The following is a 70,938-nucleotide window of genomic DNA, read 5'->3' as shown; positions in this document are numbered from 1 at the left end:
TATTATAGGTATTATTTTTAGGATTTAAAATTTTAGTTTAAAAAGTTCGGTTAACCGATTAATTGAAAAAAAAACATCGGTTCGGTTAATTCGTTAATATAAAGTTTGATTCGATTAACGGTTAAAGCTTTAAAAATTTCGATTAAAACGGTTTGGTTAAACGAACGGTTAACTGATCGAACACTCCTATTAGGGTACGATGATGTGCACATACACCTGGCAATTATGGACACGACCCGTTAACACGACACGAAAATAACGGGTTAGTGTTTAGCCTTAACGTGTCTCGGGTCGTTAACGGGTTGACCCGCTAAGGACCCGTTATGTTTCGTGTCTTAACATGTCAACCTGTCAAACCTATTAAGAACTCGTTTAACCCGTTAATATTATCGGGTTAACCCGTTAACACTTAACACGAACCCGTTTACCAAACCTGTTTATAACCCGCTAAGAAACATTGTTGTTTAGGAAAGAACCATTGTCACTATTGAGATTATAAAAGATATTATGAACATGACTAAATATGAATTTACTACATTGGGCCAAGATCTTACATCAATTAATTGATGTTCAACAATTTAAAATTTGAATTTTTATTGTGTTCAATTTTATTCTAAAAACTTGTATACACTCCTTTAATTATGATTTTTGGATGTTATTTTATCATTTTATGAATGTTATGAATTGAATATTTTTTAGTTTGTTTGATGGGTTGAACGGTAGTTTTTTTTTTTTTTTTTTTTTAAGAACTTAACTTAACTTTAAATTTTCGTTTTTTAAATATATTAATAGAAATAGCGGGTTTAAATGGGTTTCGTGTCATATTGTGTCGACACGACTTGAAACCTGTTAACAAAACGTGTTTATCGTGTCAACCCATTTAACCCGTTAATAAATCGTGTTCGTGTTAAAAATTTAAACCCGTTAATCATAACGTGTCGTGTCCGTGTTTAGCCTTATCGTGTTCGTGTCGACCCGTTAACGGACCTGTATACACGAATTGCCAGATATAGAGTGCACACATACGATGAAAACCCAACAACGAGGAACGACAGTGTAAATGCATACCTACGGAAGTCACAATGCACACCAGTACATTGCCTGCAAAAATTACACATAGGTCAATCATAAATATAGATAATATTATACTCAAATAATAAAAAATTAAAAAACACAAAAGTAAACTTGAGTCCTTGGTTGAATTAAAGAAATGTAGAAAAAGAAAATTTCAAAGCAAAATAGAGAAAGAATTTCACAGCAAAAAAAAAAAAAATTAAAAAAAAATCCAAACCTACCATAAATTTCTTATCTAAAATCATGTATAACAACAATATAAAATAATATACATATTTAAAACAGGCGTAAATAAACCAAATTACCTCTTTGAAAATTATTTGAATTAAAAAAAAAAAAAAACCATAAAATCACAGCCACACACATCCTCTAAATGGAGAGTTCAGATTTCTCTATAATTTTTATGTGGAAGGGTGTACTCATATGAATGCGAATGTGTGTGTGTATATATATATATATATATATATATATATATATATATATATATATATATATATATATATATATATATATATATATATATATATATAGAGAGAGAGAGAGAGAGAGAGAGAGAGAGAGAGAGAGAGAGTTGAGTTCAGGTGTGGCCACGCCTTCCCGTGCGGTTGCACCAATAGTTATGCAAATATACACCAACAACGTTAGGAAATGCACAACAAAAAAAAAACGCACAAATTAGCCAAAAATACACCATTAGGTATGACTAAAAGTACCACACGACGTTCGGAAATGCACCATTAGGGGTGGAGAGTTATATGGTGTATTTTTAATTTTTTTTGGATGTGTTGTGTATTTTTTTGTATATTTTTACATTTCATTGTTGTGTATTTTCCTACACTATTGGTGCCTTTTGTTAACATTATTGGTATATTCTTCTAACGGTCGCACAGGAGGGTGCGGCCGCATTTGAACAAACTTCTATATATATATATATATATATATATATATATATATATATATATATATATATATATATATATATATATATATATATATATATACTGGTGGTGATGGCAGTGTGGTAGAAGTAATAATAATTCGAAAACTAGTTTGAAAAGAGATGAGAGAGAAGATGAATACTGGAAAATATCTTCCGACTAAAAATCTAGGAAGACATTGTCGGTGGTAATCGGGTAGAACACAATCTGACACGTAGTACACAAATTATTTATGGAATGAACAAAACTACTAGACAATCAGACTTGGTGTCTCGTTCCTGCTCAACGTGACATGAACGTAATCGGGTGTAAATGGGTCTTCCGCGTAAAGCGCAAGTCCGACGGTTCTATTGATCGCTATAAGGCCCGTCTTGTGGCCAAAGGGTTCAACCAAGTCCCGGGCGAAGATTATTTCGAGACATACAGTCACGTGGTCAAACCGACCACCACCCGACTACTTCTGGCATACGCCATGTCTAACAAGTGGTCCATGCACCAACTGGACGTACATAATGCCTTTTTGAACGGGCACATTGACGACGTCAGCCACCCGGCTACGCGAATCCCCATTTTCCAGATTATGTATGCAAACTACAACAGTCACTATACGGACTCAAACAAGCCCCTCGTGCATGGTTTAAAAGATTGCATGATTTCTTGTTGCAAATTGGGTTCCGACCGTCAAAGACGGACATTTCACTGTTTATTTTTTATTCAGGGCAAATACAGGCGTATATCTTAGTCTACGTCGACGACCTTCTCTTGCTAGGCAACGACCCCGACATGATCAGTGGTGTGCTAGCTAAGTTATCCGCGACTTTCCACATTTGGGACCTTGGTATCCCACGATTCTTCTTAGGGATCGAAGCATCTTAAGTTCGTGATACCGTGATGCTGTCATAGCAGCGGTATATGACGGAACTCCTTCGGAGAGCCGGTATGGAGTCCTGTAAGCAGTTGTCAACTCCGATGTCCCTTGTCACCTCTATTACCGCCACTGAGTCTCCTGTTCTAGATGATCCCATGCCGTATAGACGTCTCGTTGGGTCATTGATGTATCTCCTAATTACACGACCAGACCTGTCGTTTGTAGTCAAACGTCTATGTCAGTTTATACACAAGCCAACGAAGGACCACTGGGCAGCGCTCAAACGGGTGTTGCGTTACATACATGGAACACAGAACTTAGGCCTTCGTCTCACGACCACGTCCTCACCAGTTGTGCATGTCTTCTCCGACTTTGACTGGGCTGGTTGCTCGCTTGATCGCAAGTCAACAACGGGCTACGCGGTGTTTCTTGGCCCCAACCTTGTCTCTTGGGTCTCAAGGAAGCAACGCACCGTTGCCCGTTCTTCCACTGAAGCCGAGTATAAAGCAATTATCGATGCCGCAGCCGAGGTAACATGGGTGCAGTCTCTTTTGTGCGAACTAGGCTTGCATCCGCCAACGGTTCCGGTCCTCTGGTGCGATAACTTGGGTGCAACATACCTGTGTGCCAATCCGGTGTTCCACGCAAGGACTAAACATGTCGAGGTAGACTACCATTTTGTCCGGGATAAGGTAGCCTCCGGGGGATTAAAAGTGAACTTTGTCTCCACTCATGATCAGCTTTCGGACATATTTACCAAACCCCTTGCCTTGTCTCGGTTCAGTGATCTAAGGTTCAAGCTTGGCGTGGTCCCGTGTCCCCCGTCAGCTTGAGGGGGAGTATTGAGCTATTAGATTATTGTGGTATAGTTAGAGTATATTTGGGGTGGTTCTCTATTTTCCAGCTACCTTTCTGTTGAGCTTATTGTATATAAATGTTGTACCTTCTTCTTGAATAATATAGAACACAGATTTAACTTCTCTATCGTAATAATAATCCGGAAATTAGTTTGAAAAGATATGAGAGAGAAGATGAATACCGGAAAATATCTTCCGACTAAAAATCTAGAAAGACATTTTTTTTGTCAAAGTGGGCCTTTTTCGCTTGATCATAATGAATATTTTCCTTTGAATTTATTTTTCTTAAATACACAAACACATAAAAAATCGAAAAATAACTCCCAAGTCATTTTCTAAGTTTCCAAACGGACCCTAAGAGTTCAATTATTACTATTAACAGTACTTTTAAATTCTAATACAAATCTTATTTAAATTTAAAAATATTTAAATAAACTTAATTGGGGTGAGATAGGGGTAAGGGTAGGCAAATTATATCGTGCACCAGGATTGTGTGTCCTAACCCAAAACGACGTCGTTTTGTATCTGTTTCTCGTTTCTGCCATTAACTTCTAAAAAAAAAATCTCTGTTTCATATGTACAAAATTGTATAGTAGAATACACATAAACTCCTAACATAATACACATAATCTAACATAATACATAATACACATAAACACTTAACATAATACACATAAAGGTCTAGGGTTCGATCATTGGCTTTGGGAATGGAGCAGCCTTAAATCTCCAGGCCAGCTGTCCCACCCAAAAGAGGTGCCTACAATTCAGCGAGGGGATTAGTCACTATGTCCGACGGTGAAAACCCTGGGTATACCCAAAAAAAATAATACACATAAACACAAGTGTTAAAAAAAAATTGTTACGGAATTGGACGGAGGAACAGTTGGTGTCTGTCGCGTCAACTCCCCACCAACTTATAAAAACGCTGTCGTTTTGGGCCAAGGCGCACAATGCATTGTGCGCCCTGGTGCATGATATAACGATTGGTAAGGGTAAGGGTAAGGGTAAGGGTTATATGGGTTGGTCAGCTAGTTACACGGGCCAACATGTATAACCCGGGTACGCCTTTACGGGCTAAATGCGTTTGACAAGGTCGGAGGAATATACAACCTGGCTCGTCTAAAACTTGGCTAAACAATCCCAATTCGCAATGGGTTGGCCCTATTTTGATGACTCTAAATGTGGGTACCCACTCTCACTTTTCAATTTTAGTTCAGTGGTTCAGCTCGCCCGATAAGCCCAAATGCCCGATGTTTAGGGTTAGGGCCAAGTGGCCAACCCAACCAAAAATAAAAAAATAAAAAAATAAAATAAAAAGACCAAATAAGCCTGACAGGATTAACTTGAAGCCAAACGGGCTGACCCGATTGACATCCTAGTATGGTGGAAATATTAAGAAAATATCTTAATAAAGAAATTGTAATGCTAAGACCCAAAAAAAATGTTTTTTTTTAAAAAAAAATTAAATACCTATGTTTTTTTTGTCGGAGAAAAGTGTTTCATATAATCATGTAACTCTGATTCATGCTAACTAGAACTTCAATAGTGACAAAACACTTCCAAAGAGTGATCCTGAGACCTTTGGTTAATTTTGAAAAGATCTACGCTATCTCATCACTACACCCAATGGGTTAACTCTGGTTGTTTTAATTACTATATTTTAGTGGTTGGGAAAAAAAAAACCCTTTAATACACTTATAGCTTCACAAAATGTTATGAATTTTGTTCATCGAACTTGGAAAGTGTGAACCTCTGATTTAAAAATAAAAAACATCAATATGTGTTGTCAAAAACTCCTATTAATTAGACATGGAAAATTGGCCAAATCACATTGGAGGTTTATGGTTCCATTTCTTGAGAGACAAAAATTACAAATTTTTTAAAAGTCAGGGTGTATTTTTAGTTTTTACAATGATGGGAAAAAAACAGTGATGAAGTAACTAATATTACATAATTGATGAACTAAAAACATATTTTCTCACCAGGACTATGTGGTCTAATGGTATCCGGGTTGGACTTCCATTTGGAAGATTATGAGTTCAAACCTCAGTGAAGGCGTTATTGGTTCTTTGTGTTTCAGTAGGTTGAGAAAGTATATGAATAGATACTACAATGTAATAGAGCCAGTAACTTTCAAAAAAAAAACATATTTTCTCTTATTTTATTTGACACAGTAAGTTATAGTCACAATCTAAGTTGGATTATCTACTTGTGATCCTTTGTTCCTTTGTTGGCTAAGGTTAAAAGCCAGATTTCACTGAAAGTGTACCATTAGATATCGACAATAAATTTCCCATAAATCAATATTATAGTTCATCAATCTCAAATAAATGTAAAATGTTTTTAAAACTTACCACACAGGAAAATTGCACTTTTTCCCTCTAAATTATATGTATATAACACATTTTTCCCATGAATTATTCAAGTGATAGTTTTTCTTCCTGAAATGTTAAATGGACATATTTACCTTTAAAATAAATATTTCATTTATTTTTCTTTTCCAACAAATTATGACCACGATTTGGTTCAAACCGAACAGACACTGCAGCAACCAAACCGAAATATTCCGATTACAATTTAAAATCAAAACCCGATATTTAGAGTTTATTAGAATCGCGAACCAGAACGATCGGTTCATGATCCGAACTTAAAATAATAATAATAATAATAATAATAATAATAATAATAATAATAATAATAATAATAATAATAATAATAATAATAATAATAATAATAATAAAACACATTTATTGTTGAATTTAGACTATTTTAAAAATAAAAAAATAAAATTTTAAAATATAGTTTGAACCAGCTGACGGTAATAATGTTACCGGTAATAATATAATAACGCTATGTGAGAGAGTAACAATAGTTGTATTGCCATTGTCTCAGTATAGAAAATACAATGTGTCCTCCCCCTTGCTAGCTGAGGGGAGTTCTATTTATGCTAAGTCCTAACGGTAACAACATGAAGAGTCATAATTGGGGAGCTAAGGCTAACGGCAATAGCATGAAGAATCATGAATGAGGCGCTCAGCTTTAATTCTCTCCCTTCAATGCAATGAATGGCCATAATGTTTCCACCCGTTGGTGTTCTGCCCGTTGGAGTTCTGCCAGTTGGAATTCCACACGATGTCGGGTTAAATATGGTGTTGGGTCAGGTGCTGCTTATGATCCGGGTCGGGTGCCAACACCATTATCCTTTCACCAGTCCCCCTACTCCTGAGTCTACAGATGTGTTTGAGTTGACTTGGGAGTAAGGCTGAATTTGTTTGATATTGTGCACAATCACGGTTGATCCCGAGTATGTGATTTTATTTTCCAAATCACACATGAATTTTTTTTTTTTTTTTTTATGTTGGCCGAGACGGGCTGCGGCTTAGGCTGGCCGAGGTGCGTGCCTCCGGCCGATCACGGCGAGGCGTAGCCTCGACCGATCGTGACCGAGGCGTGCACCCCGGCCGAACGTTCGTGGCCGAGGCGCCGCCTCGACCGCTCGTGGCCGAGGCATGCGCCTCGGTCGACCGTGGCCGAGGCGTCGCCTTGGCCGATCGCGGTTGAGGCGTCGCCTCGACCAATCGTGGCCGAGGCGTGCACCTTGGCCAATCGTGGTCGAAGCGTCGCCTCGACCGATCGTGGCCGAGGCGAGCTCTGGCCTTTTTTTTTTTTTCTTTTTTACGGACAGGCTGAGGCGCCGCCCCGGCCAGTGGCCGAGACGCGGGCCTCGTCCTGGCTGAGGCGTGCGCCTCAGGCCCCCGGCCGAGGCATGCGCCTCAAGCCCTAAGCCGAGGTGCTGCGCCTCTGCCAATGGCCGAGACGCGTGCCTCGGCCTGGCCGAATCGTGCGCCTGGCGGCTTTCTTTTTTTTTTTTTGGATCGAGGCGTCGCCTCAGCCACTTGGCCGAGGCGCGGCCTCGACCAGGAGGCCGAGGCGTCGCCTCGACCAGAAGGCCGAGGCGTCGCCTCGACCAGAAGGCCGAGACGTGCGCCTCGGCCTGTGGCTGAGGCGTTGCCCGGCCCTTTTTTTTTTTTTTTCGACCGAGGTGCATTATTTTATTTTATTTTATTTTTAGGCGCATTTTTTTTCGGCCGAACCCGTGGCTGAGGACTCGGTTCTCTATTTTTTATTTTATTTTATATTATTTTATTTTTATTTTTATTTTTTTTACAATGCAGCGTCAGCCGGCTTTTGGTTGATCGAAGGTGGTGTTGAGAACCTTTTATTTGAGCAAAGTAACCTGGGCAGACCATGATTACAAAATATTGTTTACAGGTCTGGGCGGACCACGACTACAAAGTATTACTAATAATATCTAACTAAATGTTCTGAGCTCCATACCCGATCGATCATCCTTGCAGATGGTGTGGACTTGTAGATCCTTTCTGCCAATCTTTTTGCATGCTTTTACGTAACAACTGCGGGCTGCTCGCTGGTCTCCTCTGACGACTCCTATCCCATTCGGAGTATGGAACTTCATACACAAGTGTTCCACCGACACTATGGCCTTGAGGTCCTCCAGTGCCGGCCTCCCCAATATGCTGTTGTGCGCACAAGCGAGTCTTACCACGATGAATTTTACGTCAAGTTTGCGAATGTTAGGGCTCGTGCCTATCTCCACTGGTAAGACCACTGACCCCTCTGTCTCCACTGAATCACCCGTAAATCCAGAGAGTGGGGTACGTACTTCTTTGAGCTGGTTCCTAGGTATCCCTAACTTGGTGAATGCATCGTAATACATCACATTGACTGAGCTTCCTGTGTCGATTAAGATGCGGTGGACCATGACATCGTTGACGTCCATCTTAATCACCAGGGCGTCACGATGGGGTAACGGGCCCTCTGGGAGGTCATCATCAAAGAAGGTGATGGCCTCCTGTCTCTGTTTCTTTTCTCTAGGAAGACTCACCACTTCTCCCACGTATAGCTGCCGGCTCCACTTCTTTCTTCCCGCGGGCGTGTCGCCCCCTGCGGGTCCACCATAGAAAAAGTGTATGGTGTGCTTCTTTTGTCATCTGGGCGCCACCTCGGTTTCTTTCTCGCTGTCATTCTGCTAAGATATTTGGTCGTGGTCTCTTTTTTTGGCGTTCGAGGTGGACGGCTCGGTGCCATCCTCATTCCTCCAGACATTTTTTGATGGATTGTGTTGCGGCTGTTGCTGCTGCTTGGATCGCTTGACGAAATGTCCGAAGTAGCCATGTTGGATGAGTTCTTCTATTTGTCTCTTCAAAACGTGACACTCATCCGTATCGTGGCCGGCTTGCCTATGAAACCTGCAGTACTTTGTTTGGTCTGCCTTTGGGGAGACCTTCATGTACTCCTCGGGGAATTCTACCATTCCCATCTCGTCAGCTTGCTTTAGAATGACACTGACGGGATGGGTAAGAGGAGTTAGATTACGCAAGGGGACCAGGCGAGGTCGTTCGTGGTCTCGGCCTTTCCCTGCGATCGAGTGGTTCGAGAGTGGTGCCTGGCTGGGCGGACCCGCTTTCCCAGGCTTCCCACCTTTCCTTCCATCCTCTTCGTCCTTCTTCTTCCTGTCGACGTCGTCTACTTCGGCATAGCGGCTAGCCGTCCTTATCAGATCTTCGTAAGAGCAGGGGTGGTGGGTGTTCAACTGCTTGTGGAAATACCCTGATCTTAAGGCATGGATAAATATCGGGATCGCCGCTTTGGAGTCGAAGTCGTAGACATTATTGACTTCCTTTTTCCATTTTATCAGGAAGTCTTTGAGGCTCTTGCCTCTATCTTGCTTCACTACACAGAGGTGAGAGAAGGGTTTCTTACGCTGTATGCTACCGGAGAAGTATCTCAGGAAGCTCTTGGACAACTCCCCAAAGTTTTGGATCGACCCATCAGGGATGGTGTTGAACCAGTCTTGGGCCGCTCCATCCAGGGTGGACAAGAACGCTCGGCACATGATGGCGTCCCCTGCCCCGATCATTACCATAGCAGCCTTGTACCTCGTCATGTCGACGCGTGGGTCAGTGACCCCCGTGTACTCCTTGATGGCGGGCAACCTAAAGTCCCTCGGCAAAGGTACGTCCATGATGCTTGGGGAGAATGGTGCTGTCATCCGTACCTCGGGTTCCGGCGACTGCTCCCGTGCCTCCACCCTTCTTGCTAACTCCTCGATTCTTCTCTGCAACCTCTCGACCCGGGCCGACTCATCAGGGTGCCGGCGCGGGGTCGGCTGCCGCTCCTCCAAGTGTCGGTGTGGAACCCGCTCATCAACGTGTCGCTTCCCCGCCGAGTGCCGTCGCGGAGCCGGCTCTTCGACGCGTCGCTCCTCCAAGTGTCGACGTAAGACCGACTCATCAACGTGTTGGCGTGGGGTCGGCTCCCGAGACTCGCCCACCTCCTCTGTGGGTGATCTCTCGGCTTCTCTGTTTTCGTGTTGGCGAGGACCTCTGGTAGAGGATCCCTCGGCCCGTGATCCTAATCTTTGCCGCACGGGCGCCCTTTGTCCCAATCGTTCTGGTGCAAATTGGGAAGGCCTGGTTGTCGTCTGGCCGGTCCACTTCTTTGGGTCTCCACCCTTATTTCCTGGGACCGCGGCGGGGGCACTTGGCCTTGTAGTCCCACCGCCACTTGGTTTAGTGCCGCCGCCACCGCTTGCTGGATGGTCGCCTGGAAGTTCACGACTTGGTTCGCCCCTCCATTGTGGAGCTGGTCTCGGAGGTCCCCTCCATTGTTGAGTTGGTCTCGAAGGTTTCCTCCATTGTTGAGTTGGTCTCGAAGGTCCCCGGGCCTCCCGTTATTGAGCTGTTCTCGGAGGTCCCCTCCGCGATTGTTGGTGAGTAGGTCCCGGAGGTCACCTGAGGCATTGCCATTGTTCACGTTGCGAGAACCGTGGGAGCTGCAGGACACCATTCTTTCAAGCTTGCTGTTGAAAGAGGAATGAGTTGTATGTGTCGTAGCCTGCTTGAGTATTGGACTCAGGCTCTCAATGAAAGCACCAATGACGGTAATAATGTTACCGGTAATAATATAATAACGCTATATGAGAGAGTAACAATAGTTGTATTGCCTTTGTCTCAGTATAGAAAATACAATGTGTCCTCCCCCTTACTAGCTGAGGGGAGTTCTATTTATGCTAAGTCCTAACGGTAACAACATGAAGAGTCATAATTGGGGAGATGAGGCTAACGGCAATAGCATGAAGAATCATGAATGAGGCGCTCAGCTTTAATTCTCTCCCTTCAATGCAATGAATGGCCATAATGTTTCCACCCGTTGGTGTTCTGCCCGTTGGAGTTCTGCCTGTTGAAATTCCACACGATGTCGGGTTAAATATGGTGTCGGGTCAGGTGCTGCTTATGATCCGGGTCGGGTGCCAGCACCATTATCCTTTCACCAGCATTTCAAACTGATCCAGAACCGTGAACCGGCGGTCTAAAATCAAAATCAAATCGCGGTCATATATATGTATATGTGAGAATTAGAATAAATGTAAAAAAGAACATACACTTTTTGTAAATATTATGATTCTAATTTTAAACTAATGCTAGTAGTTGTTCCAATTCGAACCGCTGGTTCACGGTTCAGGATCCAGTTTTTTCGATTCATGATTTTAATAAACTGAAATCCAAATATTGGGTTCTGGATTTGAATCATAACCGGAAACTTTCAATGCGATTGCAATAGTGTATGGTTCAGTTCGAACTGAACCGTGGTCATCCCCACATATAAGCTATAATTTGTTGGAGAAGAAAAATAAATAAAATGTCTACTTTAAAGGTAAAAATATCAATTTAATATATCAAGGGAAACCCGCCACTTTTAAAATACTTGAGGGGGCTTACATGAATAATTCAAGAAGAAAATGTGCTATATACATATAATTCAGGTAAAAAAAAAGTGTCACTTTCGCTTATAAATATTTCATTTTTATATTTTTACAATTTTCAATAAAAAATTTAGGAATAAGGGTCAAATTGGCCACTCAATTGCACACCAACATCCAATTAGGTCATCCAACTCAAAAAGAATGCAATTGAGTCCCTGAACAACACAAACTTATGCAATTTGACCCAAAATTACTTGTTCACCTGAATAGGAGGTTACTAAATTTAAAAATAAATTTTTTACAATAATTTTAATTAAAATAAATATTTAAAATTAAAAAATAAAATAATAATAATAATAATAAAACCCCGGAGACGAAGAAGTCTTCGTCTCCGGCGGTTCCCTTCGTCTCCTGGCCGGAGACGAAGTTACCTTCATCGTCTCGGCCTCTCGGGCCAGGGAGACGAAGGTCCCTTCGTCTCCATGGCCAGAGACGACGAAGGTAACTTCGTCTCCGGCCAGGAGACGAAGCGACCCGCCGGAGACAAAGACTTCTTCGTCTCCGGGGTTTTTTTATTATTATTATTTTTTATTTTTTAATTTTAAATATTTATTTTAATTAAAAATTATTTTAAAAAAAATTATTTTAAATTAGTAACCTTCTGTTTAGGTAAACAAGTAAATTTTGGGTCAAATTGCATAAGTTTGTGTTGTTTAAGGACCCAATTGCATTTTTTTTGAGTTAAATGGCCTAATTGTATGTTAATGTGCAGTTGAATGGTCTATTTGACCCTTATTCCAAAAATTTATAATCCTCATGCATACTTGTTATATTCCATCAATCTTTGTGGAATATGTTATATTCCATCAATCTTATGTTATATTATACTAGTTAATTAAATACATATCTTTTATGGTTTTCAAAAAAAAAAAAAAATTACATATCTTTTATAAATATTTCATTTTTATATTTTTACAATTTCCAATAAACGTTTTATAATCTTCATGTATACTTGTTATAGAATTAATTTCACTTTTGGTCCCACGACTTTTGAGTTCTTATCACTTTTGGTGCACAACTTTAAATTTTTTCACTTTTGGTGCCTAATTTTATTATTTTTATCAGTTTTGGTCCTTCCAACCAAATTGATGGTAAAATATTTCCAGATTTTATATTTTAGGGACAAAATCGTCATCCAATTTAAAGATCTTCAATATTTAAACAAAAGAAAAATCATATTAAGAGGAAAAAAAGAGTTTGCCAATGGTCGAAACTATAAATCCCATAGATCTGTCTGGTTTCTGCCCGTCTTCCCCATTATTTTCATCGATCAAACACCTATAGATATGATTTTAAGTGATTTTGTTTAGATATTGAAGATGCTTCCTTAGGATGATGATTTTACCCCTAAAAATATAAAATCCAACAACATTTCGCTGTCAATTTGGCCGAAAGGACCAAAACTGATAAAAATAACAAAGTTAGGCACCAAAATTAAAAAAATTTAAAGTTATGCACCAAAAGTGATAGAACATCAAAAGTCGTGGGACCAAAAGTGAAATTAATTCCTTGTTATATTCCATCAATCTTAGTCAATTAAATATGTTATATTCCATCAATCTTATGTTATACTAGTTAATTAAATACATATCTTTTATAAATATTTCATTTTTATCTTTTTACAATTTCCAATAAACGTTTTATAATCCTCATGCATACTTGTTATATTCCATCAATCTTAGTCAAATATGTATGCTTTTTGTGTCCCCATACATGTTTCATTTATTATTATTATTATTATTTTTTTAATTTTACCGTATCAATCTTATAAATACAGTTAATCTCATTAATCACAAATATCATTTTTTTTTTCTTTTAATTAGAGAAACCTCAACCACTACTCAAAGATTTGTATTCGGTAAATCTCACATTGTGCTTTAGCCAACAAATGATTACAATGAAGTAAACCAGCCTATATTTGTTATCGCTTCCATTAAAAATCAAACTTAGAATCTTATATTGTGGTTACCAAGCCAATTATTTGATCAACTTGGTTGGGGTTCTCCGCACAAATATTTTTATACTTTAGCAACACACGTACATTTTATATTCTAACAAAAAAATATAATATTAAGTTATGGAGTTAATTCCATTTTTTGTCATAGATTTATAGATGACAGTTCACATCTAGTCCTTTTTTTATTAGAACATCATCATTTAATTATAGTATTATTGTGGTATGACCATTTTTAGTCATCCTTCAACAAAATCATTGAAATGTCATTAAATACAAAGACATTGCAATCTTTTTTTTTTTTTTTATATATATACAAAGTATGTTGAACCGCTATATTTTTTATGTTTTTTTTTTTTTTTAAAATCATAATTAAAGACTGAAATATCTTTGTATTTAACGATATTTAAACTGTTTGGTTGATAAAGGACCAAAAGTTGATGGTCTAATAAAAAATGACTTAAAGTGGATTGTTACCTATAAATCTATGACCAGAAATGAAATTAACTCTTCCGTTATGTATCGCTATTAATAATTGTTTAAAATTGATATTTATAAATTTTAATGAAATTTAAGCTAATTAAAAACATAATTGAAGAGTAAGACTATGTGGTCTAATGGTACCCGGGTTGGGCTTTTATTTGGAAAGTTATGAGTTCGAGCCTCAGTGGAGGTGTTATTGGTTTTTGTGTTTCAGTAGGTTTAGAAAGTATATGAACAGATACTACAGTGTAATAGGGCCAGTAACATTCAAAATAACATAATTGAAGACATATTGCAATTAATTTGACAAGACGAAAATTAAACCATTATAAATGTTTTAGAAGATCAAAATATTATTTATTTATTATAAAATGGTAATATTATTCATAAGAAATTTTTAATCTTAAGAAATTAATTATAAATGTATCTGAGTCTTATTGCTCGATGATTAATTAAATAGTTTTATTTTTTTATATTTAAAAAACAAAACAATTAAGGTTTGAGCTTTTATTTATGGTATATACTTTGTAGTTTTAATGCAGTTTTTTTTTTTTTTTTCAACGTTTAGGTACATGTTTTACTTTACTGTTATGTCTAAATAAGCTTATTAGTAAATTTTTTAAAAATGTAATTTTTAAAATTATAATCAAACTTTTCAAATTTAGTAATTTAGTTTCAAATTTTAAAAATTTTAATAATATTAGCGGCAATTCTAGTCACTCTTTTAACTTAATCTAAAAAATATTAAGGACTTAAATTGACTATAATGAAAAAAAAAAAATTCACCTTTTATGAAATTTAAAGTTAATTTAAGTTGAGTCAACCTTTTTTGAGTTCAATTAAAGAATTGACTAAACTTATACTAAATTTTGAAAATTTTGGTATTAAATTAATAATTCTAAAATTATTATTACAATTTGCAATAAGATTCTTATAATTAGATTCTTTCATCAATAAGATTTCTAAATATAGGGGATTCAATGGTTAACGTTAAATTAATAAAAATAATAATATAATTTAGTTCACCATGATGCTATATTTTCAAAAAAAAAAAAAAACGAAATAAATTAGTAAATTAGGTAAAAACATTTTAGTTTTTTTCTCAAGTTGAAATAATAATTTAAATATACTTATTATCTAACTGTTCCATTTTACATATCATGTTTACTATTTATTTGTTAAATAAAATTTTTCTTCTTTTCATATTTTTTTAGTATATTTTAAATTATTTTTAATTTTTTTTTTATTTTTATTTTTAATAGTACTTTTAATGTAGTTTTTAAATATATAAATTTTATATTCTTTTTTGAAAGCCAAATGAATCAGATTGTATTAGCCAGCATGGGCTCAATAAAAAAAGGAGGTACATCCCTCCAGACAGAACGTTCAACTATAGCAGCTACATGTTTAGATAAGGAGTGTGCCACTTTATTGGCTTCCCTATTCACAAAGCGTACTACAGTACCCGGCAAAGCATTAATTAACCGTTTACAAGACATAAGTGTGTAACCAAAATAATTACGAAACGAATTAACATTCTTAATATTAAATTTAAGATTATAATAACTAACTTTAATAAACTTGATTAACCAAACTAGATACATAAAATGAAATGTAGGAAATATTATTTATGAGCAAATATTACATTGTACTGCTAAAATCACCTATTTATGTATAAAATATTATTTATGAGCAATGTATTATTATTGTATTATATTATTATTTTATTTTATTTTTTCTTTTACAATCTAACATATTTATAGTATCCGTTCAACATTATTATGACAACATCTTTGATTGGGATGAAACTCGAATATGTGATCTTCCGTTTAGATCACCTCAATTTATGAGTAATTAATATAAATAAAAATTTTCTTTTTAAAAATATTATATAATATTTTTTATAGGAGAAAATATCATTTTTCATTTTTCATTTTTCATAAAGAAGATTTTTTACCAAATAATTCACTATTTAGACCTATTAATAAACGAAATAAGCAAAAACAAAAATGGAGGATGAGTACTAAATAAGGTAGCGTCGAACCAAGTTTGGTGACAACTCGCATAGCCGAAAACACACAGAAACGCTTGTCTGGGTATATATTACTCTTGTCCGAAGCTCTCTCTCTCTTTCTCTCTTTCTCTCTTTCTCCCTCCCTCTCTGCCATGTGAAAAGTTCCCATTTTTCTCAGTTCTTTTTCTGGAGATCTAATCTCATAATAAGGAACACATTCGTGTAAGATTCTTCTTCTTCTCCTTCTTTTTCGTTTATATAATTTTTTTTTTAATGTTTAATTTTCTTATGTGCATTTTTTTTTTGGTTTGCCGTTTATGTTAAATTAAATGATGCTTTGATCTCTCGATTTTTCGGTTCTCTATCTCTTGTTGCATGTTAGTTGTTCAATAAATTTGCAGAATTACTGGAATTTCGATTGATTTTTTCGGATTTTCTCTGGGATTTTGTTCATTTTTTTTTTTCTTATGCTCTAATTAATTTTTTTTCCATCATTTCTAGGGCTGGGTTTCAGGAGAATTCATTGGGAGACGTATCTTGCGGAACATTTATCTATCTATGCCTATATGTATGTTTTGTAAGGGTTGTCTTTGTAGCTATTACTTTAGTATTTTAATGCTTAACTGTAGTTGGAAATCTTTTGATATATTGGTGAAAAGAAACACTTCTTCTTGAGCTGAGTTGTTTGAGTTCATCTTTTGTTTCTTTGCTTCAAGTGTTTTAGTATTTATCAGGGGCTCCCAAATCAGGCATTGGGGGTTCATTAGGTTAATAAGCTCAAGTGGTTGTGTGGGTGTTTGAGGACTTAATACATGGATAAGGATAAATCTCCAGCCCTTGGAGGGGGTTTATTGCCTCCATCAGGGAGATATTCGCTTTTTTCGCAGCCTGGTAGTGGTTTCAGTGGGAAGCCAGAGCCTTCTGGATCATTCAATTTGCCTCCATTAGGACCCTCTGCAAGTGCTTCGGAATCAGGTCACTTTGGTATTGGGGTGCCTTCAGAATCAAACCGGTTTAGTCAGGATATCAGCCAAATGCCTGATACCCCACCAAAGAAATTGGGCCACAGACGTGCTCACTCAGAGATTGTTACTCTTCCTGATGACATCAGTTTTGATAGTGATCTTGGCGTTGTGGGTGGATTAGATGGACCCTCGTTGTCTGATGAGACTGAGGAGGATCTATTTTCTATGTACCTTGATATGGATAAGTTATATTCGTCATCTGCAACTTCTGCAATGCAAGTGGGTGGATCATCTTCTTCAGTGGCTACAGCTCCAGGCTCATCTCAAGCTCCTGCATTGGAGACACCAATAGCTGAGAATTCTACTTCTCCGGTTAGTGAGAAGCCCAGAGTTAGACATCAGCACAGTCAGTCAATGGATGGTTCAACTACCATCAAGCCAGAAATGCTGACATCAGGTACTGATGAGCCATCTGCTGCTGAATCTAAGAAAGCCATCTCTGCTGCTAAGCTTGCTGAGCTTGCTCTTATCGATCCAAAGCGTGCAAAGAGGTAACCATCCAGATGAAACCTTGATTTTTTATTTATTTATTTTTAATCATGAAAAACAAATGAGCTTTATTAAATCATTGAATCTTCCAGCTGGTTATGATCATTCCTGATTGTCTTCCTGAAATACTTTTTAGAAATAGTATTGCAGTTTTCATTTCTTTCTTCTGTTAAGCTTTTTTGTTTAGAACTTGTTTTAGGGGAGGGTGGGGCTTTCTCATACCTGGAAGAACTTTTCCTTTTAGGTTCCATGTATCGTTTTAAAGACTGCTCCTCATCAACCTTATTCTTTCAATCATCATCCAGATTCGTGATATTAAAGGTTCCATTGCATATTTAGAACACAAAGGTAAAGAAAGTCTATTAGATAATAGCAGTAAATTTGAGAAGTGTTAGCGGGTGGGTGTTTTGTATAGACTGCTTCAAGCTGTTGAGAAAAATCAAAAGTATGTTCGGAGTCATGCAAAGATTGTAAAGGTGCTTCTCAGGCTGTCAGATAAGTTTTATTGCAACATGAAAAAATGTGGGACATGGTTAAATCTCTGTAAATGTTGGATTGTATTACTTTTTTTGTCATTGCATGAACTGGTTGACTATAATTTTATTGTCAGATTATCATGCTATTCATTTCTTGTTTAGACCAATGATTTTACTGGAATATCTTGCTTTAAGGTCAGAATATAAGTGAGTTGACTGTCCTACACGCATACTTTCTATCTATAGTTTTCATCTTATCATTTGTTTGAAGGAATACTGATTTCACTGTAGGGGCAAGTGTTTTTACTCCTGACCTCCAGTACCTATGCTTTCTACTCAAACAACTTGATAGAAATGGGAGAAATAGAATACATATCTGCTAACTTTGCATTTTGTTTATCATCAAAATAAATTTTCTTAAAAAAAGAAGCATTCTGTGACTTTTTAAAATTTAATAAATAAAAAATTATGCATTCTGTCACATCTTGTCTATACTTCTGTATACCAGGATCTGGGCCAACAGACAATCAGCTGCTAGATCGAAGGAAAGAAAAATGAGGTATATAGCTGAGCTTGAGAGAAAAGTCCAGACTCTGCAGACAGAAGCCACTTCATTGTCTGCACAATTGACCTTGTTGCAGGTAAATTTTGTTGCCTTTCTTGCTGTGTTAGTTCAACTGTTTTTGTTACTTTTCTTTCCAATGAATTTCATTCTTTTTCTTATATTTTTACCTGTTGAACAAAAAAGTGATTCTTTTCCAATTAGTATTTTCCTTCATTTGGAAGGGATGCTGCTTTTGGTGGGGTAGGTTAAGATTAATTGTTTCAAATGTGTTTGAGCTTGCTAGGCCACATAATTTGCAGTTTGATCTCCATGTTTTAATATTTAATGTAGTTTTGTCCTTGTCAAACAAATACGGGGTACAATTTTGTGGGGTACAAAACAAAATTATCAACTCTTATCCTATATTGGACTTTGGAGTGCCAAAGGCTAAGATAAGATTATCAGGAAATAAGGATTCCTTTCTATCTTGCACTCTCCAGTGTATGGGATTGTTTTATCTAACTGACACTATCCTATCCTGCCTAAGATTATGTGAGATTCTGATCATACATTTTTATGTGTTTTGTCTTAAACTCAAACATGGAAGTTGATTGTGTTAATCTAATCTTTGGAGTGCCATAGGCGGCTATGGTTGGGGCTGTTTTGGGAAGGATTTGTTTTCTGCTTTCAAATTCAGTGGTGACACTTCTGATTTTTTCATATTTCAAAGAATGATTTTAAAATGTTTCCTTTTTCCTTTTCTTTTTTTATTTTTTTTCCTTGTTGATTGTAGAGTAGAAATATTTAATCATACATTTCATGCTTTCCACCGGCTGCCCCTCCACCCCCAACCCAACCCACCCCCCACCTTTACCCCTCCCATCCCATTATTATTACTTCAAACCTGTGTCCCATTAACAGCCTTTACAAACCCAAAAATGAATCAAACATGTTTATATTTTACATGAATTCTAAATTCTATATCTCTTACAATCCATTATGGCTATGCTTCATTAATATCGATACATGATAAATAATTCATATATTTGACGCGTTTTCTTCAAACACAGAGAGATACAAATGGCCTGACTGCTGAGAACAGTGAACTTAAGCTGCGCTTGCAAACAATGGAACAACAAGTGCACTTGCAAGATGGTAAGAATATCTGTTAATACTTTCTAGTGTTCCTATTTTCTCTCTTCATTTTCATCCCCTATCATTTTGGTCGTGGATAACATTTACTGAGAAAAAAAAAAAAAAACTAGGATTACATGGTTTGGCTAATCATAGTTTGAGAACTGAATTTCCTCTCATGTCGTCATATATGGAGTAGTAAATTATTTAGCACTTCCCTCTTCCAATATATGGAGTCTACCTTAACTTATTCCTTGTTCATGTTTCTTATTTATTTGTATAGCCTTAAATGATGCTCTAAAAGAGGAGATACAGCATCTGAAAGTTTTAACGGGGCAAGGCATGGCAAACGGTGGACCTATGATGATGAACTTCGGTCCATCCTTTGGAGCGGGCCAGCAACAATTTTATCCCAACAACCATGCCATGCACACATTGTTAACGGCACATCAGCTTCAACAGCTTCAGTTACATTCTCAAAAGCCGCCTTTTCAACAGCATCAACTACGCCCGTTTCAACTGCAGCAACCACCGCAGCAGCAACCGCCTCCTCTGCAGCCACAGGAACAACATTTGCACCAAGGCGGGGACTCAAAGTTGCGAAGTTCAATGTCAGCAAGTGCTCTCACCGAGCATGCTTCTGACACCTGCACTTCTATGAAGGACTGAGATGAGATGGAAAGAAGTATGTTTTGTCCCAACGCTAGATAGTCGGTCCGAAATCTTTTATTGCCTTTGTAGCTCTCTCACTGTTGATTTAGGATGCATCATGCATAGACTCGCCCGCACCTTTATTCTATAATACTCAAGTGCCCCTTGGAATCGTAGTTCGTTAAAATGATACTCTTATTCAAATATTAAGTGCTCTATTGTTTGTAGGTTATGCATGTGTTGTCTTTTGAAGAAAGAAAGAAAGAAAGTTCAATTTTGGGTCTAGTGTTCATTGTTATACACACAACTTGTATATCCTCTTGAAAGTATTGTTTTATTGTTGCAATGCAACTTCAATCCTTTCATCAAGGGCAAGGGGATGCTTCTCCTTGAATTTGTGCTCAAGTGTTATTTCATACAATCATTATTGTGTGGACCAAAGATGTGTGGACCATATTTTGTATATTGTAAAATAATGTACATTCAGTACAAAAATAATGTACATTCAATACAAAAATAATGTACATTATATTTAGGAGATGTACATTATTTGTGTATTGAGTGTATATTATATAATATAATGTACATTTAGTACAAAAATAATGTACATTTAGTATATTAAAAATGTACTTTTTGTTATGGTCCACACAACATTGTGTGGATTATGGTCCACATAATAATTTCTCTATTTCATAACAACCTAGCTTTACATTATTATTTCAATACTTGTCTAAATCATCTCCTTCTAGTCCCTCACATAAAGAAAAGTAACTATACTTCAATTATAGCCCATACTTTCCATAAAATCAACGTCCTTGTTCTATATCATTACATTCGCAAAGAGTGTTATGCATACATGGGTAATTATGGAATGAACAAATTGCACTTTTGGTCATGTGAGTATTAGGGTACTGACAATTTGAGTACGTGACTTTCAAAACTCCCAATTTAAACCTTTAACTATGCAATTATTGGCAGATTTGGTCCTCCGGGCCAAATTGCCGGCCAAATGTTGCCGGAAAAATGTAAAGATTTTTAAATTGTTTATTTATGGGGGCAAAATGGTCATTTCATATCACTTTCTTCTCCTCCCTTTTACCTCCTGGCCGGAATTGCACTTGCTGGACTATTCTGCTCAAATCCACCTTCGTGAACAACTTTTAATTAATCATCTTGAGATAAACTTTTAATTACATGCTATGATTTTTAATTAAACTTTTGCAGCGTTGTTCTAATCCTTCTTCTAGAAGCGTGTGGAAGAACCATGAACCAGGTTGACAATCTTGATGCCTTCGCAAGAATCCGACGAGGCGGCGGGTGATCTGGATCTAGGCCTGATGAATCGGTGACGCCCGTCGAAGGAATCGGAAACGTGGTGTCTCTCCCGGGCATGCCGCTCATGGGGGCCAATGATTTGCTTTTTTTTTTTTTTTTTTTTTTTTTTTTTTTTTTTTTTTTTTTTTTTATCTGCTACTTCAAAGATGAGTCTTTGTGCGTTCAGTCTATTCTTGCCAATCAGTTCTTAAACATTGATCAAGTGGATTGGATCTTTGAGCAGAGTAGTCTAGAGGTCATGAGGCAAGTTTTGCAATTCCGGTCAGCAGGTGCAAATTTATAAACACAGCCATGCCCAAATCCATCCAGCGGTGGTCGATCTGGATTTGATTCTCCGACAGCGGCTTCAATTGCAGGAGAGGAAATGGGTTCGAACAGAGCTTCTGATTTACCAAATTATTTCCTAATTTTCTAGTAGCTGAACAAAGAATGATACTAATTAATTAATTAATCTTGTATAATCCAAATTATTTCCGTCATTGCAAATAAATTAATGGATGCTTGGAGGTGGCAATTTTCGGCCATTGCTGCAAAGGAAGAAGAAGAAGGGCGAAGAAGAAGGGAGGAGAAGGAAGAAGAATACCGAAATGACTATTTTGCCCCTATTTATAACTAATTAAAAATGGTATATATTTTTCCGGTGAAAATTGGCCGGCGATTTGGCCGGTAGGACCAAATCTGCCAATAATTGCATAGTTAAAGATTTAAATTGGGAGTTTTGAAAATCACGTACTCAAATTGTCAGTACCCTAATACTCACAGGACCAAAAGTGCAATTTGTTCTTATGGAATCTTGATGGTTTTCTTTTGTCTCATGAAAGTTTGACTATCATTATTGCGTGGACCATGATCCGTACAATGGTCTAAAAACACGTGAAATATATTATTCTAGTTCATAAAATGAATTATTCTAACACATAAAATACATTATTTTAACTCATAAAATACATTATCTTATCTTAGAAATTTCATTATTCTAACACAAAGTACATTATACATTATTGTAACTCATAAAATACATTATCTTAACTCAGATATTTTATTATTCTAAGACATAAAGTACTTTATTCTAACTTATAAAATACATTATCTTACCACAGAATGTTAATTATTCTAACAACATTTGTAGGAAAAATTTATATTAGAAATAGTTTATAAAAGTAAAATATTATTATTTAACCAAAGCATATCAATTGGCGCCCATGGCCTAATGGATAAGGCGCTTGACTTCTAATCAAGCGATTGTGGGTTCGAGTCCCACTGGGCGTGTGGATTTGTATATTTTCTAATACTCCACCTTATAAAGCATTTTGGGCTGTATTTGACTCCGGACGTTCAAACTGGACCGTTGCCTCGCAATTGCATTGTTCACTCCTACTTTTTTGATTTATTTATTTTTTAATCCTACATTAATAACAATCATCATCTTTTTTTTTTTTTTTTTTTTTTTTGGAGAAGATTACTGAAAAATGCTCTTGCTGCAGCTTCACGTCTTCATCCAGGGGCTTGACAAAAGGATTTGAAGATTAAAGCCTTATTTGACAATTAACAGTTACTGAATTGTATTAGCATTTTTTTACTAATGAATTGTATTAACATATTATAGAAAAGTATTTTGTAAAATTAGTTAATTGTTATTTGTGATAACATATAAAAAGACTTATAAGTGCACTAATAATTTATTTTTTAATATAAAAATAACAAAAACAAATTAAAGAATAAAAGATTAAAAAAATAAAAAATTATACGGGAGTACCTCAGAGACTCCCCTTGTATTATTAAGAGCAACCACAATAGTTACTAAAATGTGTCAAGTTTTTTGTTTAATAAGGGGAGAGGATGGGAGGAAAGAAGGCAGGGGAGAGGGTGAGAAAGAAAACAAATAAAATTACGATCCGTGCTAGCTTTCTATATATATATATATATATATATATATATATATATATATATATATATATATATATTTATTTATTTATTTATTTTGTGGGGTCCAAAAAAAAAACAATTTCCTTCAACACTAATTTTTTTTTCCTCTTTCTAAATTAAAACCCTTGAAGTTTGCATTAATGATTTGTGAGTTTTAATGTATGATTTGACTCAAACATAAGTGATTCGTACGGTCCTATCTCTAGGACTACATGCAATAATGCCACTCCTTCCAATTCTCAATTATTATACCATAGACCAGGTCATCTTGCACCGTGGACTCTAGTACAAAACAACATTCAGATTATGTGCATGCAGTTAACATATTTTGTATATTTAGTTAATAAATTATATACCTACTACAATTAACATATTATATGTATCTGCAATTAACATATTATGTGTTTACAATTAACATATTATGTACATGGAGTTAACATATTATATACCTTCAATTTCTTTATAAGTGCATAAATAATATGTATCTTGATTCATACTTCATAATATGTCTGCACATGGAGTTAACATATTATTTATATATGTATATCTTGATTCATACTTCCCCTAGATGTAAAGTTGTCTCCCAAAACGTGGTTGAAGCCCCTAAAGATGTCTTGGATCGTCTTTCTCAAGTCTTGGACCAAATATTCATTCAAAAGGCTTAAAACTGTGGTTGAAATAATATTGTGACAGTTGACACACCCTACGATATGACCATGTTAAGAGTGTGTTTGAGCCTATTAAGAATCCAACTTAAAACTATGTCAAGGAGACACTGGCCATGTGACATGGTTGTGTCCCTAGGCATGTCGAAATCAGTCGAGCAACTTAACCCTGATGCCTTTTGAGTCTTTGGAAACTCTTAACATAAATGTTGTAGAGCATTGTCTTAGATTTCTATGGATACTTTAATCACCTCAATCAAGCTTTATATGAAAGAGATATGACCAAAATACTATGAGTATATCACAAAGTACATTTTGAATGCTACTTTGTGATATACTCAAAGTACATATTTTTCCATCTTTTGTTAAAAATTTATAAAAGTCAAATATTAACGGATTAAGGACCATATGTCATCAAACTAAACAAGATACAAGAAAAATTGTTATAGATATGGTATTGGCAGTAAGTGCAATTAGACACTGCACTTATCACTACTCCACTTGCAAGTGCTCGAAGGTAGTCTCTAATGGACACTTGAGGTACAAAAGTAGACTATGCATTAAGAAAACTAGGGAATTAAGGAAGAAACTTGTTAAGAAACTACATAACTCAACCTTGGGAGGATACTTAGGTCAACAAACCACATATATGAGAATTAAGAGTTTGTTTTACCAGCCTAGTATGTAAAAGGAAGTGACAGATTAAACCTATGAAAGATGTAAGAAGGAGCATGTGCCAAGTCTTGAATTGCCCCAACCTGTATCTGTTCTAGATTAAGCTTGGGGCAACATCTCTATGGATTACTTCATTGAGGGTACTAGGGAATATGTACTGCATGTAGAGCCATTGTCATACCTTTGTGACCTCGTTAGACGCACTTACTGACCCCATCTGATCAAGACCGATCTGGATCGATTGTATTCCTCGACTAGGTCTTGTTGATAATCATGGAGAGGCAAAGAAAAGAAGCTGAACACAAGAGATTCAAGAGGAAAAGAGTAAAACTTGATTGAGAAGATGGCAGTTACATCTGTTATATACAAAAGCAAAAAAAGATGGAAAAAGGGGAGGGAAAGTTAGTTATGAGCCTAACTAACTAACTAAGCTTTGTAGACTCATCCCTTGGCTTCTTGAGCTTGAGTTGTGTTTATATCAGTCAACATCCCTCGCAAGCTGGAGCATACATATCATGGAGAGACAGCTTGGACACCAAACCATAAAATGAAGTTGCTGCATGTGGCTTAGTGAAGACATCTACAAGCTGGTTTGCAGTGGTGACATGTAGTAGTTTCAGTACTCCCTTATGTAGCTTCTCCCATACTAGGTGACAATCTATTTCAATATGCTTTGTCCTTTCATGGAATACTGGATTTTCAGCTATTGCAATAGCTGGTTTGCTATCACAAAATAACATGACTGTAGGACTATCATTTATCCCCAGATCCTGCAATAGATAGACTAACCATTGGATCTCACATGCAGTTGTGCCAAGAGCCCTGTATTCTGCTTCAAAGGAACTTCTTGAGATTGTAACTTGTTTCTTAGATCTCCAAGACACCAATGTATTGCCTAGGAAGATGCAAAAACCAGTAATAGACCTCCTGGTATCTGGACAAGCTGCCCAGTCTGAATTAGTGAAACCTTTGAGCTGCAAGGGAGATTTTACTGAGAAGAAAAGGCCTTGTCCTGGAGCTCCCTTGATATATCTCAATACGCTATGAGCTGCCTGCATGTGTAGGTCAGTGGGACAATCCAAAAACTGAGATAGTTGTTGTACAGCATAACTGATATCAGGTCTAGTTATGGTTAGATATAACAACTTTCCAATAAGCTTTCTATATTGAGTAGCATCCTGTAAGGTGTTGCCAGTGGTCCTTGTTGAGCCATTAGTGTGCAATCCAACTATCAGCTTAGGCTTTTAGTTGAGATGGAGCACATGCTTCAATTTGGTATCAGAGCCAGATTAAAGGTCATGGGTTTGAATCTCAGCGCCACCCATAAGCGACTACGGTCCACGTGGCTTTTAGTACCCATAAGCGACTACGGTCCACGTGGCTTTTAGTTGAGATGGAGCACATGCTTCAATTGTCCTACTGTACTTAGTTGAGGTGACTATGGGTGTACAGGTTTCAGTAGTGTTGTAAGAAACTTGTTTCCTCAAGCAGTTCCATGGTATATTTTCTCTGAGTCATTGAGATTCCTTTACTGCTTCTTGCAACTTCTAGTCCCAGAAAGAACCTTAGAGGACCTAAGTCCTTAATGTGAAAGGCTTCATCCAAATGCTTCTTAATCTGTTCCACTTGGCTTATATCAGGACTAGCAATGACCACATCATCAACATAAACAAGTAATGCTACAAATTCATTATTTTGGCCTCTTGTAAACAGAGAAGGATCAGAAATAGCTTGCTTGAACCCCATTCCCAACAATTCATGAGTTAGTTTAATGTTCCACTGTCTACTTGCTTGTTTAAGGCCATATAAGGTAGGGCTGGGCATTTCGGTTCGATTTATCCGAACTGGTTCGGTTTGGCCTCAAACCGAAGAACCGATCGATACTTGGTTTGAGGAAACCGATCGGTTTGGTTCGGGTTAAATCCGAACCGAACCGAAAAACCGATCGATTTTCTGCTTTTTTTGTTTTTTTTTTTTGTTTTTTTTTTATTAATAATAATAGATATATATTATATTAAATGTTTAAGATGAGGTTTAAACCCTTACTCATTTGGTTATAAACTAAGAACTTTATCCACTAAACTATAGCCACATTCATGTTTATATTCACATTTGTATGCTAATAAAGGTATACATTTTTCATTAAATGTTGCACACTTCAAATATAAAGATACACACATGTACCAATATATGTGACCGGGTACTAGATTAGCATTATAGATATATTATTTATTTATTGTAAAAACAAAATATAAATTATATCAAAATTGTTTATATTATTAATAAAAAAAATATAAATTTTCTTCATCTCTATAATTTTCAAATACGATGATTAAAATTTACCACTTTAAGGAATTACGAAGTATAATTTGAACTATAATCTGTAATTATTTGCATTTATCAATTTTTTAATGTTGGACATAAATTTTCGTGCATCACGCGTACAAAATGTTAGTATTATATATAAATATTATAATAATTAATAATTTTAACTCCTCAAGTCCTCAAATCTCAACTCCAAGGTGTAAGTCCTAACATTTGGTGTTTTAATAATTTTTATTTTTCAAATATTAACTATAGATGAATGATTCTTCATCTTGTCATCAACAAAACACTTCAAGTGGCACTCCAAGTGAGCCAACTGAACAATCGGTCAGGCAAAAAAAGAAACGTTCAAATAGTAGACTTTCACCAAAATCGAACCGAAACCGAAACCGAACCGAACCGAACTTTTCAAACCGAAACCGAACTCTATTTTAAACCGAATGGTTTAATTTTTTTAAAACCGAAAAACTGAAACCGAAACCAAAATCGAAAATAACTGAACCGAAACCCGAAGTGCCCAACCCTAATATAAGGACTTAACCAACCTGCATACTTGACTAGGTTTAGTTGGAGTGAGGCCAGGAGGCAATTGCATGTAGACTTCTTCATTAAGCTCTCCATGTAGGAAGGTATTATTGACATCTAATTGGTGTAGAAACCAACCTTTAATGGTAGCAATAGCTAGCAACATTATGATTGTTGTGATTTTGACAACAGGACTGAAAGTGTCTAAGTAATCAAGTCCAGGTGTTTGAGTGTACCCTTTTGCCACAAGCCTAGCTTTGTGTCTTTCAATGGTTCCATCAGCTTTGAGTTTAGTCTTATAGACTCATCTGCACCCTATTGGCTCTTTGTTAGGAGGCAGATCTGTAATCACCCATGTATTGTTGGCTTTCAAGGCTTTAAACTCAGCTTCCATTGCTTGTCTCCAACATTCCTTTTTTATGGCTTCATTATAGTTCCTTGGTTCTTTTGCATCCAGTACATTCACAACAAAAGCCTTAAACTCATGGGATAGCCTGTCATAGCACAAAAAATTAGAAATGCTGTGAGGAGAGGTTTTTCTTGTAGTGACACTTTGGCAACTATAATCATCATATAGCTAGGTGTGACTTTTCTTCTGGTTGACCTCCTTGGTTGTGTTTCATTCTCAGAGATTGGTTGACTAACAGAAACTCCAAGCTCTTGGTGTGACTCTACAGGTTGAGTCTTAGATGGGACCTACTGGACAGTAGCAAAAGGGATATGATCATCCTCCAAGTGTGGTGTATTTTCAGATGGTAACACTAGATTGTTAGGCTGTGACTCATGTGATTCTTTATATGGAAATGTATCTTCATAAAAGGAAATATCTCTGGATATAAACACCTCTCTTGTTTTGACATCAAATAGCTTGTACCCTTTCACACCATTGGCATATCCAATAAAGATGCATCTCCTAGCTCTTGGTGAGAATTTGGTTCTTTGGCAGCTAGGATTGACAGCAAAACTTAGGCAACCAAACACTCTTAGATGTTGATACTGTGGATGCTTCTTGAATAATATTTGATAAGGTACTTGATCACTTAAGGCTGCTGATGGCAGTCTATTAATTAGATAAACTGCATGGAGAATGCAGTCACCCCAAAATTCCTCAGGTAGATTTGCCTGAAACCTTAATGCTCTTGCTACAGACAGAACATTAAGAACTCCTTCCCATTATCTGAGTACTGATCAAAGCCTAAGCTGGTAGTTGGATTGCACGTTAATGGCTATATATGCTCACACGCCCCCTCACGTGTACGGTGGATTCCAACCAACACGTGGACCGATAAACCGTTGTCGCTTACGAGTGGCGCTGAGATTCGAACCCATGACCTTTGGTCTGGCTCTGATACCAAATTGAAGCATGTGCTCCATCTCAACTAAAAGCTTAAGCTAATAGTTAGATACACATTAATGGATATATGCTCACACGCCCCCTCACGTGTACGGTGAATTCCAACCAACACGTGGATCGATAAACCGTAGTCACTTACGAGTAGCGTTGAGATTCGAACCCATGACCTTTGGTCTGGCTCTGATACCAAATTGAAGCATGTGCTCCATCTCAACTAAAAGCCTAAGCTGGTAGTTGGATTGCACGTTAATGGCTATATGCTCACAGTATGGTCCCCAGATGTCAGCATGTATGAGATCAAAACAGTTAGCAACAATAGAAGAACTGGAATGAAAAGGAAGTCTTCTTTGTTTAGCTAAATCACAAAATTCACAAACAGCAGGTTTGTCATTACAAATTGAACTATCCAAAGCATGGAGTGCCTTTATTTTTCCTTCTGAAACATGCCCAAGTCTAGCATGCCAAAAACTACAGGAATTAACAACAGGTTTACAAAGACTGAAAGTAGGAAAAATGAGTTGATAGAATCCCTTCCTTAGCTCAGCCATGCCAATCATCTTCCCACAATACTGATCCTGTATAGTACATTGATTAGAATGAAACAATATGCTGCAACTGGACCTCCTTATGAGCTTTCCCAAAGAAACCAAATTATACTGAAAGATAGGAACACATAGTTAGGGGTGACCACGGTTTGGTTCGAACCGGACGGTTTGAACCGAACCGTGCACTGTTGAACCGGAACCAATATGGTTTCGGTTACGGTTTGAGATGAAAAGGAATCGGAACCGGCGGTTCTGGTTCCAAACCGAAAAAAATTAAATATTATAGTGTTTTTAAAAAAGATATTTTAATAATTCCGGTTAGAACCGGCGGTTCCAACCGGAACCGGAACGTTACTATAAGGTTCCGGTTCCGGTTTCGCCATCCACGGAACCGGAACCGGAACCGGAACCGTGGTCACCCCTACACATAGTACATCATGTAGAACTAAGTCAGCAGACAATTGAATAGTTCCAGTGTGAGACACCTGAGCTTGGTGTCCATTTGGCAAGTCTACATATAACCCTTGCACTTTCTTGGCCATTTGTAACAGATTTTTATTGCAAACAATGTGGTGTGTTGCACCACTATCAAGAATCCATAAGTATTCAGAATTAACCAAGCCAGAACTAACTGTCTTACCTTCCAGCTTTGTGTCAGGTATGAAGTTAGCTGATATGGTATTGACCTGAGGATTGATGGTGAGAGATGTATGTGTGTTTCTGATCTTTTCTTGTTGCATGAAGTTCAAGAACCTTCTGTAATCATCCTCAGTTATAGCATAATCAGAAGACACAGTACCACAAGTTTCTATGAGAACAGCCTCTTGCAGGGGAGACTGGACTTGATTTACAGACCCCAAGTTCTTGTTTCTTGGCTTCCAACCAGGAGGATAACCATGTTTCTTGTAACACATCTCAATAGTATGCCCTGTATACCCACAGTAACTACACACAACCTTTGGCTTCTGATTAGAGTAAGGTCTTCTGCTACTGTTATCAGACTTTGTGAAGAAAACACCAGCTCCTGCTAGGTTGTCTGGTAAGTTGTTTGGAGCAATCTCTACTTGCCTTTCTTGTTGGGATACCATGGCAAATGCCTCCCCAACATCAGGAAGAGGCTTCATCATCATGATCTACCTCTTAGTGTTAGTAAAATTCTCATTTAATCCAAATAGAAAGGCTGTCAACATGTCACTTTCTACATGTGTTCTAATCTTTTCAGAAATGTCAGTTCCACATTTACAGCTAGGAGTGCATTCACAAGAAGGAATAGGTTTTAGCACAGCTAGTTCATCCCACAACAACTTCAGTTGAGTGAAGAATTCATTTACAGATGAATTACCTTGCCTTGTTTGGTAAATTTCAGTCTGAATTTCAGCTATCCGGAAGATATCCTGCTGGCTAAAACGCTTCTTCAAATCTTTCCACACTCCCTCAGCAGTGTTGATCCATAAAACATCTCGTGCAATGGTTAGAGATACAACTCTGAGGATCCATGACAGCACCATTGTGTTGCATTGATCCCAATAGAAATATTTAGGATCATTCACATTAGGAGTCACCATGGTTCCATTCACCAGTGCTATCTTGTTCTTGGATTTGATCTTTCTTCTAGGTGTACTGACACCAATTGGAGTGACAGACTCTCATTAGGATGCAAGCTAAGGGGATTCGCACGATCATTTGGATCAAAGACCACTGGACCTGCATTAGATCCCGGAACAGGGTTTGGAGTAGTTGCAGATGAACCAGCCATGTTTGCATTTGCAGTTGATCGTCAAGTCATTGCTTAAAGCTCTGATACCATGTTGATAAACATGGAGAGGCAAAGAAAGGAAGCTGAACACAAAGAGATGCAAGAGGAAAAGAGTAAAACTTGATTGAGAAGATGGCAGTTACATATGTTATATACAAGAGCAAAAGAAGATGGAAAAAGGGGAGGGAAAGTTAGTTATGAGCCTAACTAACTAACTAGGCTTTGTAGACTCATCTCTTGGCTTCTTGAGCTTGAGTTGTGTTTATATCAGTCAACAGGTCTCCCAACCAAATTGCATACCGTGTTACCACTTGATGCTTAACTTGAATTCTGCGATTAGTTCCCGATTACCTCTGCTCTGAAAGGTAATTAAATCGGCCTAACACTAGACATTTGTCAGTAACGACTAGCCCCGCAACCACCTACCAAGTAGAATGCACAGTCATATCACGTTCCATCAATTCGTTAGTGTCGTTAGGACACTTAGCGTAGTTATCAGGACCACCAAACCCACACATTAGGCCATCTCCAACCCATTACACCAAATTTTACACCAAAATGAATATTCTCAGCATATTCTTATACCAAATTTTATTCATCTCCAACCCATTACACCAAATTCTATTTCTACACTAAAATAATTTGTTTTCTCATAAATTAAAACATTAATTTTTTAAATATAAAATTTAATTGTAATGCAAATAATCTTTTTATTCCACAATAATATAACATATAACAACTATTACATTTAATTTTCAAAATTATCATATTGTTCACATAGATGCTCAATCAATGCATTACATTTATATTTTATTTAATTTCAGATGTATTCAGTTTAATTTTATGAAAATTATGTTTTATGTACTTTAATTTTTAATTAATCTATATATACTATTAAGCTTGTTTTAGTCGTCTTGATAAGATCTTTCAAATGATATAATTTATTTTTAATTATTCAAATTTTATGTTTATATATTTAACAAAATATATAAATTCATAAAAATAAAATAAGGATACAAAAGGAATTAAGAAAAAAGACAAAGGGCAAACTTGGCATTTAGACTTTTACACCATTTTGTCGTTTCATCTACCGTGCAGCACCAAATATGGCGCTGCACTGTAGACCAACGCCAAAATGGCGGAGGTTTTGGCGCCTTCCTTGGAGAAGGCCTTACATGTGGAGAGCATGTCGAGGGCTCAACATGTGGCCCCTTGCTCCGCCTATATAAGGCATATTAATTGCTACAAAAAGGAGGCATTTTGACACTCAACTACTATCTTATTACAGACGCTCCCGACTAGACCAACTTGACACCTTAATCTGTCCATCGGGTTAAGCATATATGAGGAGGACCTCTAGGATACTCGTATTTACCTGGGTGTATATTTGTTTGGATTACCTAAGTCACAAGGTAAGGTTTTCATTATGGTGGTTGTTGACAAATTGAAGAAGTATAGCCACTTCATGACCCTCTCACATCCCTACAAATTAAAGTTGAGATTGTGGTTAAACTATTCATGGAAAATGTTCCTCAAAACATCGTGTCAAATAGAGACAAAGTAGTGTTCTTGAGCTAGTTTTGGCAAATAGTGTTTAAAAGCTTTGGGGTAAAACTTAGCCTATCCACCACTTACCATCCCCAAACATATAGATAAACTGAGAGGGTGAATAAGTGTTTGGAGACATACTTGATATGCATGACCTTTCACAATCCTATACAGTGGTTGAGGTAGTTAGCACTAGCTGAGTTTTGGTACAATACCAATTTCCACAATTCTTTGTAGCTTACCCCATTTTAGGTCTTATATGGTTACCATCCACCAATGCTTTCCACTATTTGATAAAAGGAGCACAAATTGATTCCCAGTTGGTTTGGCATTAGGATAGAAAAGACATGATTGTCCAATTGGAGGATAATCTCATACGGGCTCAAAGTAGAATGAAGTATTATGCAGACAAAAGAAGATCTAAAGGAGAGTTGCAACCATACAAGCAAACTTCAGTAGCTATCAGAACCAACATTAAACTCTAAGTTTTGGGCATTACTTGGTGTTAGAAAAGATTGTTCCAGTGGCTTACAAGTTACAAATACTTCAAGGACTCTCATTCACCTTGTATTCCATGTCTCCCTAGTAAAAAAGAAGATAAGGACCTCAAGTGAATGTGCAAAATGAGCCTCTAGTCACAAGTCCAGATGGACATGTTCTAGTAGAGCCTGTAGCAATGTTGAGAAAATGTATGGTGAAGAACAACAATGTTGTATTGGTAGAATTTACTAGAGGAAGAGGTGTTGTAGTGGCAAATTATAACATGAATCAGGGTTCACTTTGCATTGTGAACCTTGATCCAAAATAACTTAGAAAGTACATAATATGTTAATTACGGACACATAATAGATTAACTACAGACATATAATATGTTAACTACAACCACATAATATGCAATTAACATATTATATATCGGCAGTTAGAAAGTTATGTGCATTCAATTTATTTATACACATAACACGTTAACTACAAACACAAAATTTTTGAATCAGGGTCCACAATGCAAGTTGGACCCTAGTCTATGTTATATCAATTGGACAATACTTCGTATTTACTCCTAAAAATGGTCTGTCTATTGTTTAATTCCAAAAATTAATAAACAAAAGACTAGAAAAGAAGAGAATAAAATGTATATATATAAATCAAAGTTTTTTTCTCTTTGTCCCGTCCTAATAGGCTATGCACTCATAGTTGAGCCATGATTAGCACTGCAGTTAGGTTTGGCATTAAGGATCTCATAGCTCTACCACTCATGAACTCATATGGTTGTGTACATGTGTCAACTATCAAATTCATCTTCCATGGAAGATGCCTTTCTGAGCTTGTTTTGGAGTTCCAATTGTTTGGGTAAAACAAGTTCTATCCCCTCACCTGAGGCTGAGAAATATCTCTCAAGCACCATCTGCAGTTGCACCAGAAAGAATGCATAATTGAATCAGTTGCTAAGCACACAAACTACTCACCTCCAATTAAAAAAAGAACAAAAAACGATAGGTTATTCATCATATGCACAACATCCTTTTTTTTTTTTTTTTTTTTTTTTCTTTGGGTGACGAGGAAAACCCGCCTTGTGACCCTAGCTGGCAAAGGACCACAAAGAGTTAAACCAGCTTAGGTTGCCCATAGCTGACCGACTCAAACCAAGAGGGCTGAGATTCAAACTCGTGACCTTTTGGTTACAAGTTTGCATCCTTAACCATCTTGACTGGTTACAAGTTTATATACTATTTTTGCGTCATGCAAAACTGGCACTATAGAATAAGAACAAATCTAAATGCATACCACAGCTGCATAGGCATCAAGTTTCCCTTGACGAGCAGATTTGCTGAGGCCCCTGAAAAACAAACGTTACAAGATTTGTTTAAGTTATGGTCATATTTCCGTCTTTTGTCTGGAATCCATACATCAGCGCACATTTAGCAAGCATCTTGTCCTGAAACTTTCAATAATATGCATATATCTCAAATAAATAATAAGAAAAGATGCCTCTAAAGGACACCTATTTCCACTCTAACTGTAAGAGGAAACTGATATAAAAGCTTGCATAATGTTATATGAGCTCCTGATATTCACACTTCAGCCCATGAGTTCCCCATCACCTATGTTGTATCACTACAATTAAAAATGTATCAATAGGTACCCTACATATACAGGACTAGTTAGCATTTGTATTGATCGAGTAATCTTAATTATATTCTTCTTCTCTTATCTTTAACACAAAAGAAGATAAAAATGCATCAAGCTTTTAGCTGAAGCTTCGATAAATACATCTTGCAATTTGATTGTAGGTTACAGTCTGTTTAAGGCAAATTGTTTCTATGCAACCACAATCAGTTGACACAATATTGAACGATATTTTAAGGCTCCAATTCCTGAGTCCTAACTAGCATAAACCAACGAGACAAATCAGTACCGAGACAACTTGTTTGCCAGTCACTGCAACTATGAAGCATTTTATTGTAAAAACTAAAAAGAGAGCTCTGTTCTCATCTTATTGAGAGCATACTCAAAATCACTAGTTGTAATTCTGATGCCCCTTTCCATGCCCAAAATAATATGGGAAAATACTTCGCTGCTAAAAGTAAAACATAGCTACACGTAAAACTCCTGATATTATACAAAGGACCACAAAGAGTCGTAATAAATACAATGTTATCAAGATGCATAAAAAGAACGCATACATATCAATCATGCGGCTCATGGCCTGAGTTGATGTCCCATACTCTTCCTGCAGGTATACTCTCCAGCCCCTAGTTCAGAACTGAGTTCATTATACATCAGAGATAGCAAGAGAATGAGTTCTTAAGTAGCAAATTGCATTTTAGACTTCATTCAAAGTGACTTCTTCATATGTCTCAACACAAATATTAGTGCCAAATATTAAAATGCAAAAAAAATAGCTCAAAGTTGAGCATCAATAATGTTAGGATCAAACACTTGCCACAATGCCAAAAGCTATAGCTAGTAGCAAAGTCGCAACTTTATTTCCTTATAGACCGCCATCACATTTTCGAGAGGCAAGGTGCTGGACTTGGCCCTTCACAAGCCTCCGCCCAACAATCCCCTACCACCAATTGATGGACTTGGTTCTTTACCGGCCTCCGCCCAATAATTCCCCCTCCTAGCACCAGCCAGTTTCCACTGCACAATTTTTGCTCTGGGACTTGACAGCCCAACAATTCCCCTAGCCACTAATTGATAGACTTGGTCCTTTACTGGCCTCTGCCCAACAAATAACAAAAAAATACTAGCACAAAACTAGCAGAAAAGAAAAAGGCCAACAATGTTCTATGTATTTATAGTTTTATACAATCTCTTACTTCTCAGCAGCTCGAACTGCTAGTCTACCTGCAACGCTTCGAACTTTATTTGATTGTGGAGTCTCATTCCCATCACTAGATAATGGAAGCCCAATTATAAATTCATCAACCTCCTAATTTACAAATGAAATCCAATTTGCATCAATATTTACATTCCAGGAAAAAAAAAATGACAGAGACTCCTTCCATATCACTAATCTATAAGCATTAATGCCCTTCTCATTATAACAAAGACTCAAATTTCAATGATCTAACTTACAGTTATATAAAAAAACCAAAATTTAGTGAGGTACTCAATTGAAGACCACCTGTTTTTGAGCAATATCAATAAGTCGAACTTCTAGCTTCTGCCCTCTCAATTCCAGAACCTAACATCGAGTATTCTATCAGTACATATGTATCTCTGATTCGGAGCAAATGCACACAAATATTTTACCGTTAATGGACGAAAAGAGAAGCCTTTGCTAAGAGCAAGGCCAGTGCGACTTAATCCCAAGTCGACGCCAAGGCTGAAGCCACAGCTGCTCAAGCCCGATTCTCTTGCCTGCCTTAGGGCATTTGGTGGAATTTCATCTATTGACAGCGACGCCCTGATTGCAGTACTTTGTAAAGTTAACCGCACAAAATTCAGGCGACTGTTGCGTTTTCCGGCCACCGGAGACTGCGGAATTGGCAGCGATAGGCCTACGGATACTAGCTGCTTCGCCGTTCCCATTTGCTCCTCCGAGAATGGATATGCTCCACGTTATGACTTCTGGAAAAAAAATGTTTTTTTTTTGAATATTATTCTATTACAAAATAGTACTCCGTATCTGTTTTGTATTTTCTCTAACTACTGCAGTCTAAAGAGTCCATATTCCTCCACAGGGTTCGATTTTGTGACCTTCCCCTTGAGAGATGGATAGATGTGTCATTTGAGTATAAGGTATTTGGCGAAAAAAAATTATTTGGTTACATCAGAAAATAATTTGGGTATGTTTGGTTTATTTTTTAGAAAATAAACAAAATTGTATAATTAAATATTAATTTCATACAAAAAACAGTGTTATTTAAAAATAAAATATATATAAAAAAAACAATGGTTTCATTTAAACAAAATAATGGCCGAGTTCGAACTGGTTTTTGACACTATCTAATTGGTTATCTTAGCATTTAATTAAAAATATGTAGAATAATCCATTCATGACATTCAATAATATGTAAAATCAAATGTTATTGTGTTATTATAGTCAAAGATTAAAGTTGTGAAATATTTACTTTATTCTCTAAATTATAAAAATAGTCAATTTAATTCATGTATTATTATAAATAGAACATTAAGTAAAACTATTAATGTCATTAAATATGCTTAATATAACTAGATGACATCTACATAATTTGATGATATGATTACCACATTATTCATTATTTCAATATAGAATATACATTAAATGTCATTAACACGAATAAAATTCTGAATATCATTTGGGAGAAGAATTCTGAATATTAAACTAGTAATAACTTCGCAATGTTACACCAAAAACTAAACAATTAAATAAAGATGATCGGATATTGACTTATAAAGTCGTGAAATTTGATTTAAACAGTCGGGCTATTTCTTCTTCATAATTAAGAAAGCTTTTGTTACAGCCTTTTATTATTAAAAAAGCTTTTGTTACAGCCTTGTATAAATAAATATTTGATCAAAGTTAAACAACAAGTCAGGATGGCCGAGTGGTCTAAGGCGCCAGACTCAAGTTCTGGTCTTCGTGAGAAGGCGTGGGTTCAAATCCCACTTCTGACAATTTAGCCTTTATTTCGTCCTTGGTTGGGTTCTCTTAATCTCTTCCTTACTTTTCCCATGCTAATTGATCATTAGAATAAAATTATGAAACACATTCTATTTCGTCCAAGGTTGGGTTCTCTTCCTTACTTTTCCCCTGCTAATTGATCATTAGAATAAAATTATAAAACACACTCTTTCAACCAACAAAATAATGGAATACAAAAATTGATTAGATCCAATAATGTAAATTTTAATTCTATCAAATTTCACTTTGTGAACGAAATTTGGTGTAACTGTTATTAAAAAAAAAAATAGATGCTAAGTGAAGACGGATCGACAAATAAAAGTAAGAGGTGCTACATATTTCTTTTAAAATTTTCATTTTATATTGTTTATAGGACTAGCTCAAGTGGTAGATCACTTGACTCAAAGTCATCACCCAAGCCTCAACGTGAGGGTTCTGGACTTCCACTAATGGATCCCCTACACATTTAGGGCTTGAGACATCATCCCTTTTGGAAAAAAAAAAAAAAAAACGGTTTTGACATGCGGCATACTCAATTGCATATTTTGGAAAAAAAATTGATAAATTTAGGAGTAATTGCATTTTTTAAAAAAAATTTCTTAAGTAGCTATGTCAAAAATAAATATTGTATCTTCTAAAAATTGAGGATCTATACTCTTGGGCATTTTGCACACCCTAAAATCAGGCCATGGATGATTATAAGTCATACGAAGTTGACAGGATTTGAGAATGAACTCCACAAGAACTCTTTCACCAAGTTCGACCTCAAGGCCCTTAAGTCAATTGTAAATGTTAATCATATGTGTGACATGCTCATCAATGGACTTACTTATGTCATACCTCTTGGTTGACAATTCATTAAAAAGAGTTGCCACCATAGACTTATCCATAATGTCCGTTTTGGTGAAACTTTTGATCTCTGCCATGAATTCCCTTACATTTTCTGTTTTAGGCATGGAAAGTTTGATACTCGGCGCAATGCTCATCTTAAGAAAGCTAAGCAGCAACCGATTCAATATCTCTCACAGCTTTTATCACTGATTCGATCCAATGTTAGATGATGGATAATTTTATTAATCGTGAGCTAATTATTTTATCACGATTATGCATGCCGGAATATTGTATTACACTTTTCTTAACAATCAATTATCTCTGATTAGTATTCCCTCTGTCCCATTTTATTTGTCTTGTTTACTATTCATGCTAGTTCCTATTTGGAAGGTCGCAAATTCTTAACTGTCATAGTTTCAACTCCTGCTAATAGTTTAGCACATTCTTTGCTGTTAGAATGGGGTCCGTGTTGCTCTCCATGGCACTTTGGGACTAATAGGTTTCATGTTACATCAATTCGAGCTTGCTTGATCAGTTCAATTGCGGATAGTTTAACACATTCTTTGTTGTTACTATGGGGTCCGTGTTGTTCTCCATGGCCCTTTGGGACTAATAGGTTTCATGTTACATCAATTTGAGCTTGCTTGATCAGTCCAATTGTGGCGGGCAAACTAACTATTTCTTCTATGCTTATTTTGATTAGTATTTTTAATTATTTTTAAATTTGATTTTTATGTATTTAATAGTACATTTAATGCAATTTCTAAATAAATAAATTTTATATAATAATATTAAACTTCAGTCAAATTTGTTTAACCAAACCAAACACATAAAATGGGACAAAATGAGTATTACACTTTGTTTTAAAATATTATATTTTTCTTCAAACGTATCACACTTTTTCTCTCTTATAAGTAACAATTGGTTTATACATGAAGACATACACCTAGTGTGATCACAAAGACAATTACAAGAATGGTGGTGAATGAAGAGAAGAGCTCAAAACTAACATTATATGGACACCCAAAGAGCTAACTAAGTAATCTTTTGTACGTCGAGATACACAACACCTGACTTCCTTTCTGGCTCCCTTATATTAGGCTATCCTTATCCCAACAATTTCTCTCACTTTCTAAAATGGGTCCCACTTCCACATCATCAAATTTACAAACTATCTACTATTTGTTCTACATCCTACAATATTCTCTCACTTTCTAAAATGGTCCTACTTTTATATTATATTATAAATGTAATAATTAAATAATAATATAAGTTAAAAAATAAAAATAAAACAGCAGCTTTTGTCAGCAAAAGTGACAAAAGCTGCCGCCTTGCAGCTTTGAAACAATTAGCAAGCACTTTCTAAGTTAGAAAGTGCTTGCTAACTTGCTTTCCTACGTGGCAAGTACTTAGAAAGTGCTTGCTAACTTGCTTTCCTACGTGGCAAGTTATACAATAAAAGAATAATATTTTTCTTAACCACTTCACCTAGCAAGTGGTTCACTTGCTGGGTTGAGGTTAGCCTTAGAATTATTATTTCTGGGCTTGACTTTATCCCAGGGAACACAACATTGAGATGCAGGAGCATAGCTGCAAAATAGATTATAAAGCAAATATCATCAAAAAAGGGGGATATAGGCTCTGAATGGTAAAATAGTTAGCCTACTAATTAAATTTAGCTTACTTGACAACTATTAACTATTTGATTGGTTGAATAAATAATATAAGTATTTGATTAATTAACTTTTTATTGCTCAAAATGTTAAAATTCAAAAAGTTACTCTGAAATTATTTTGAACAACTTTTTAAGAAAGTGCATTTACATATCGGATAACTTTCTATAATAAGATAATGCTATCAACTAATTAAATTCACTAACCCAATCAGCTAACGACTATTTACCAAACACTCCATAGCCACACTAAGATATTGGCACAATAAACAACATGTCACAATAAACAACAATAATTAAATAGGATCAGAGCAGAAATAAACACAGGAATTGAAGCACATAAGAATATTGAAATGTCAAGAAAGACAGTTGTACTTACGCCAAACAAACACAATTTACTATGGAGGGAAAAAATTTCTTGGAACAGAGAATCTGTATTGAGGGCATTGCAAGTGAGGTTGACTTTCCCTGGTTTTCATATTCAACTGCAAAATCCATCTTGAAGGCATAAACCAAAATATGTTTGTCGTACCCAGAAAAAATACACAAAACCTTTGACTTCCAATATCAAGTAGGTGTGAGATGTTATTAACCCCATAATTATGTTCAAGTAAACACCTATATGATAGAAAAAATACACAAAACCTTTGACTTCCAATATCAAGTAGGTGTGAGATGTTATTAACCCCATAATTATGTTCAAGTAAACACCTATATGATTTAGGCCGGAGAGAACTCCTTGCTGCACCAAGCCTAATAAGGGCGACCAGAATCTGAGTATTATCGACGATAAGGATTTGGAATTTTGCTCAACAAGGACCCTATTTCCTTTCATTTTGATGAAGTGAAGTGGCGGCTAGGCGTTCTGCTTTCCTCGAACTGGATTACCTTCTTGAGCTAATTCTTGTTGAGATAGAGGCCGGTATAGATTAGAGCTATCTGGCCACGCACTCTTTTACAGTTGTTAAAGCTGGCCTTAATTGGACACAAATTTTCTTCCTTGCATCTATGTTAAACCAGTGTCATGCATGCATTCATAAATGGAGCCAAGCAACAGAAATATAGGGTGAACGCTGGAAACAAATATCCTCGAATGAGACAGCCTAGAAGTCTAACGGGATTCCTAGCAATATATATAATGAGACTCGAACTCACAACCTTCAATATGAGAATCCAACCTGGGTGCCATTAAACCACAAGGTCTTCCTTGATGATGGTGATGATGAATAAGATCTTCCTTGCTTTGTCCCTTAGTTTTTCTCTCAACAACGTAACTTTCCTTTGATCTATACTTCTATAGTATATAAGCTAATGGGCATTCTGATTACAACACAAGCTAATATAATTAATAAGAAGGGAACAAGCTCAATCCAATTAAGACAGTTTTAACGTACGTAACAACAATTGTAAAAGAGTTGCCATATAGCTCTAATCTACCTCTAGCTCGACTTCTTAAAAGAATTGAAAGAAGAGGACAAGGGGACCCCCACGACTTGAAGTAGCCATCTCAACAAGAAGTAGCTCAAGAAGAATCCAGTTCTAATGAACCACCATGAAGCTAAGGTTCGTACAAAAGAAGACCCCAACTCATCGACGAGCTAATCAATAATGATGAGAGCGAGTCAAAGCTCGTTGGATGTTGATTGGAAAATTTGTAGAGAAACAAATATTTATTATTTATGTGCATATGTGATCTAACATTTATTATAAATATAATCACATCCAATGTTAGATGATGAATAATTTTAGTAATCGTGAGCTAATTATTTTGTCACGATTATGCTTGCTGGAATATTGTATTACTCTTTTTCTAGCAATCAATTTATCCTTATTAATACTCTCTCTGTCCCATTTTATCTATCTTGTTTACTATTCATGTTAGTTCTTATATGAAAGGTTGCAATTTCTTAAATGTCGCACTTTCGACTCCTGCTAATAGTTTAGCACATTCTTTGTTGTTACTATGGGGTCTTAAAGCACATGGAGATTTTACTCGGTGTCAATTAGGGGGTATGTGGACTTTTGTTGCTCTTTACGATGCTTTCGGACTAATAGGTTTCATGTTACATCAATTCGAGCTTGCTGGATCTGTTCAATTGTAGCCTTATTATACCATCGCATTTTTTTGGAGGCAAATCAACTCTTTCTTCTATGCTTATTCTCATGAGTAATTTTTAATTATTTTTAAATTTAATTATTTTTTTTTGTTTAATAGTACTTTTAATATAGTTTCTAAATAAATAAATTTTATATAATATTAAACTTAACATTATGAAAAGTTAAATAACTTCAGTAAGTCTCGTTAACCAAACAAAATACATAAAATGGTACAAAAGAAGTATTACACTTTATTTAAAAATATTATATTTCTCTTCAAATATATCACACTTTTAATTTCTTATAAGTAATAATTAGTTTATACATAATTAGAATTACATTTTTCATTTTCCATTTAGACGTGATCCTTCTCACGAATAAATATTTATAAGACAACCTCACAAAAAAAAAAAAAAAAAGTCCATTTTGAATGAGCATTGCATTTAAAATTTCTACGACTTGAAAATTACTTGAAACATGTGTAAATATGGATGAGAGTACAATTCGATAGTTGTATCAATTGAGGTTTTCAATGATATTACATTTCCCTACATTTTTATACTAAATATTTTTTTTCTTCCCTAAAGGTTGAATCCCCAACTCCAAGGGCCTCCACACCCCGAACATTTAGAATGATGTAAATCATGATAACTCAACTGAATTACAGAGGCTAGACTTTTACTTACTGCGCACAAAGAGCTCCCTCACTTTAAGAGGTTGTTTCCACACTGCCGCGGATGAGACTCAATCCCTGATCATTCCCTTCAAACTTCAACTCTATGACCAACTGAGCTGCCAATGCGAGCTAAATTTATTTATTTATTTATTTATTTTTTTTTATAAAGGCAACATGTCGATCATAAAAAGATTCACAATGGGCTATAAAGATGGAGAAAGAGAGTAAAAGGCAAGATGAAGCTGGACAGAGTATCGCAAATTGGGGTGCAAGAACTGGAAGTGTTAGTATAATTCCAAACATATATACTACCAATTGTAGAGGGATGTTCCCAAATACATCATTATTTGCTCGTAAATATTATATGGCCGGATTCCTGTTTCTTACTCACAACTTCTATTTAATCTAACAAATTCTTAATGCATACACTTTTTTAGGATCCACATAATAAAAATATTCAATTCTTGTTTGTCACATCATGAAATAAAAGTGAGGGAGTATAATTTAGAAGCACATGTAGTATAACTCTAATTTGCTAGTTTGATTTGTCATAGAAAATTTTTGTCTTGGAAAACAAAGATAAACCAGCGTGGGTTGTATGGGATTACTAAGCAGTGGCAACATAAAGATAAATCATCATCTCCCTACAAAGCAAGCCTCTACACTTGGTGTGATGACAAAGACAATTACAAGAATGGTGAATGAAGAGAAGAGAGCTCAAAACTAACATTATATTGCCAGCCAAAGAGCTAACTAGTAATCTTTTGTATGTAATGTACCTCGAGATACACAACACCTGGCTCCCTTTGTGGCTCCTCTATATTAGAATTATTATTTCTGGGCTTGACTTTATCCCAAGGAACACAACATTGAGATGCAGAAGCATAACTGCAAAATATATTATAAACCAAATATCATCAAGGGGATATAGCCACACTAAGATATTGGCACAATAAATAACAATAATTAAGTAGGGTCATAGCAGAAATAAACACAGCAATTGAAGCGCATAAGAATATTGAAATGTAAAGAAAGATAGCTGTACTTACACCAAAGAAACACAATTACATATGGAGGGTATAAATTTCTTGGAATAGAGAATCTATATGGAGGGCTTTGCAAGTGAGGTTGACTTTCCCTGGTTTTCATATTCAAGTGCAAAATCCATCTTGAAGGCATACACCAAAAGAGGTTTGTCCTCCCTAGAAAAAATCACACAAAATCTTTGATTTCCAATATCAAGTAGGTGTGATATGTTATTAGAGCCTGCCCAATTATATTCAAGTAAAGACCTATAGGATTTAGGGCCGAGAGAACTCCCTGCTGCACCAAAACTAACACGATATGCAGTAGGTCTACGTCTACCATAATCAAGGGCTATCAGAATCTGAGTATTATCGTTAAACTTAGAAGAGAGTTCTATATCGCCCCTGTGATTATAGGGAATGGGGCATGATCGCATTAGGTCTGACATTGTCCTTGCAATGAAATTACTAGCAACACCTAGTGCTCCTCCTATAATTGAATATTGAAATAATATTCAAATATCCTCCAGTACCTTCGATTTATAAAAAGATTTTGAAATTCATGCAATAAAGCAAATGTGTGATTTTCAAAGGCCACTTGGGTATATTGACTCTTTGTTTTGACTCTCATGATGCCAAATCTCAACTGGTTATATATGTTTTTCTTTACCTCCACTATCATATGTGAAGATAATAAAGTTTGTCTTATACAAATTATAAGTGGATATATTTGAAGGATAGTGGACAAGTTATATAAATATTCTACCTACGTATGCTCCAGAAGAGTCACAAGAAACCTTCATATGCTCCAGAAGAGTTACAAGATTATTTTATAAATTCTAATGACAAACCTGAATGTTGTACTATATCCCCTCTCCACACTCTTTTGAAACAATGACTTTACTTTAAGTCATGTATAACTTGAACATTGTTATCTTCAAGGGGAGACAGGAAGTACATTCATTCGAATCAATCCTATAGATTGGGTCTTAAAAGACTAATAGTTGTACTTTTTCGAACATATACATACCATGTATTCTTTTCGTCACTAGGTTTTTCCCATTGGGTTTTTCTAGTATGGTTTTTAACGAGGCATGAGTATGATATAATAATGTCAATATGAGGAAGTTGCATATAAATACTTAAATAGACAACTCCCAAAATCCTGAAGATTATGCCTTGAAGACTTATGGTTATACTCTTTTTTTCTTAACTAAGTTTCTCCCACAGGGTTTTCTTAAGTTAAGGTTTTTAATGAAGTAACCAATACAATATATGAGTTTACAAACATCATGTACTCTTTTCTTCAATTAGGTTTTTTCCACGTGGTTTTCCTAGTGGAGTTTTTAACAAAGCATGAATATAATGTATTCAAATATCCATATACATTGTACTCCTTTTCTTGTCTAGGTTTTTCCCATAGGATTTTCCTAATAAGTTTTTAACGAGGCAAGATCATAATCAAATAATGTCCAAGGGGGGTGTTATAAATAATATCATTAGTGGTCATTATTATGTAATGGACATATTTATATATGTCCCCATTTATGTTTGCGGTTATAGTTTATTATATATATATATATATATATATATATATATATATATATATATATATATATATATATATATATATATATATATATGGGAAGGGATCAGGTGCATTTTTTGCTTCCCGTGCGGATGTGCGGTAGATTAATGTGCGTGAGATTTATACTTAATGTGCGTGAGATTTGAACTCAATGTGCCTGAGATTTGTACTTAATGTGTGTCATGTTAATATGCGTGAGTTTTGAACTTAATGTGCTTGAGTATTGTGTTTAATGTGCGTGAGATTTGTGCTTAATGTGCGTGCGTATTTCAGAATTACGAGCTCAGAAGGAAGCAGAACAGAAACTCATGCACATTAACGCCCAAGCTTCTTGTTACTTCTTCCTTCAATTTGGCCATGGATTCTGGATTATCAGCTACCTTCAGTGCAGTTGAATGTTTATATATATGATGCACGCACAGTAAAATTTGCACAGCAGCTAAGTGTGGATTTCTGTTGTATTATTCCCATAATTTTTAACCACCATAGCCCGCCTCCGCATCATCATTATCAGGGAGGGGGCAAATAGCTACTGGGGATGGGGAAGAAGCTGACATCAATATTTTCTGCCACATTTGACACATTCACGCACATTAAGTACAAATCCCAAGCACATTAAGCATAACGCTCACGCACATTAATCCACCGCACATCCGCACGGGAACCTTTCACCACACGGGAACCTTTCACACACACACACACACACACACACACACACACACACACACATATATATATATATATATATATATATATATATATATATATATATATATATATATATATATCCTCTTGTAAAATGTACAATGTATGTTAGTGGAATGAAATTTGAATTATGCCCTACTTTATTGTCTATCATTCTCTCTTCTCTTTACAATATTTTTTTTCATGCAAAGTTTATCGATTCATCGGTTAATTAAGAGCAAATGGCCAACGAGGATACATTTACAATTGATTCAAAATTTACTTACTAATAAGTAAATCAATTGATTTGTAATTACTTAGCTTGTTATTAGGTCCAATTGATTAAGATTGACTTATAATTTTAATTATATTATTTACTATATTTTTTTGTCAATACTTATATTATGAGCTAAATTTATATAGCAATATTAACTCAGATAATTCATAATTTTTTTTTTCTTTATAGCATGTTTGGTTCAATTTTGAGGGTAATGAAATAGACAGAGAATATAATAAGATTACTTGAAGCTAAGCAAAGGTAAGCTAATTATATTGGATTAGGTTCTTCAAGCTTCAACAATTTGTTCGTTAATTTGGGATAAAAAACAAAAGTGATGGTAGTCTAAACATATATTATACAATTTAAATTTTCTATTTTGACTTCTAATTTGACGCCAAGTTCACGCTCAACTAACGGAGAATCGATTTGGCTTTAAATCTAATAATTGGAGGACCAGTTTAATTGTGTTCAATTAAAAGTCATAGGACCAATTTCAGAAAGGGTTGTAGTTGGGGGATCATTTTAGAAATTTTCTAAAAAATGTTTAATTTAGTCTTTATATTATAAAATTGGTCAATTAGTTTCTATACTATTAAAAACTAAATTAATTAAGTTAAACTAATAATGTAATTAGTTAAACTGTTAAATATGCTAACACGACTAAATTATATGACGATTATGTGACTGTCAAATCACTAAGTATTAATATGTTAACATAAAGTGCATAAAATATCATGTCACTTGCAAGAACTTAACTAACACCATTAATAATTTTATTTAAATATACTTTTTTTGGTAAGAAGGAAAATTCATAGTCACTATTCAGTAGTATATATCGAGTAAACACTGTTTTGTAATAACCTGTAGTCCACACATGAAAGATAAATTGAACTAAAAAAATCTCATGTGATAGGATCAATCGAGAGAGTGTTAACGTTAATAATCTTACTTAATTATTTTATTTTTAATAGTATAAGGACTAAATTGATCAAGTTTATTGTACAAAAATAGAAGGACTAAATAATACTCCATATTTTACAATAGTATAGAGACTAATTGGTACTTAAACTAAACCATTTTGGTACTAGTAATGACTCCAAAAGGTTATACCAAAAACTAAACAATTAAATAGAGATGATTAGATATTGAGTCGTGAAATTTGATTTAAAAAGTCTGGCTACTCGTACTCTATTATTAGAAAAGCTTTTTCTACAAATCTGTATAAATAAATACTTGATCAAAATTACACATGAAGTCAGGATGGCCGAGTGGTTTAAGGCGCCAGACTCAAGTTCTGGTCTTCGTGAGAAGGCGTGAGTTCAAATCCCACTTCTAACAATTTAGTTATAATTCCGTCTTTGCATGGGTTCTCTTCCTTAGCTTTTTCTACGGATCTGTATAAATAAATACTTTATCAAAATTAAATATGAAGTTAAGATGGCTGAGTGGTTTAAGCCTCTAAGGTGCCAAGGTCTTTGTGAGAAGGCGTGGGTTCAAATCTCACTTTTGACAATTTAGTTATAATTCCGTCTTTGCTTGGGTTCTCTTCTTTTAGTGTCCCCATGCTATTTATACAGTAATATTAAGCTAGTTTTTTTTACAGGAGAAGAAAATCTTTTGCATAAAAAAAAATCTTGTGCAGAATTTTAAGTATCCGCGAGAATATAAAATTATTGTTTTTGGGTCAAAAATAAAAAATAAAATTATTGTTTTTTAAATGATTATTTATTTGCCAACTACCATGTAATGAATTCTTTGGGCTGAAAATGTAAAAGTATAAAACGGATACTACATTGTAAAGAATCCTAAGTATTTCAAAAAAAAATGATTATTTATTTCAATATTTTTATAATTAATTGAAAATTGGAATAAAATTATGAAATACATTTTTTCAACGAACAAAATAATGGAATATGAATTCTATTCTTTATTGATTAGATCTTATAATGTAAATTATAATTCTATCAAATTTCATTTTGTGAACTAAATATGGTGCAAGTGTTATTAATAAATAAATTTTATATACTGTCAACTATTGCAAACTACTATGTAGTGTGATGACATCCCGGTTACAACTCCAAAAGAATGGTCATAGATTTGAACCCTGGTAGTGGGGACTTAGCCGTTTTAGGCTGAAAGTGCATGTCTGTGAATGTATAGAACACATACTACTTGTAAAGAATCATGAGTATTTCAAAAAATAAAATAAAAAATTATATACTAATACTAAACTTCAATCAAACTTCGTTATCCAAAACAAACACATATATAAAATGGGACGGAATGAGTATTACACTCTATTTAAAAATATTACTCCGTACATTTACGGAATGAGTATTACGCTCTATTTAAAAATATTACTCCGTACATTTACGGAATGAGTATTACGCTCTATTTAAAAATATTACTCCGTACATTTTTCTTCAAAAGTATCACACTTTTTCTTTCTCTTATAAGTAACAATTAGTTTATACTTGATTAGTATTACATGAACATTTTTACCCTTAAAATAATTATTTCATTTATTTTTCTTCTCCAATAAATTATTGATTATATGTAGGGATGACTACGGTTCAATTTGAACCAAACCGGACACTATAACAACCGAATTGAAATACTAGGGATGATTCTTGTTACGATTCAGAACCGAAAAAAAATAAAATAATTGTTGAATTTAGACGATTTGAAATTAGGAAATAAAATTTTCAAAAATAAATAAATAAATTTTTGAACCAGGAATCAGAATAAATGCGAACAAAACCAAACAGACCTGATCCGTCTCACGAGTAAGAATTTATAAAACAGTTTGAAAAAAAAATCATCCATTTTTAATGAACATTGCATTTGTAATTTCTACGACTTTTAAAAAACTTGGAACATGTGTAAATATCGATGAGAATACAATTTGCATGTTGTATCAAATGATGTTTTCAATGATATTACATTTCCCTATATTTTTATATTAAGGTTTGTTTGGTAAAATACTTATCAATTATCTTGGAATGTTACTGACTCTATTACAATGTAGTATCTATTCATATATTTTCTCAACCTACTGAAACACAAAGAACCAATAACGCCTCCACTAAAGCTCGAACTCACAACCTTCCAAATAAAAGTCCAACCCGGGTACCATTAGACCACATAGTCTTGGTACCACAATTAATTATTTGATTTGGTTATAAAAAATCAATATAAATGTTTGGTTGTTTAGCTTTTTGTAATTCCAAAATACTAAAATTAAAAAAGCTGCTCAAATCAATTTTTCAATTAACTTTTTTAGAAAAGAAATTATACCAAACATCTATTAGCTAACAGCTAATTTACCAAACACCTTTCTACAATCAACTAATGTTATCAACTAGTTATACCCTCTAATTAACGCAATCAGCTAACAACTAACAACTATCAGCTAACATGCATTTACCAAACACGGTCTAAATATATATATTTTTTAATAAAGGCAACACGTGGATCATAAAAGATTCACAATGGGCTATAAAGATGGGAAAAGAGAGTAAAAGGCATGGTGAAGCTGGGCAGAGTACTACAAATTGGGGTGCAAGAACCAAAAGTGTTAGTACAATTCCAAACATATATACTACCAATTATAGAGGGATGTTCTCAAATACATCATTATTTGCTAGAAAATGCTATATGGACTTCTGTTTTTTCCTCTCAACTTCTACTCTCTCTCACAAAATTTTAATGTAGACATTTTTTCTAGGATTTATGGGATGAAAATATCCAACTTTTGTTTGCCACATCATAGAGTAAAAGTGAGGGAGTATAATTTGAGAGCACACTGTACATGTAGTATAACTCTTATTTGCTAGTTTGATTTGTCATAGAAAATTTTTGTACTACTAGCTTGGTCTTGGAAAACAAAGATAAACCAACGTGTGTTGTATGGGATTATTGAGCAGAGTTGCAATATAAAGATAAATCATCATTTCCTTACAAAGCAAGCCTCTACACTTGATGTGGTCACAAAGACAATTACAAGAATGGTGGTGAATGAAGAGAATAGCTCAAAACTAATATCTTTATGATCACAAAGGATATGTAAACTTGATATATAATATGTATTTTGTAGATTGTGTTTTAGTTTGGATTATATTGTAGTTTATATTATATTGTGGATTGTGTTGATGAGTTATATTCTGAATATATATATTTATTATTTGAGGAACAAACGTCTATTGTCTAATATTTGACATTCTCCAATGTTGTTCTTGTAAGAATAAAGATTAAGAGTATACAAATTGGATAACACTTTCATGGCATGAATTATGTTCACTTTCTTAAAAGTTTCTTATCAATCTTTTACTAAAGCAACAAGATAAACAGATAAAAACTTTTGAGATACAATGAAGGTGTAATAATTGAATTTGGTTGCTTGACAAATTCAATCACCGACGAGAATAAATACTAGAAGATATTTGTCAATGCGTGTTCTACAAAGAAGTATTAAGACTTCGATCAATTAGAAAATAAGATTAAGAAAACAACGTAACTGTACTGTAAAAGAGTGGCCAGATTGATACCTCTAGCGCAAAGAAAGAAGAGGACAAGGACACCCATCGAAGCAACCATCTCAACAAGAAAAATCATTGAGTAAAAATAAGGAGTATAATTCTGGAGCGCATGTAGTATAACTCTTATTTGCTAGTTTGATTTTACATAAGAATTTTTTTTGTACAACTAGCTTGGTCTTGAAAAACAGAGATAAACTAGCCTGGGTTGTATGGGATTACTGAGCAGTGGCAACATAAAGATAAATCATCATCTCCTTACAAAGCAAGCCTCTACACCTGGTGTGATCACAAAGACAATTACAAGAATGGTGAATGAAGAAAAGAGCTCAAAACTAACATTATATATATTGCCTAGTTATCTTTTGTATGTAATGTACCTCAAGATACACAACACCTGGCTCCCTTTTTGGCTCCCAGGGAATACAACGTTGAGATACAGGAGCATTGCTGCAAAATAGATTATATACCAAATATATATATCAAGGGGATATATAGCCACACTAAGAAATTGGCACAATAAACACTACTGGAAATTATGGAATTTCCGACCACCTGAAAGTGATCTTAATCAAGTCGAAAGCCTTGTTCCGACCACTTTTGGTATCCGGAAAAACCTTTGTTGCTATTATTTCCGACCACTTTTTGCTTTCAACTTGATTTAAGATCACTTTCAGGTGGTCGGAAATTCTATAATTTTCAGTAGTGAAACAACAATAATTAAGTAGGATCAGAGCAGAAATAAACACTGGAATTGAAGCACATAAGAATATTGAAATGTCAAGAAAGATAGTTGTACTTACGCCAAACAAACACAATAACATACGGAGCACATAAATTTCTTGGAACAAAGAATCTCTATGGAGGGCTTTGCAAGTGAGGTTGACTTTCCCTGGTTTTCATATTCAACTGCAAAATCCATCTTGAAGGCATAAACCAAAAGAGGTTTTTCCTCCCTAGAAAAAATCACACAAAACCTTTGATTTCCAATATCAAGTAGGTGTGATGTGTTACTCCGCCAGGTCCAATTATATTCAAGTAAACGCCTATAGGATTTAGGGTGGAGAGAACTCCCTGCTGCACCAATCCTAACACGATACGCAGTAGGTCTACCATGATCAAGGGTGACCAGAATCTGAGTATTATCATTAAACTTAGAAGAGAGCCCTATATTGCCAATGTGATCATGGGGAATGGGAATTTTGCGTTCTTCAAATTCGCTCAACAAGGACTCTATTTCCTTCCATTTTGATGATCTAGTGTCGAAAGAGAACGCATGAAGCTTGGAGTTGGCCCCTCCATTGATAAACAAGTATATATGATCATAAACAAGAAAATACGCTCTCACACAATACCTCCGATTGGAGGGATCTAGGGAAGGGGTTGGAAGGGTGCAAAAGCAATTTTTGATTGGATCAAAGGACTGAAAACAGCAGCGGGGTGATTTCATTGGACCGTCGCATGAGAATAAGTAAGTCTTATGCTTAGCTTGTAACACACAAGGAGTAACCATGGGTTCGTACTTAAGACTTGATTTGTAAAGTAACTTAGTATCCTTTGTTGGGAAAATGAAAGATGAAAGCGTCCACCTCACCCCTTTTGACTTTGTCATTTGATTAAGAAATGGAAAATCCATTTCATTACATGGTAGCGCAAAATGTGCTCCTTTGTAAGGTGTAGCGCCAAAAGCGCTAAAATGTGGACAAAACACTGTGTCCATCATGTGGGTGGGATGGAGGGGCTGCTTACTATAAATAGCAGCTTCCAACATCGTTTCAAAAGACACCTTGAATTCGAGTCATTTATTCGATTCTCTTTCTCCCTCCCGTCGTCTGAGCAATAGTGAAGTTCGCCTACGCGATTGCTAGTGCAAGCTATCCGTAGTAGGTCTGTGTAGCCGGTCGAAAGCGTGCCAGGGTTCTAACTGCACCGTTACCGGGCAAATAACGCTTTTAAGGTAGTGTTATTATAACACGGCACAGATTTTCTTTCTACCATACATCCGTAGTGTCCGTGCGTCTTAAAAGGCTTCCAGATCGCGCGTTGGCGTTGCAATTTTCCCCAACAGTTAAAAGCATTAATTTGCAACAGTCAACCTTTAGCATTATGACACCTTCTGTCATACCGGATCTATCAAAGATCACCGCGCTTGATGGGAGAAATTACAACAGATGGGCTCAAAGAATGCTTATTCTTTTTGAACAATTAAAGTTGGTTTACGTGCTATTTTCAGTTGCACCTGAACCTACTCCAACAGTGTTCTCTCCGTTTGGTGCTACAAAATGTAATCATGAACCTGATTACACTCCGGGTAAAGAATCGAGAGAAAGCAGTCCTGAAATAGATTACATTCCGGGTCAAGAACCGGGTGTAACTCTGACTCAATTCAGAAATGACAATGCGGCAGCCAGAGGATACCTACTGTCACAAATGAATGACGAATTGTTCGACATCTATGTCAAACAAGATTCGGCAAAAGTCATTTGGGAATCACTGTCAGAAAAGTACGGTGCCAATGGAAATGAAAATCAAAGTGTCAGAACCGTCTACAACGAAAGGAGTAGAAAAATCAAGAAGTTTAAAGGAAGGTGTTTTGCGTGCAGAAAGCAAGGACACCGAGCACACCAGTGCTACCATCACAAGGGCAAAACCAGCAAAAGTCAATCTGACAGAACAAGATGAGTATTGAGTCTCTTTAAATAAATAGTTATTTTGAGTAACTATTTTTGCTCTGGTTCTAAGGGTTCGCATGAAGTATGGTTATCTTAGTACTGAATTCTAGTTGAGCAGTCTAGATTTTGATTACTTAGTAGTACTTATTTCTTTAGTGTTTTGAATACTAATGACATTGATTGAAATAATTCGTGCATAGATATTGCTCAAATCTTTTACCAAAATTATTTGTATAAAAATAAGAGCATATATCATAGGCTTCAATTGTAATTTAGTGAGAACATAGAAAAGTCATCATTCTTGAACACTCTGTCTAGGAAGATGGTTTTTAAGTAAACTTCGGTTTCACCACTCGACCTGGGAGTTTTTAAGAAGTAGGGTGTTGATCATGCAGGCTAGTTAGAGCGCCACTTGATCTTTACCTGAAATGAGGTTGACTTTCATATGTTGCTAATACAATCAAAGCCTTGCAATAGAAGTTGTTGAAGTACTGCAATAGTAATATTGATTTGCATCCTATGAATGCTTTATATGAGTTTTAAATTCCTTAAGGGAAGGAAAAATTGTGCTAGTGGTAACTCTGAAGTCTCATTGTTGAGAGATATTCCGAATAAATATGAACTTAAACATATTCCTTTTGTATGAGATTAATTTCTTATAAGAATATGATGTGAAATTTGTGATTATGTTGTTCAACTTGATGTAGCATGTGGACAACATTATTTCTATGGCTTACTAACAATGAGCATTTGTATATATATTATTTAAACTCTTGGTTGAGTCATATTGAAATACCTATAATTCCTAGTTAAAGGGTAATTGTGATCAATTGAGATGACCAAGTTTGTTGAAATATATTCAACTGTTGAGCATGTATCAGGCAGAGTGCAAAGCTGCTATAATGGTCCACAAAGTAAGTCGGCAAAACTCAGTCTACAAAGGAGCTAAAGTTGGGCACCAAATATCAGTCTGGGTAAGAGATCAAATACGTTTGACAAAATTATTTGTAAGTGTTGCATTGTGGGGGTAATAAACTCCTTATATTTTCATCAAAAGTTTCTCTGTGGTATTGAGAATAATGATGAAAGAGAATGTTTCATGTTAAACATGAAAATCTCAAGGGATTATTTACGAGTAAACGAAGTACTCGTCAAAGTGCATGTAAGTTTGGTCAAGAGAATCAACTTACTTGAGGGCTAATTATGAGGATTAGTCGTTGACTCATTGGAAGGACTTGAAGTCCAAGTGGTAATGAATTCGTGGTAGATCCCACTTCTGTGGTCAAACGAAGCCATGAAAAGAGTTACAAAATAGTACACTAGTTGGTCATTCCGACAGTGTGTGTACTTGTGAGGTTGAGCTACAGCTCTTAATGAATTCATAACTCTTTGAGAAAGGGTGGTTTTGTTGAGACAAACCTAATGAATTCACCGCATAATGACATGAGTACAAAGTGCTCTTGGTGCCTTATACTCAATTGGGATGGTCTATGTTGAGATAGACCTAAAGAGATCCCTAACTTGAGTGGAAAAGGGCTACCATGGTCTATGTTGAGATAGACCTAAAGAGATCCCTAACTTGAGTAGAAAAGGGCTAACCGCCTCTTATGAAAGATAATGGGGTTATCCCAAGAAGCTGAGTGGCTAAGAAACATGGTGATAACCGTGTAATTGTGGGAGTGTCCAACACCTTCACCACATTGTGATTCACAAACTGTCATTTGTGTTGCGCAAAACGATGTCTACAATGGGAAACGTAGACACATAAGAGTCAGACATGAGTCTGTACGGCAGCTAATAATAAATGGGGTAATCACAATGGTTTTTGTGAGATCTGAAAGGAAAATTGCAGATCATTTCACAAAGGGCCTAAACAGAAAGGCCGTCCTTGACACATCAAGGGAAATGGGTTTGAGACCCATAAATACTCTGTAGCCGATCATGGTGGTCTGCGATGAGGTAGACTTGACAGAGTTGAAGGTTTATCCTAGAATAGACCTAACAGGGGATATCTCAGGGTCGTGAGTATGACCTCATGAGATTCAAGGCGACCAAAGCAAATTAAGTGCGTTGAGTTCAAACTTTGTCTATTCGATGAGTTCAAGATCAAATTCACTCCCGTCTAGAGAAGTACTTAATGTCACTATATGACAGTTCAAGTTTTATACACTGGCATGAAAATTTGTTTTGATCGTTATCAGGCAATGATAGCATCAGCCTAAATCCCTTTAATGGTGGGGGATAGTTGGGAGCATTTAAAAGTCTGTTTTGTGATAGACTTTGACAGGGTAGAAGTCCATATTTGAGACAGACGTAACACTCTTTAATACTAAGGGTGTTCATAAGAAGTCAAAGAGTTTGACTTTTGTAGAACCTGCTTTTTGAGTTGGTGTGTGCATTCGAGTTCAAAATTTATCTAACCGGTGAGCTCAAGATTAACATCACTCCCGGGAAGTAGATTACTCAGTGTCACTAGGATCAACTCATTTGTATTGCTCAGACCTTACCCTTTTCCTTTCCTCTTTAATTTGTGGGGGATTGTTGGGAAAATGAAAGATGAAAGCGTCCACCTCACCCCTTTTGACTTTGTCATTTGATTAAGAAATGGAAAATCCATTTCATTACATGGTAGCGCAAAATGTGCTCCTTTGTAAGGTGTAGCGCCAAAAGCGCTAAAATGTGGACAAAACATTGTGTCCATCATGTGGGTGGGATGGAGGGGCTGCTTACTATAAATAGCAGCTTCCAACATCGTTTCAAAAGACACCTTGAATTCGAGTCATTTATTCGATTCTCCTTCTCCCTCCCGTCGTCTGAGCAATAGTGAGGTTCGCCTACGCGATTGCTAGTGCAAGCTATCCGTAGTAGGTCTGTGTAGCCGGTCGAAAGCGTGCCAGGATTCTAACTGCACCGTTACCGGGTAAATAACGCTTTTAAGGTAGTGTTATTATAACACGGCACAGATTTTCTTTCTACCATACATCCGTAGTGTCCGTGCGTCTTAAAAGGCTTCCAGATCGCGCGTTGGCGTTGCAATTTTCCCCAACATCCTTAATGGGATATTCCTTCTCCTTGACCTGGCGAGGATTGAAAAAATACATGCTACTATTATAACGTGGACCTTTCCTGTACTCATACCAGACGCCCCCAAACAAATATACATCCTGCTCTTGGCTGAAGATTCCCATAGTTGAGGTATGGATAGCACCAAATTCCGTACCTACACACTCGAGCCTGAATTGGGGCTGGTGGGGTAGATCAAAGTCAGGGATATTAACACGATAAAGCCCGTCATCAGTGAGCAAGTAAGCATATTTGGATTCTCCCATAGATGTTATCCTGGAAAAACAAAACAACATCCAATAACAGAAAGGACTACTATACAGATCTATTTTTAACACTTTCTCATAGATATACTACGCTATTGAATGCAAAGACATACGCGTTGTTGAAAAATTTTATAGACAATGAGAGAACAAAAGAGAATTGCCTTGCCACCATTATTAATGAATTCAATCTCAGAATCAATAAAATAAATTTTGCAACATTGAAACATAAAAATAAAGGACGAATTAGATGTTCTTACCGGTTGGAAGTGAAGTGGCGGCTAGGTGTTCTGCTTTCCTCGATCAAGCAAGCATGCTAGGGATTTAGGGATAAATAAAAAAGGAATTGAAGGGATATATATTATGTGTTTTGGAATTTCAAATAAATCCTTGAAATAGTTTGAATATTGCAATTCAATCCCTTTTCCTTAAATAAAAATAAAAAATACAAAGAAGTCTTCGCCCCCTCCACTGGACGCCCCTCGGCCCTCGCCGCAATTAATCTGTCATTCTCGTCTCTAAGACAACCAAATCCCATTTTAGCATCACTTCTGTTCCTTTAATAGTTTCAGCATCCCTGAACAACAGGTTCCTGGGCTTCAAATTGGCAGCTCTCCAATTTGTGCCTTTTTTTTCTTTTTTCTTTTTTTTTTTTTTAAAAAAAGGTCGACGTCGTACCCATCCGGCGGGAGCTCGGGTAGGAAAAGGAAGCTGGCTTATGTTAACAAGTATTCGTTTTTCTTCAATTAGTTTCCAATTGCCGGAAAATGGAAGTTTTCCGGCAACACATTAAATAAGGGGATAATTCAAAGGTCAGGCAGAAAAAAACTTCTGACCATATGATCAGATCTACCGGCAGTGATGTTAAGCTTTACAGCCTCGAGTCCGTGAATTGACTGGCACGTAACAGTGACGTGCATATATCTGAGCATTACAAACCGGAGGTGGTTTTTGAGCTTTACCGATGAAGTTAGCCAGCTTCCTCTTTCTCCCTGATGGAAGATGTTTACATGTGAACTAAGCAGTAATGGAGCTTTGGTAAAGAAGAATGGAAAAACTGATTTATTAGAGAAGGCAGATTACAATATATATGAAGATGGAAGCGGGAAGAGGGAGTTGTAACGGACTAACAGAATGAAGACAAAAGGGAATTTACAATCAGACCCTTCTAATTATAACTGCTGCATGCTTCTTCTTCCAACACCCCCCCGTAAGTTGGCGCATACAAGTCTTGTATGTTCAACTTAGATGTGAAAGACTTGAATTGTGGCGTGGGAAGGGCCTTTGTAAAACCATCAGCAACTTGGTTTGAGGAAGACACAGAGAGTAGCTTGATGGCTCCCTTAGATACCTTCTCCTGTACGATGTGACAATCAATTTCTATATGCTTCGTACGTTCATGAAAGACCGCATTTTCAGCTATAGCAATGGCGGATTTATTGTCACAAAAGACTGCTGCAGGCTTCGCCATTTGTGTGTGTAAATCATCGAGAATGAAATTAATCCATTGAACCTCACAGACAGTGGCTGCCAAAGCCCTGTATTCGGCTTCGGATGAAGATCTCGAAACCGTCGTTTACTTCTTTGATTTCCAGGAGATTAAGGACTCTCCGAGAAAAATGCAGTAACCTGTAATTGAGCGACGGGTTTCAGAGCAGGTAGCCCAATCGGAGTCTGAAAAAACATTAAGTTGCATAGCTTCAGTTCTTGGAAAGAATATGCCTTGGCCAGGAGCTTGTTTGATATACCGTAAGACACGGTGTGCAGCTCTCATATGCTTGTCAGTTGGAGCATCGACAAACTGACTTAATTGTTGTGTAGCGTATGCAATGTCTGGTCTTGTAGCCGTGAGGTACAACAAACGACCAACAAGTCTTCTGTATGAACTAGAGTCTGTGAGCGGTTCACCATCACCATGGCACAAATGAAGGCCTGGGACCATGGGAGAAGAGGCAGGCTTGCACTCAAGGAAGCCCGTTTCTGCTAAGATATCAAGGGCGTATTTGCGCTGGCATAAGTTTAAACCAGCATCATTCCTTTGCGCTTCGATTCCCAGAAAATAACCCAATTCACCAAGGTCCTTGATCTTGAAGGCAGCGTCAAGATATGCTTTGAGTTTTTGGATTAGAGAGACATCTGGACTGGCCACCAAAATGTCGTCAACGTAGACAAGGACTGCTACAAAATTATCATCACAGCCTTTGGTGAATAGGGAGGAGTCAGACTTTGATTGTATGAATCCCATGTTCGATAGAGCCTCATTCAACTTCGCATTCCACTGCCTACTAGCTTGTTTGAGGCCGTATAGGGAACGTCATAGCTTGCACACTTGATTGGGATTTTCAGACTCAAATCCAGGAGGCAGCTTCATGTAGACCTCCTCTGTTAAATCACCATGCAAAAAAGCATTGTTTATATCGAGTTGATGAACATGCCAGGCACGAGATGAAGCCACTGCTAGGAGGATGCGAATAGTGGTTATTCTTGCAACTGGTGAGAAGGTTTCTATATAGTCAATGCCCAGCTGTTGAGTGTAGCCCTTGGCTACTAATCGGGCTTTATATCTCTCTATTGATCCGTCGGCTTTAAGCTTAACCTTGTATACCCATTTGCATCCGATGGGGATTTTACCAGTAGGCAATTCTGTGAGCTCCCAAGTATTATTTTCCTGCAGGGCTCTAATTTCAGCATTCATAGCATTTCTCCAACAATCACTCTGGACAGCCTGGTTGTATGTTGTTGGTTCATCTGTAGATGTCACTGCCAAGGAAAAAATCCTATGAGATTGAGAGAGATTATCAATAGACATCACCTTAGATAATTTATGAGGGGATGATCTCTTGCTTATGGTGTTATCACAGTAATAATCCCGATACTTGTGTGGGATGCATCGCTGCCTATCAGACCGTCTAGGAGCTATCAGAATATTGTTGGCCTCTTGGACATCAAGGCAATGCTCCTCTGAATCTTGTGTGTTAGCAGCACTGGGGGGTTCTGATCCTTGAAGCTGACTCGCGAGGTCCTGTTCTTCTGTTTTTAGAAACTGAGATGAGGAGTTAGCAGGAGAATTTGTTGGTGGAGTGGTGTTAACAGACGGACTGCCATCTAACTGCTGCTCAAAAACTCCATAATCGACAGAGGTTGTGACAGGGATGAGCGGAAGAGAAGGCTCATTAGTCTGAGATTTCTCGATTTCCATATGCACTGGTTCCTTCGAGTAAGGAAATTGTGACTCATAGAAGGTCACATCTCTTGAGACAAATAAATAACCATCAAGAATGTCATAAAGAAGATACCCTTTTGTTTGGGCTGGCAAACCAACAAAAATAGATTTCCTGCCTCTTGGAGATATTTTGTGTTTGTTTGGAGATAGGTTAGCTGCATAACACAAGCATCCAAACACTTTGATGTTTGTGAGATCCGGATTCTGCCCATATAGACGAAAGTATGGAATGGAAAGCTCAATAACAGGTGATGGCAATCGATTAATTATAAACACTGCATGCATCACACAGTAAGTCCAAAATTCAAGGGGAAGACATGCTTGGAACCGGAGTGCTCTTGCAATGTTGAGAATATGCTGATGTTTGCGCTCAACAACTGCGTTCTGCTGCGGAGTATATGGGCAAGATTTTTGGTGAATGATGCCTTTTTCCTCAAAAAACTCGGGCATGTTGAATTCTAGGCCATTGTCGGATCTGATGGTTTGAATGAGAGCACCAAACTGTGTAAACACCATTGCATGGAAGCTTTTAATAAGATGCCTAACCTCTGACTTATTCTTCAATAAACGCAGCCATGTGAACCTAGAATAATCATCAACCATAGTTAGGAAATATCGTTCTCCTTTTTGTGAGCAAACTGGAAAAGGCCCCCAAATATCAACGTGAAGTAATTCAAAGCATTTCTTTGTGGAGGTAACATTTAAGGGAAAAGAAGATCTCTTGTGTTTAGCTAGATGACAAATATCACAAGCAGTATGTTTAGTATTTAAAACTTTGATGTCTTTCAACAAATGAAGTTTATTGATGGGAAAATGTCCCAATCTTTGGTGCCACAAGACACCATTATTACATTGAACAGAAAAACTGCCGTGACTTGCGTTTGACAAAGGCTGAGATAGAATGTAGAGGCCATTCTCCTGTCTAGCTAAACCAATCTTCCTTTCAAGAGCATCCTGAATCACACACTGTCCAAATGTAAAAGTTAGGGTGCAGCAATCATCTTGTAAAAGTTTACTCACTGATATGATGTTGAATTTGAAGGAGGGGATATGAAGAACATTCTTCAAACATATTCCACCATTGATGGCAATATTCCCTATGTGCCTGACAGTGATGTGATTTCCAGTAGGTAAATGCACCTCAGTTCCTTGAACAGCATGATAATCAAGGAAGAAATCAAGAGAACAAGTGATATGATCCGTAGCCCCGGAATCTATAATCCAAGTAGAAGCACACGGAGAAATAGAATTGATATGAGCATTAGAGTACTTGCCTTCAGTTGCAGGGTCTTTTTCATTGAAATTATTGAAGTTTGGCATTAGAGACACTGCTGCTGAGGCCTTTGTGTTTGAGGTCTGTCCAATCTGATTCTGGAGCAATAATAGAATTTTCTGGAGCTGTTCAGATGTGCTCCCAGAATCTCCAGTGGTATCCGTCAAGGCTGCTACTGATTGCTGCTGTTTCCCCTTCGATTTGAAGCCCGGAATCCATCCCGGTGGATATCCGTGCTTTTTGTAGCACTTATCAATAGTATGACCACTCATCCCGCAGAAAGTGCACTTTGCACTCTTATTATTGTTGCCATTTCGTCTGTAATTGTAGGTGTTTACTGCTGCAATGATCTCTTCAGAAGATTCTTGGCTATGAACAGCATTGGCTTGAGTGATGTCTGAGTTGCCAATGCTCAGATTAGTGAATGAGATCTGTCTCTCCATTTTTTCGGCCATGACGAACACTTTGTATAGATCCGGTAACGGATCAAGAACTAATACATTCGATTTTAAAATGTTATACTCATCGTTTAAGCCTTGGAGGAAACGTATGACCTGATCTTCATCACGTTCCTTTCTAATCTGACCAATTAGATCACAGCTACACTTCGGCTCACATTTGGATTGTGGAAGGGGTCTTAAGGTGTTCATTTCTTCCCGCAGAGTCTTACACTTGGTGTAATACTCATTAATGGACAAATTTCTCTGCCTAAGGCCATATATATCGTTCTGTAAGAGAGAGATCTTCTGAGCATCATGTTGAGAGAATCTGCTCCGCAGATCCTCCCAAACAGCTCTAGCACTGTCTAAATGCAAGATGCTCTGAGCTATAGACGAATGAACAGATTTAAAAATCCAGGAGCATACCATGAGGTTACATCTCCTCCATGCCGTATGCTGTCTGTGTTCTCTGTTCGGTTCGATGACGCTCCCATTGACGATGCACCACTTGTTCTTAATCTCTAGGGCGATCCGCATCGAAGCACACCAGGATCCATAGTTGGAGCTTCCAATGAGGAGAGGACTGACCAGCACTGCGCTAGGGTTCTCGTTTGGGCTGAGGAAGAACGGATTCTCCATGTCCTCCAGACTTCTCTACTGCTCTGAGCTCGGATTCCCTTGTGGAATCGTGGTCGACATCGGAGGTGGAATGTTGTGGGCGGCTTGACTTGGTTCGCCGACGATCGGAGGTGTGGATTGATTTCCGATCACAGCTGCGGCGTAAGTGTTCCGGTAAGGAACCTCTGATACCATGATGGAAGATGTTTACATGTGAACTAAGCAGTAAGGGAGCTTTGGTAAAGAAGAATGGAAAAACTGATTTATTAGAGAAGGCAGATTACAATATATATGAAGATGGAAGCGGGAAGAGGGAGTTGTAACGGACTAACAGAATGAAGACAAAAGGGAATTTACAATCAGACCCTTCTAATTATAACTGCTGCATGCTTCTTCTTCCAACACTCCCCGAGCTCCCGCCAGACGAGTACGTGGTCGATGTTGACCAAATTAAAAAAAAAAAAAAAAAAACACACACACAAAGGCAAGTCCCACTTGCATTTGTCAAATGTTCATTTTATAAAAAAACACACAAATGTTCATTTTATACCAGTTTAAGACGAGTACGTGGTCGCAAAAACTGTTGTATTTTATTGTTTTTCATCTTCTTTCATTTGTTGAAGTTGCCCCCACCAAAGAAAAAAGAGTATTTGTTGAAGTTGCAGAGAAGGGATAGGTAAACGTTTCAACTTGTTTTTTTTTTTTTTTTTTTTTTTCTGAGTCTGAGAACTTATTTTTAGACTTAAGTGTAAATTACTGCGGTTTTTTTTTGGTTAATCTTTTTTGTTTTCTTGAAAAAAATTGTTTTTTTGTTTTTTCTTTTTTTACAGTTCGGAGCTGGAGCTCAACTTATTTGCACTTGAGCGGGCCTATGGTTTGCTATTTCTGAAGAAGCTTTTAATTAGCATTGCAATAACTGGCATCAACCAAATAATAACGACGAGGCAGTGTGGACACCGGAAGCTTCAGGTATGTTCTCTGTCCGATCAGCATATAACGTGATTCATGGATATGTCTCGGATGCGCAGGAAGTAGTTTGGAACAACATTTGGAGGATAGAAGCACCGGCGAAGATGAGAACTCTCTTGTGGATAATCCTTCATGAAAAAGTTATGGGGAACGCAGAGAGAAAGCGGAGAGGTTTCACGATGAACGGAAGCTGCTCCTTCTGTCCAGATCAAGAGGAGACCGCTCTCCATATTTTCAGACAATGCCCCAAAGCTAGAGATGTATGGGAGGGCCTAAAGCAGGATGTTGGGAGCTGGAACGCACACCATCAAAGCCTCAACGAAGGATAAATGACAAGAATATGTAGAGGGGGGAGAGAAATGACAAAAATGTGTGCTGACTTTTTTTTGGACAAAAATATGCAAAACTCACTTACCACTTGTGTTTTTGGTTGTGTCCCACGGTATTTTTTTTTTTCGTTATTTTCGTAAAACGCAAAACATGGTTGCATTTTTTGTACTGAATACCGTAAACGCATCTACGAAATGCGTTTTCATGTTACGTATGGAATACGTTAAACGCATTTGGTAGATGCATTTTACGTATAATCCAAAATAATACGTAAAACGCAAGTCCGAAATGCGGACGGTTTACTGGACTGTTTACCGGCGATGCTCCGCCGGAAATATGAAAATCGCAAGAGTCAATTGCGTTTTTCCAAATATAAAAAAAACGCTAGAAGTACTTGCGTATTACACTTATTCCGGCGCCGGTGTGCAGGTATAAAACGCATTGTGCAAGTGCGTTTTTTGTACCCTAGGTTGGCAAGTATTAATAGTATAGAATAGGGCTTGTGAATCATAGTAATTGTTTGCTTAGTTGGTGTAGGGCGTGTTTTTTGTGTAGGTTGGTCCGTGTTAATATAATGTGGGTGTATATAGTTGGTTGAGCGTGTATGTGTATGTGTGTTAGGGTAGTTGGCCTTGTTTCGAAACCTATCTTAAGAAGTGGTTTTTTATTTTTGTTTTAAGTTTTGAGTGGCTTTATTATTTATATTTTAGAGAAATGTAAATAGAAGGTTAGGTTGCGTAGGTGGTTAAGCGTTTATTTGAGAGTTTCTTAGTTCCGTGTGGCCGCGGTTTGAATCATATATTTAGTAGTTCATTTTAAGTTTTTTGTCTTAAGTTTTGTGTGGATTTATTTTGAATATTTTAGAAAAATGTTCACATAAGGTTGGGTTGTGTAGGTGGTTTAAAGTGTATTGGAATGTGTGTGAGGGTTGGTAGTCTTTGGTTTGAAACCCATATTAGGCAGCAGTGGTATATTTGTGTTTTTTAAGTATTGAGTGGGTTTATTATTAATATTTTAAAGAAATGTGAACATAAGGTTGGGTTGCGTAGTTTTTTTAATGTTTATTTGAATGATGGTTAGGCCGGTTGGCCTCGGTTCGAAACATATTGTTAGCAGCGGGTGAGTGTGTTTGTTTTACAAGTTTTTCGAGGGTTAATTTGTCATTGGTTAGAATGGTTTTGGTAGAACGCCATTCGAAACGTATTTAATGAGTAATTGAAAACAAACATATATATCATTTGGTTTTCATAGATATAAAATAACGCACGGGCTATTTTATTTCAATATAAAATTCATGTACAATTGAAATTTTTGTGTACTTTACAAATGAACAGGGCATATGTGTATAATATTGACTGTCGGAAATGCAAGTCGGGCAAGGATCATTTCCTGGCCAAGGTATAATAACGAAGCAGTAACTGCAATAGCATTGGCTTAAGTTACTGTGTTATTCAAGTTTATTATGGAAAAAAACAAACATGACAGTGACAGTTTCTGTAGTTTGTCATAATATCCATCACGCTTGTTTTTTCATATATATTTTATAGTTCACGACATATTTATTATGAATACATAATATTATATGTCGCGAGACTTAATTGGGGATCAAAATTTTTTCGCGAGAATTAATTGCGGATCGATTGTCATAGTTTGTACCTGCAAAAAGTGAAAGTGAAAGTGAAAGAAATTATAATCATAATAATTAACACGGAATATGTATATATAATCACGATATATATGTATACAATATACAACTTACCGGCGGTGAAATTTTTTTCCCATTAGTTGGTTAAAATATAAAAAACAGATGAATACGTGGGTGGTTGTGTTTGGAATTTGCGAAATTTGCCAAGTAAAAGTAACAAGCATACATTGGTAGTTTAAACATGATAGAGGTTGGAGAGGGAGTAAAGAGGACATGACATATTTATAGGCATTGAAAACGCATGTATGATTTGCGTTTAGTAAGGCTAGATTCGTTTTCCAATGTGCGAAATTTGTAGTAGTATGATATTAATATTGGTGAGTATTGTGGTTGTTACAAATACCAAAAAAACCTTATAATACGATAAAAAAAGATACACTAACATTACAAGACAACGTTAAAATATATAGTACAGAATGTCGAGGTGAAAACTGTTCACTGATCATCCCCCGTCAATGTATACTGCTCCCAACAATGACTCAACTATGTCTGCTAGGGCATGTGGAGGATGACATTACGCTGTTGAACGTCGTAGTCGCGAAGTTTAGTTGAAATTCATTGGCCGCTTGTTTCACGCCGCAGTATAGCGTTAAAGTAGAAATGTTGAGCATGAGGTAGTTGGTAAAAAGAAAAGGAATTACACATACTAAATAATTAAAGTAACAATGGTGTGAAAACAAGAAGAAGAAGTTGATTTTACTCATAATCATCGAACGCAATGTGGTATATATAGGCCAAAAAAAAGGAAGTTTTCAATTAAATGTGTAGGCCCTATAAATTACAGTTGCGTAAAACGCAATTGGGCCTTGCGTTTTTATGTGAAACGCAAGTCCCAGTTGCGTTATACTGATGGCTTGCGAATGGGTTGTCAGCAGTGATGGGTTGTAAGTAGTGATGGGTTGTCATGTCAGTGATGGCCCAATAAAGCAGCTTAAAACGCAAGTGGGCTTTGCGTTTTTATGTGAAACGCAAGTCCCAATTGCGTTTTACTGATGGGCTGCCCGCAAATGGGTATGGGTTGTCTGCGGGCATGGGTTGTCATGTCAGTGATGGGTTGTCATCATGGCATGGGGGAAAATGCAAGTCGTAAATGCGTTTTTTGCACAATAAAAACGCAAATTTTAATTGCGTTTTTATTTTTGTTTTGGATGTTTGTTATTATTTGTTTTTTAATTTTGCTGATCGGAGCGTTTACACCGTCGGCGCGTTGCAACACCCCAGATGTTGTTATAATCTGTTGTCAAAACCAAAAATAAAAAATTTGGCGACATCAAATGTTTACGGAAATGAATACAAATGTTTATTGGAACAATATATAGATACATGTAAATTTATTTTGAAAGTAGTTGTTTAAAATCTTCAACGATTGAATGGATTCTGATGACATGATCGTTATTCGCACGTTCTAGTTCATCTTTCATACGATGTAAAATTTCGGCATTGGATAATTTGTTTGTATTTGTTGGCGTTGAATTTGAAGTTGAATCGGCAGTTGTAGTGTTCGGGTGGAAATCGTGTTGATGTTTAGCCGTAAAATTGTTGAACACACGAACGACGTCTTCTTTGGAGGTAAATGATTTGTACAAATTATCGCTATAGCGATGTACTTGCGCTTTGGCATCCTCCCAGTTGTCATAGATCCCTGGTTGCCGACCGACAAACACCACATATGTCTTTCCCTAGTAATAAACATAAATTTATCCACATAGATGTAATGCAAAGAAGAGGTAAAGCAAAGGAAAAATGCATACCATTGAATGTCCTTGGAAGAAGGTTGTTAAATGCTACCGTTGCGAATTAGTAGAGTGAAAAGTGCATGAATGATTTTGTGGGTATTTATAGGCGCAGAACAATTTATTTCATTGTAGTCAGTTGTACTTCACAAAAAAAATTACAACCAATTGATGGCAATTGTTAATGGAGGTGTACATTTTGAATTGCAGTGAATCTATCATTATAAAAACAACATTGTAATAAAATTTACAGAACAGAATTTGATGCAAGAATGAATTTGATCTACACCAAAATATTTTGGTGTATTTTCCAGAGAACAAGCTGAAACGGAACCCGAGGTGCAACCTGAGGGCGTACATGCACCCAAGAAAAGACCAGCTGTGAGGAGAGGAGTGGAGTAGGATTCGAAGATTTGAGAATCTGTCTCCAACTTCATGTGGCGGCGGAGGAATTTGTTTCAGAGGGGAGGCATTGGCCGCTTTCTTTTCCTCACTGTTCCTTCGGTTACGGGGGTTACGTTCCAGCACCATACCAATCACCATTCGCGAAATTTAGTTGAAACTCACTTAAAAGTCCAACTCAAATTCACTGTCGTATAACAGTAAAAGTAAATTGAGGTCGAAAAATTTAAAAGTAGAATTTCGAACTGACAAAAAAAAAAAAATGAAGACCTGTTCGTATCAAACATATTAGTGTAATGTATACGAAAGATAGTTGACTGTGTATGTGAACTAAAATGAAATGAATCGAAATATTTATAGGCAAACATATATAAAATGACAAACCAAATAGATGTATGTATATATCTACATATATATATAGTACATAATATATATATATATATATATATATATATATATATATATATATATATATATATAATGGACATACAGAGTAATATAATGGACAGCCCACATGGGGCTGTCCATTATCACATGGGCTGTTAGCAAAGCTGACAGCCCATGTGATACTAAGGCTGTCACGTCAGTGACAGCCTTGGAGACAGCCACATGGGCTGTCAATTTCTGACAAGCCCACGTGGTTGTCAACTTGTTGACAGCCCAAGTGGGCTGTCAACAAAGTGACAAGGCCATGTCAGGCAGCTCACTAGGGTTGTCACAACCCTGACAAGCCTCATGGGCTTGTCAGGGCATGAAACGACGAGACCCAAGTGAATGGGTCTCGTAGTTTTTATTTTATTTGTGTTCATCTGGTGAGCAATTTTCGCGGTTGTTTTTTGACAGTTTAAGGTGTGTTGTTTTGTTGGTGAAAGTTGTGCCTTTCACAATTGTATTTTGTTTTTTTGAAGACAATTCAGGTAAGGCACATTAAATAATTGTGTATAAGAATTTTATCATCGTTTTGTCTATATAATATTTTTGTTAATTTGTTTTTTATTGTTTTCAGGTTATTCATTACCAAATGGAAGGTATGGAGGTGTAACGAATTTTATATGTTCGATAATTTTTTGGTATTACATTATTTTTGTTTTTGTAGGTACGAACGTTCCGGTTTTGTTATGTTCTTCAACTACACATGATTGTACAGATGATATTGACTTCAATATTGCTCCACAAAATGTGTTGTTTGTGTCTAAAACAAGTTCATTTGAGGAACTAGTGGCGGGGGTGAATAATTGTCTCCAAATTCGTGGTGAATATGAGATTGTTAAAATCTGGGGTAAATTTCAGCAAAATCCACTTCATGATGGCGGCATTGTTTTTCCGTTTCCAATTAATAATAATCAGTCATGGTTATATTTTTTGGGTGCAATGTCTATGTTTTCCGTACCGTTAGTACTTTTTGTTAAACGCCAAACGGTCTCGTCCTCCACTATGAATGTAAGCGTTGGTCGCAGTGATGGTGCTTTGGACTTGTTCTCCTGTCGAATGTCGTTGGATCCACTATCGGGGTCTAGAGGGCATACTGATATTGGAGTGGCATCGGATTCAACGTTGGACCAACAACCAGTGGTTCGTGATTTCCAACATGTCGTAGGCGAAAGCGGTGGTTTTACCGAGACCAATAGCGGGGATGATTATGGTTTTTGGGAATCTTCTGGGGACGACGATGATGATTACGATCCTTCTGATGATTTGTGTGGTAGTCCTCCTGAACAATTAATCGTTGCTTCATCTTCCACGCCAACAGCGGGTGCGAGTTTTTATGATGACGATGAAGCGTATGATCATGGTGTTCCACATGGAACTTCGTCCCTACATCCTGGCATGGTATTCGACAGTTACGCACTGCTGAAGGCAATGGTGACCCACCATAATCTACGTACGCATAGACATTTCACGACGTTGTGCAAAAGGGCGAATTATTGGAAGGCGGGATGTTTGTATCCCCAACAGTGTAAGTGGATGATTTCAGCCGGCCAGATTTCCAACACGGAAAAGTGGAAAGTCAAAAAGTATCATGCGGAGCACACATGTCGGGTTGATTATACGAAAGGGGGAGCGAACTACAACCTAACAAGCAGGGTCATAGCCGATTACATTCTATCTAAAATTGAAGGGGATCCCCAATACAAGATAAAATATATTATCAATGATGTTCATGGACACTGGGGTGTGCGTGTTGGGTACAAGAAGGCGTGGTATGCCAAGGTTCTTGCGTTGGAGAATCTGTACGGAAAGTGGGATGAGTCGTACAATATAATGCCAAAACTTCTTCTGGCTGTACAACAAACGAACCCCGGATCTGTTGTTGATTTTGAATTAGTGGCCACACCGACAACGCATGAGTTTGCGTTCAAGTACGCATTTTGGGCACTTAAGCCCGCTTTGGAAGGGTTTAAATATTGCTTGCCCATTCTTACCATTGACGGTACGCATCTTTACGGGAAGTACGGAGGCCATCTATTGCTAGCGGTTGGCTACAATGCTAACAAAGAGATCTATCCGGTTGCGTACTCGGTAGTTGACGCTGAGACCGGGGATAGTTGGACGTGGTTCCTGAAATTGTTAGCAACACATGTGTTTGGGGATCGCGAGCACATATGCATTATATCTGACCGTCACCTCGGGATTGACGCGGCATTTCGCACCGTTGACGAATTGCGCGAGCCAAGGGTACAACGACGATACTGTCTCCGGCATCTACGGTCCAATGTAATGACGAAATTCAAAAACAAAGAA

General features: G+C 36.5%; 6 protein-coding genes, 1 long non-coding RNA gene and 3 other non-coding genes across 13 annotated transcripts; 5 read left to right on the top strand and 5 right to left on the bottom strand.

The window, feature by feature from the left end:
* The first annotated feature begins 2,924 nt into the window (after positions 1–2,924).
* Positions 2,925–3,713, top strand: LOC109164057 (uncharacterized mitochondrial protein AtMg00810-like). Its single transcript, XM_019312811.1, has one exon. It carries the CDS (start codon positions 2,925–2,927, stop codon positions 3,711–3,713), a length of 789 nt encoding a protein of 262 aa, XP_019168356.1.
* Positions 3,714–16,108: 12,395 nt separating this feature from the next.
* LOC109164101 (probable transcription factor PosF21) lies at positions 16,109–20,651 on the top strand. Its single transcript, XM_019312853.1, has 6 exons — positions 16,109–16,256; positions 16,536–16,602; positions 16,751–17,550; positions 18,533–18,665; positions 19,639–19,723; positions 19,986–20,651. Exons 3-6 carry the CDS (start codon positions 16,847–16,849, stop codon positions 20,369–20,371), a joined length of 1,308 nt encoding a protein of 435 aa, XP_019168398.1. The 5' UTR covers positions 16,109–16,256; positions 16,536–16,602; positions 16,751–16,846; the 3' UTR covers positions 20,372–20,651.
* A 2,233-nt stretch (positions 20,652–22,884) lies between these two features.
* On the top strand, positions 22,885–22,957 carry TRNAR-UCU. The gene has a single exon. It is a non-coding gene; the product is annotated as a tRNA-Arg (tRNA).
* A 2,479-nt stretch (positions 22,958–25,436) lies between these two features.
* Positions 25,437–26,778, bottom strand: LOC109164056 (uncharacterized mitochondrial protein AtMg00810-like). The gene is made up of 2 exons (XM_019312810.1): positions 26,430–26,778; positions 25,437–26,182 (listed from the first exon to the last, which is right to left on the bottom strand). The coding sequence occupies exons 1-2, from the start codon at positions 26,776–26,778 to the stop codon at positions 25,437–25,439; spliced, it is 1,095 nt and encodes a 364-aa protein (XP_019168355.1).
* A 7,337-nt stretch (positions 26,779–34,115) lies between these two features.
* Positions 34,116–37,082, bottom strand: LOC109164105 (putative pre-16S rRNA nuclease). The gene is made up of 6 exons (XM_019312860.1): positions 36,764–37,082; positions 36,636–36,695; positions 36,328–36,440; positions 35,689–35,757; positions 34,790–34,841; positions 34,116–34,409 (listed from the first exon to the last, which is right to left on the bottom strand). The coding sequence occupies exons 1-6, from the start codon at positions 37,040–37,042 to the stop codon at positions 34,287–34,289; spliced, it is 696 nt and encodes a 231-aa protein (XP_019168405.1). The 5' UTR covers positions 37,043–37,082; the 3' UTR covers positions 34,116–34,286.
* Positions 37,083–38,026: 944 nt separating this feature from the next.
* TRNAL-CAA lies at positions 38,027–38,110 on the top strand. The gene has a single exon. It is a non-coding gene; the product is annotated as a tRNA-Leu (tRNA).
* Positions 38,111–40,471: 2,361 nt separating this feature from the next.
* On the bottom strand, positions 40,472–41,362 carry LOC109164106. 2 transcript variants are annotated; one of them, XR_002051384.1, is made up of 3 exons: positions 41,266–41,362; positions 41,000–41,172; positions 40,472–40,538 (listed from the first exon to the last, which is right to left on the bottom strand). It is a non-coding gene; the product is annotated as an uncharacterized LOC109164106 (long non-coding RNA). The 2 variants fall into 2 exon arrangements; XR_002051383.1 differs by having other exon boundaries at positions 41,000–41,238; positions 41,332–41,359.
* Positions 41,363–43,962: 2,600 nt separating this feature from the next.
* LOC109164103 lies at positions 43,963–53,055 on the bottom strand. Of its 3 annotated transcripts, none has more exons than XM_019312858.1 (3): positions 52,309–53,055; positions 44,173–44,281; positions 43,963–44,058 (listed from the first exon to the last, which is right to left on the bottom strand). In XM_019312858.1, exons 1-3 carry the CDS (start codon positions 53,016–53,018, stop codon positions 44,053–44,055), a joined length of 825 nt encoding a protein of 274 aa, XP_019168403.1. In that variant the 5' UTR covers positions 53,019–53,055; the 3' UTR covers positions 43,963–44,052. The 3 variants fall into 3 exon arrangements, with proteins under 3 accessions (XP_019168403.1, XP_019168402.1, XP_019168404.1); XM_019312859.1 differs by lacking the exons at positions 43,963–44,058; positions 44,173–44,281 and adding exons at positions 51,714–51,784; positions 51,886–51,955; XM_019312857.1 differs by lacking the exon at positions 43,963–44,058 and having other exon boundaries at positions 44,112–44,281.
* On the top strand, positions 48,225–48,308 carry TRNAL-CAA. Its single transcript has one exon. It is a non-coding gene; the product is annotated as a tRNA-Leu (tRNA).
* Positions 53,056–59,079: 6,024 nt separating the features above from the next.
* LOC109164055 (uncharacterized mitochondrial protein AtMg00810-like) lies at positions 59,080–59,748 on the bottom strand. Its single transcript, XM_019312809.1, has one exon. The coding sequence runs from the start codon at positions 59,746–59,748 to the stop codon at positions 59,080–59,082; it is 669 nt and encodes a 222-aa protein (XP_019168354.1).
* Positions 59,749–70,938: the final 11,190 nt, after the last annotated feature.

The sequence above is a fragment of the Ipomoea nil genome, unplaced genomic scaffold (genome assembly GCF_001879475.1).
Source record: "Ipomoea nil cultivar Tokyo-kokei standard unplaced genomic scaffold, Asagao_1.1 scaffold3056, whole genome shotgun sequence".
Taxonomy (NCBI): Eukaryota; Viridiplantae; Streptophyta; class Magnoliopsida; order Solanales; family Convolvulaceae; genus Ipomoea; species Ipomoea nil.
Note: the sequence above shows the minus strand (reverse complement) of the source record. Positions and strands in the feature narration are given on the sequence as shown.

What these genes read in the sequence shown, in the direction of transcription:
- LOC109164057 (XM_019312811.1), top strand. Translation starts at nt 2,925, where the DNA reads ATGACGGAACTCCTTCGGAGAGCCGGTATGGAGTCCTGTAAGCAGTTG.
- LOC109164101 (XM_019312853.1), top strand. Translation starts at nt 16,847, where the DNA reads ATGGATAAGGATAAATCTCCAGCCCTTGGAGGGGGTTTATTGCCTCCA. An exon ending in CACAATTGACCTTGTTGCAG is followed by an intron (nt 18,666 to 19,638) that starts GTAAATTTTGTT and finishes CTTCAAACACAG; the next exon opens with AGAGATACAAATGGCCTGAC. An exon ending in ACAAGTGCACTTGCAAGATG is followed by an intron (nt 19,724 to 19,985) that starts GTAAGAATATCT and finishes TTATTTGTATAG; the next exon opens with CCTTAAATGATGCTCTAAAA.
- LOC109164056 (XM_019312810.1), bottom strand. Translation starts at nt 26,778, where the DNA reads ATGCCCAGCCCTACCTTATATGGCCTTAAACAAGCAAGTAGACAGTGG. An exon ending in GGAACTGCTTGAGGAAACAA is followed by an intron (nt 26,183 to 26,429) that starts GTTTCTTACAAC and finishes CTAAGCTGATAG; the next exon opens with TTGGATTGCACACTAATGGC.
- LOC109164105 (XM_019312860.1), bottom strand. Translation starts at nt 37,042, where the DNA reads ATGGGAACGGCGAAGCAGCTAGTATCCGTAGGCCTATCGCTGCCAATT. An exon ending in TTGATATTGCTCAAAAACAG is followed by an intron (nt 36,441 to 36,635) that starts GTGGTCTTCAAT and finishes TTTGTAAATTAG; the next exon opens with GAGGTTGATGAATTTATAAT. An exon ending in TTGATGCCTATGCAGCTGTG is followed by an intron (nt 34,410 to 34,789) that starts GTATGCATTTAG and finishes GTGCAACTGCAG; the next exon opens with ATGGTGCTTGAGAGATATTT.
- LOC109164103 (XM_019312857.1), bottom strand. Translation starts at nt 53,018, where the DNA reads ATGGTTACTCCTTGTGTGTTACAAGCTAAGCATAAGACTTACTTATTC. An exon ending in TGTTATTGTGTTTGTTTGGC is followed by an intron (nt 44,282 to 52,308) that starts GTAAGTACAACT and finishes TATATTTTGCAG; the next exon opens with TTATGCTTCTGCATCTCAAT.
- LOC109164055 (XM_019312809.1), bottom strand. Translation starts at nt 59,748, where the DNA reads ATGGGATTCATACAATCAAAGTCTGACTCCTCCCTATTCACCAAAGGC.